The sequence below is a fragment of the Hyperolius riggenbachi genome, chromosome 6 (genome assembly GCF_040937935.1).
Source record: "Hyperolius riggenbachi isolate aHypRig1 chromosome 6, aHypRig1.pri, whole genome shotgun sequence".
NCBI classification, from domain to species: domain Eukaryota; kingdom Metazoa; phylum Chordata; class Amphibia; order Anura; family Hyperoliidae; genus Hyperolius; species Hyperolius riggenbachi.
This window is the reverse complement of record NC_090651.1, coordinates 94,964,482-95,036,570: the sequence shown is the minus strand read 5'-3', so window position 1 is coordinate 95,036,570 and position 72,089 is coordinate 94,964,482. Positions and strand designations below refer to the sequence as shown.

General features: G+C 44.0%; 1 protein-coding gene across 1 annotated transcript; it reads right to left on the bottom strand.

Moving 5' to 3' along the window:
* Positions 1-21,710: 21,710 nt before the first annotated feature.
* GLUL (glutamate-ammonia ligase) lies at positions 21,711-53,067 on the bottom strand. The gene is made up of 7 exons (XM_068239698.1): positions 52,957-53,067; positions 44,825-45,013; positions 41,172-41,333; positions 33,455-33,601; positions 30,514-30,641; positions 28,331-28,530; positions 21,711-25,141 (listed from the first exon to the last, which is right to left on the bottom strand). Exons 2-7 carry the CDS (start codon positions 44,988-44,990, stop codon positions 24,823-24,825), a joined length of 1,122 nt encoding a protein of 373 aa, XP_068095799.1. The 5' UTR covers positions 44,991-45,013; positions 52,957-53,067; the 3' UTR covers positions 21,711-24,822.
* Between the last annotated feature and the right edge of the window lie 19,022 nt (positions 53,068-72,089).

The following is a 72,089-nucleotide window of genomic DNA, read 5'->3' as shown; positions in this document are numbered from 1 at the left end:
CGTGCTGGTCCTCTGCCTCTTATTCTTTCAACCATAGACCCTGAACAAGCATGCAGCAGGTCAGGGGTTTCTGACAATATTGTCAGAACTGACAAGATTAGCTGCATGGCTTGTTTCTGGTGTAATTCAGTTCACTACTACAGCCAAATAGATCAGCAGGGCTGCCAGGCAACTAGTATTGTTTAAAAGGAAATAAATATGGCAGCCACCATATCACTCTCACCCTGGGTTCACTTTAAATTACAGTTAGCCCCGCCCTCATCCGGTCATGACCACGCCCATTTTTTCACCGCGGCGCGCTTCGCGCGCAGGTCGTCAGCTCCCCCGGAAATTGGTCCAGCACCTGCATAGCAACCCCTAAAAAAATTTCCTGGAGCCGCCACTGCTTGCACAGGACAGAAGGAAAACAGAGAGAAATGCACTCTGTATGTATTTAGCCTGTCTAATTCCCTCTTATCTGTGGTTGATCACAACTGTAATTTGAGTTCTCAACTGTGTCAGCTGGCTGCCTTGGCAGAACAGCTAATTTGTAAACACAGGATGTGAACCCTATGTCTGCTTCCATGAAAGCAGGAAAAAGACACACTGCAGATTTATTGCGGGATTTGTATCAGCTGTAACAAATAAATGTTTTTCTGTAAAGTGTATTATGCTGTTCCTTATCTTTTAGAGCAGAGAGGCCGTTCTAAGTTCAGGTCCTCTTTAAAGGAAAAACATACACCTCAATATATCAGATCAGCCCTAAATTGCTCCCAGGGGCAGAGAAAGATGCCTCTGCATTAAGGGGCAGAGGAACATATCAAATCAGCAGGTACCAGGCAAAATATTGCGGTATCTGGTGTACACTTTCGGTAATGGGGGGGGGGGGGGGGGGGATTGTAGGCAAAAGGCAGCTAGAGGAACCTCCAGACTCATCTTGGAGCCATTTTAATTAAAGCAAGCATTTTTCATATTTATGCGCATGTTATTAAGTATCGCCAAGACAGAAATTACCACTGATAGCGTCATGAAAATGCTCTCCGCCAGAGCCGGATTAAGGCTAAATGGGGCCCTAAGCAAAGTAACTGATTTGGGCCCCCCCATCATGTCGTAATAGAATCAGAAGATGCAGCTGCACAGCAATATGTCGCACACACCGGGCAGCCGAGCTACTGGTTGCTATGGGCAACAGCACGCTTTCCTCTGTGGGTGCACAATGCAGGGAATAGCAGCGGCAAAATGCAGAGTGAGAGATGAATGGCTGGGACATTTGCACTCAGGGGCTGGGGCACCCCTGTGAAGAGGGCGCCAGATATCACAGCAGCAGCACTTTCCCCCTGCATCTTCAGCCTGGCAATAGCAGAAAGCTCTGGACACCGCCAAACCGGAAGCCGTTCCCCAGACAGAATTACATAACCACTCCCACCACCGAACAACCAATTTCCTCCCAAACTAGACAGCCACCATGCAGCCTCCATCCCAGTGAATACGATAGTCCAGCAGAGAAGGCAGCCGCAGTGGGGGAGAATGACAGCACCAGATGAATCACATTCACCTATTGCGATCCAAGCAATAGAGGTCCCATCATCCGGAGCCCATCTGTCTCCTCTAGAGTGCTGCCGCTCTGTTACTACTACTATTACTACTTCCTACTTCCTGTCTGATCTGAGAATCAGGAAGTTCAGAGCAAGCGGCTGCACTGTAGAAGAGACAGATGGGTTTCAGATGACGGGATCTCTATTGCTTGGATCATGGATAGGTGAGTGAGCGTTTGCCATCTGCTGCTATCATTCTTGCTGCAGCTGTGGTTCTCTGTGGGAAGGGAGGGTGGAGTGGGCAGCGGCAGAGCGCACAGTAGCAGGAGGGGGACTTAGGAGGAGAGCCTGGCTCTGAAGACAATCAGCAGCGCACGGCATCATTTGACAAGACAAGACAAATAACATTTATATCGCGCTTTTCTCCTGGTGGACTCAAAGCGCCAGAGCTGCAGCCACTAGGACGCGCCCTATAGGCAGTAGCAGTGCTAGAGAGACTTGCCTACGGTCTCCTACTGAATAGGTGCTGGCTTACTGAACAGGCAGAGCTGAGATTTGAACCCTGGTCTCCTGTGTCAGCGGCAGAGCCCTTAAAGGGACTCCAAGCAGTGCCTGTGGATATGCCTTTAAGCATACCCACAACTAATTCATTACATCCTCACACCTACCAGCATGATGTTTGTAATTATATCCCCCTGGGTTCCTTATATTTCATTGCATTGTGCTGAATCGAGCTGCCAACTTTGGAGAAAAGTCGTCCTGTGGCCGTGATTTCGATCGTGAAAATATCAAAAACTAAAAGGCATAGAGCAGCTGTTTATATATCATTGGAAAGAAGAGAAAGAGAGCTTTAAAATGATATGCATCTTTCCATAGTTACTGCACTGCTCAGAGTCCCTTTAACCATTATACCATCCAGCCACCGCTGACTTTGGAGAAAAGTCGTCCTGTGGCCGTGATTTCGATCGCGAAAATATCGAAAACTAAAAGGCATAGAGCAGCTGTTTATATATCATTGGAAAGAGGAGAAAGAGAGCTTTAAAATGATATGAATCTTTCCATAGTTACTGCACTGCTCAGAGTCCCTTTAACCATTATACCATCCAGCCACCGCTGACTTTGGAGAAAAGTCATCCTGTGGCCGCGATTTCAATCGCGAAAATATCGAAAACTAAAAGGCATAGAGCAGCCGTTTAGATATCATTGGAAAGAGGAGAAAGAGAGATTTAAAATGATATGCATATTTCCATAGTTACTGCACTGCTCAGAGTCCCTTTAACCATTATACCATCCAGCCACCTCTGACTTTGGAGAAAAGTCGTCCTGTGGCCGCGATTTCGATCGCGAAAATATCGAAAACTAAAAGGCATAGAGCAGCTGTTTGTATATCATTGGAAAGAGGAGAAAGAGAGCTTTAAAATGATATGAATCTTTCCATAGCTACTGCACTGCTCAGAGTCCCTTTAACCATTATACCATCCAGCCACCGCTGACTTTGGAGAAAAGTCGTCCTGTGGCTGCAAATTCAATCGCGAAAATATCGAAAACTAAAAGGCATAGAGCAGCCATTTAGATATCATTGGAAAGAGGAGAAAGAGAGCTTTAAAATGATATGCATCTTTCCATAGTTACTGCACTGCTCAGAGTCCCTTTAACCATTATACCATCCAGCCACCGCTGACAGGATGGCAAGGGCTGGTTTATGTGCTAATGGGGCCCCTTTGACTCTGAATGGGGCCCCAAGCGACTGCTTTTGTTGCCTGGTCGGTAATCCGGCCCTGCTCTCCGCCCTCGGGCTACAATAACATAAGTCAGAGATCAGCATAGACAAGTTTAATGCACTGCAAACTAATGCTAGGAATACACGGTTTGTTTCTGCCATGCATTTCTCCTCTCGATTGTTTTTGCCGCTCGATTCTGCAGTCCATTCTCTTATCATCCGCTCGGTTTTCTTCTCTTTTTCCATTCACTTATATCAGAAATCGAGCGGCGAAATAATCGAAAGGGAGATCGGACATGTCGGAAATTATCTATCGAACCATCTAATCATCTAAAAAACGAACCATGCATTCCCAGCATTAAGCCCCATACACACACTCAACAGTGGTCTTTTATGCAGCACAATTATCAAACACCTTTTTTTGTGAAACAAGTTGAACAACCAAAAAAAAGTTGCTTGCTATTGTTCACACAACTGATAAGACTGATAAGCCGTCAATCCAACAGTGGGGATCAGCAGCATTAAAACAGGGCATAGATTTCAACTAGTGACATCCTTAAGTAGTTGAAATACTATTGACGTGCTATTTAAGTTTTATAGACACATAGCTAGAAATGGTGCCCTAGGCAAGATGGCAGTTTTTGCCCACCGCTGATGATCACCTGGCTGTTTTACAAAGATTTGGTGGGGGTTTGCATCCACCAGGACCCTAGATTCTCCCCAGGCCCTAGGCAGCTGTCTAGATTTGCTTTGTGGACTGTGGCGTAGCTAAGGTGCTGTGGGCCCCGATGCATGTTTTACAATGGGGCCCCCCAAGCACTCTACACATAACAGTTGATACGGCGCACCAAAACCTGCCAATCGCAACTACAGTGTCAGAGGTGCAAGAAGGGGATGGGGAACAGTTTGCTAATGATTACCACTATTCAAAGCATCTATAGAAGTGATTATTATGAGCATAGGACCAATAGAGAGCTAATGCTGTAGTTGAGGGAGGGCCCTTCGGGGCCCCTCTGGCCCAAGGGCCCCGATGTGGTCGCCAGGGCCGGCGCTACCATTAAGGCAAAGGAGGCAGCTGCCCCAGAGCCCCAGAGCTTGTAGGGGCCCCCAGTGGCTACAAGAGGAAAACATTTTTTTCAAAATCGGCCTTATAGTTTTTGAGAAAATCGATTTTAAAGTTTCAAAGGGAAAAAAAACACATTTAAAAACCTGCCGACTTTAATGGTTAATAGCAAATCCACCTTAAATGCTAGAAACCCTAAATTTGCAGGGTATGTTAAGGAGATCATTAGGAATAAGAGGAAAAAACAATTTTTCAAAAAGACCTTATAGTTTTTGAGAAAATCGATTTTAAAGTTTCGAAGGAAAAAAATTTAAATGCGGTAAATGTCACTTTTAGTAGCAAACCTAACGGTAGTGTAATTTTACATGCATCAAACGAAAGCGCAATAAATTTCCTGACGGGGTTTCCAGGGGGTCTATACGCAGCCGCAGCGCTTTGGCTAGGGATCGCTATACAGCTGCAATATGGCTGTATGAAGATCCCTGGCATTTTTTCCTATTTTCCCAATTTTTTTTTTAATTTTTTTTTTTATGTTTAGAGTGTGGGAATTTAAAAAAAAATTGTGGGGTCCCCCCTCCTGAAACTTTGTAACCCCTTGTCCCCCATGGAGGCTGGGATAGCCAGAATGTGGAGCTCCGACCGATTGGGACTTCACACCCTGACTATACCATCTGCAAAAAAGGTCCCCTAATGCCGATTTTTGTTCCGGGGTATATGTTGGGGGGCCCCCAGGTTTATTTTGCCCTGGGGCCCCATTGTTGCTTAAACCGGCCCTGGTGGTCGCAACCTCTGCAACCCCTATTGCTATGCCCTTTTGGGGATTATCCGGCTCTGTATGTAACAATCAGCGCTGCGTAATATGTTGGCGCTATATAAATACAATAAATAATAATAATAATAATAATAATCAGGGCAGGGCAGCTCCAGGAAATTTTTTTAGGGGTCCGCTATGCAGGTGGATCTTTTCTAGAGGTAGCTGCCGCCGGGAAAACCAGGGGGCATGGCCAAACACAGGGGGCGTGGCCAAAGGCGGCATGTGTATGCACTGGAAACTGGGCGTGTATAGGTAATATAGTTGCCTTAGTATTGGTAGTATAGTTCCCCAGTATAAGTAGTATAGCTGCCCCAGTATAGGTAGTATAGCTGCCCCAGTATAGGTAGTATAGCTGCCCCAGTATGGGTAGTATAGCTGCCCCAGAGTAAGTAGTATAGCTGCCCAAATGTAGGTAGTATAGCTGCCCCAGTATGGGTAGTATAGCTGCCCCAGAGTAAGTAGTATAGCTGCCCCAGTGTAGGTAGTATAGCTGCCCACAGTATGGGTAGTATAGCTGCCCCAGCATATGTAGTATAGCTGCCCCAGCGTTTGTAGTATAGCTGCCCCAGTGTAGGTAGTATAGCTGCCCCAGTATGGGTAGTATAGCTGCCCCAGTATGGGTAGTATAGCTGCCCCAGCGTGGGTAGTATAGCTACCTATACTGGGGCAGCTGACTGGGGCAGCTATACTACCTATATTGGGGCAGCTATACTACCTATACTGGGGCAGCTATACTACCTATATGGGGGCCCCAGTGTAGATAGTATAGCTGCCCCAGCGTAGGTAGTATAGCTGCCTCCAGTATGGGTAGTAGCTCTGCCCCAGTATAGGTAGTAGAGCTGCCCCCATATAGGTAGTATAGCTGCCCCAGTATAGGTAGTATAGCTGCCCCAGTATGGGTAGTATAGCTGCCCCAGAGTAAGTAGTATAGCTGCCCCAGTGTAGGTAGTATAGCTGCCCCCAGTATGGGTAGTATAACTCCTAGGTTCTCAACATGTGGTACGTGTACCCCAGGGGGTACTTCTGATAGATCCAGGGGGTACTCAGGCTTGATATACTTAACCAAGAATAACATATTTAGAGTTCTAGAAAATGGTTAATCTTATTTTAACACAAAATTAGTATTTTAACTAATTAAAAGCAATGGTAAATGCTTGGAAATTGTTTAGAACCAATTATCATGTACTACAATTAAATATACTGTATATTTGGGGTACTTGTGATAATGTTTACTATGGTAGGGGGGTACTTGGTGAGTACAGGGTTTTAAAAGGGGTACATACCAATACAATTTTGAGAAACACTGCTATAGCTGCCCCAGCATAGGTAGTATAGCTGCTCCAGCATATGTAGTATAGCTGCCCCAGCATATGTAGTATAGCTGCCCCAGTGTAGGTAGTATAGCTGCCCCAGTATGGGTAGTATAGCTGCCCCAGTATGGGTAGTATAGCTGCCCCAGTATGGGTAGTATATCTGCCCCAGCATGGGTAGTATAGCTGCCCCAGCATAGATAGTATAGCTGCCCCAGCGTAGATAGTATAGCTGCCCCAGCGTAGGTAGTATAGCTGCCCCCAGTATGGGTAGTAGCTCTGCCCCAGTATAGGTAGTAGAGCTGCCCCCATATAGGTAGTATAGCTGCCCCAGTATAGGTAGTATAGCTGCCCCAATATAGGTAGTATAGCTGCCCCAGTCAGCTGCCCCAGTATAGGTAGTAGAGCTGCCCCAGTATAGGTAGTAGATCTGCTTCAGTGTAGGTAGTATAGATGCCTCAGTATAGGTAGTAGAGCTGCATCAGTATGGGTAGTAGAGCTGCCCCAATCAGCTACCCTAGTATAGGTAGTAGAGCTGCCCCAGCATAGGCAGTATTGATGCCTCAGTATAGGTAGTAGAGCTGCCCCAGTATAGATAGTAGAGCTGCCCCAGTATAGGTAGTAGAGCTGCCCCAGTATAGGTAGTAGAGCTGCCCCAAGCTCCCCCTCAGTTCCCGTGGCCGCTGCTCGTGTATCCTTCTGAGCTGGCGGCTGCTACCTCTATGTCCGTCCCGCGCCGCCACCTCCTCTGCAGCGTCTGCTTCTCCCCGTCTCTTCTCCCTCTGTAGTGAGATAGCTGCAAGAAAATGGCCACCGATGTCCGCATTTGTGGACATCGGCGGCCATTTTCTTGTAGCACGGCTCTAATTACAGAGCAGGATGGCAAGCGGCAACACGGGTGCTAAGGGGGTGCTTGGAATATTTTTGCGGGTAACTTCACACATACTGTTTATACACATGCACTGTATATTCAGTATCTATTTGGTGCACAATTATTTTAAAACGCACAAATATGTTAACTTGCTATGTTCATTTTTCATAGCCAGTAGCGATTTAGGTAGTAGTTCCTGCATTTTTACTGAGTCTAGTGAAAGGTGACCTTTTACAGATAGTATCTAGATAATAATGTTATCTAGATATTGTCTGTAAAATATTTATGTCCGTTGGGCATTGCATAATTGGTAGGATAAGTTACAGTGGAGGTATTAGTACAGTCTTGGTAGTGGGCAAGTTTGAGAATAGTAAAGGTGGCCATACACTCGTTAGATTAGCAGCAGATAGATCATCAGATAGATTTCTGATCTATCTGATGTGTTTAGGAACATTTTTTACTAGGAACAGATTTCCAATAGATTTCAGTATGAAATCTATTGAAAATCGATCTGATGGCATTTTCTCTCCGTGGCACTAACGATTTGCAGCCTCTATCACGGCATCACGGGGCACTGGTCAAATGTCCCAACCTCTTCACAGAGCAGGAGAGTTTGCAGTTAACTGTTTCACTGCCCAGAGTCTTGGCAGAGAACACTAAAATACATGCATCACATTATACTCTGCAGCTTTGCCTCACGCTGAACCTTATCAGCAGCACAACAACATAAAACTCCAGGCTCAGCAGGAATGTCTTTGAAGTTGTTAGAGAGTGAGACAGAGATCTTTACCCTGGCTATCTGGTTACAGAGCATCTGAATAGTGAGGTGGATATCTTATCTTTCAATATGCTTGTAAAGTGCTAGAAATCCTGTATGTATCAATCATATTGGTTGCATTCCTCTGTGCTATTGCTTTTATTAATAACTCATATTGTGGCACAAGATACTTAATTGGGAATAGCTGTGTAATTTTATGCATTTACAGTCCTGGGACTAGAGCTATGCACTTGTAGGCACTGTGTTAACATTTCTGATATGTGAAGTTTTTTGCCAGAAATCAAGAATGTAATATTTTGCTCATTTCAGTCTTTATTTTCTTATATAATATATTCATAACTCTTCATGTAGAGCTGTTAACTTTAATGTATATCCTTTATCACATACAGTGGGTTGCAAAAGTATTCAGCCCCCTTGAGGTTTTCCGCATTTTGTCATATTACTGCCACAAACATGAATCAATTTTACTGGAATTCCACATGAAAGACCAACACAAAGTGGTGTACACATGAAAAGTGGAACGAAAATCATACATGATTCCAAACATTTTTTACAAATAAATAACTGCAAAGTGGTGTGTGCATAATTATTCGTCCCCCTTTGATCTGAGTGCAGTCAGTTGCCTATAGACATTGCCTGATGAGTGCTAATGACTAAATAGAGTGCACCTGTGTGTAATCTAATGTCAGTACAAATACAGCTGCTCTGTGAGGGCCTCAGAGGTTGTCTAAGAGAATATTGGGAGCAACAACACAAGATAGGTCAGGGATCAAGTTATTGAGAAATTTTAAGCAGGCTTAGGCTACAAAAAGATTTCCAAAGCCTTGAACATCCCACGGAGCACTGTTCAAGCGATCATTCAGAAATGGAAGGAGTATGGCACAACTGTAAACCTACCAAGACAAGGCCATCCACCTAAACTCACAGGCCAAACAAGGAGAGCGCTGATCAGAAATGCAGTCAAGAGGCCCATGGTGACTCTGGACGAGCTGCAGAGATCTACAGCTCAGGTGGGAGACTCTGTCCATAGGACAACTATTAGTCATGCACTGTACAAAGTTGGCCTTTATGGAAGAGTGGCAAGAAGAAAGGCATTGTTAACAGAAAGCATAAGAAGTCCCGTTTGCCACAAGCCATGTGGGGGGCACAGCAACCATGTGGAAGAAAGTGCTCTGGTCAGATGAGACCAAAATGGAACTTTTTGGCCAAAATACAAAACGCTATGTGTGGCGGAAAACTAACACTGCACATTACTCTGAACACACCATCCTCACTGTCAAATATGGTGGTGGCCAGAGGCGGGACAAGGTCCTCCAGCACCCAAGGCTGAGACACCAAAGTGCGCCCCTCCATCCCTGCCACCCCATCCATCACACACTGATTGCTATTAGACTAAGAGGCGCCACAGGGCCCACAACCCCCCCCAACACCTTCATATCTAGTTATCTGGCTTGCAGTCACTGCTATGTATCCCCTTTTCTTATTTCTTTCTGCTTCAAACACAATTAGGAATGACAGCTGAATGAATTGTGCGCCCCCTCCTACACTGCGCCCTGAGGCTGGAGCCTCTCCAGCCTATGCCTCGGCCCGGCCCTGGTGGTGGCAGCATCATGCTCGGGGGGTGCATCTCTTCAGCAGGGACAGGGAAGCTGGTCAGAGTTGATGGGAAGATGGATGGAGCCAAATACAGGGCAATCTTGGAAGAAAACCTCTTGGAGACTGCAAAAGACTTGAGACTGGGACGGAGGTTCACCTTCCAGCAGGACAATGACCCTAAACATAAAGCCAGGGCAACAATGGAATGGTTTACAACAAAACATATCTATGTGTTAGAATGGCCCAGTCAAAGTCCAGATCTAAATCCAATCGAGAATCTGTGGCAAGATTTGAAAACTGCTATTCACAAACGCTGTCCATCTAATCTGACTGAGCTGGAGCTGTTTTGCAAAGAAGAATGGGCAAGGATTTCAGTCTCTAGATGTGCAAAGCTAGTAGAGACATACCCTAAATGACTGGCAGCTGTAATTGCAGCAAAAGGTGGTTCTACAAAGTATTGACTCAGGGGGCTGAATAATTACGCACACCCCACTTTGCAGTTATTTATTTGTAAAAAATGTTTGGAATGATGTATGATTTTCGATCCACTTCTCACATGTACACCACTTTGTATTGGTCTTTCACGTGGAATTCCAATAAAATTGATGCATGTTTGTGGCGGTAATGTGACAAAATGTGGAAAACTTCAAGGGGGCTGAATACTTTTGCAACCCACTGTATGTGCGCTGTGATTATTCTTTAAATAGCTTGCCTACCATCGCTCCATGCACCAATCTCTGCATAGGATGGAGTGGGAAACTGTATAAAGGAAGGGAGGGGTTTCGAAAAATTGGGGTGTGGTTAAAGGTGTGGCAGGGGCGTGTTTTAGTGTCCCTTTTCCCTGGCTCCAAAAGTTGGGAGATACGGATTTGTGCTTGGAGCTTCAACCTAAAGTATGCCTTCTCTGGGCTATTGTAAAGGTAGGCATACAGGCTCGACTATATGAGCTGATGTGCCTATCCGATTGATCAATGTCTGACCCATGGGCCATCGCAGGGGGGCCCAGAGACTTTGGGGGCCTCTCCACCTCCCTCTCCCCAACCTCAAGTGCAGCCATTGAGCAAAGAAACCTCCCCATTCACTCACAAAAACCATGTGCAGGAGTGTGTGTATTTTTTTCCTGCTTCCAGAGGCTGTTTCACAGCAGAACCCTCTCTGCTGCCATTTGTCAGCTCCCAATCCTGTGAGGTTCGGGGACAAAGGGGGCCCCATGCTATCATTTTTGCAGGGGGGCCTTTAAATTCTAGTTACGACCTGCTCTGACCAGAATCTGATCAGATTCTGATTCGTAATTTCGTACATGAATCCTATTGAAACTTGATCGAACTGCAGTGTTGCACTGTTTGCGCAGGACACAGGACAGAGCCTTCAAACCACACAGTCCTGGCTATAAGTCCGAAATTTAGTTCTGACTCATGCCGGCCTGTTTCTTGGGACTGGCAGAGTGGGTTACCGCCCAGGGCCCAGTGCGGGAGGGAGGAACACCAGGAGCATAAGGAGGAGAGGAGATTGCCACTGGCATCGGACCCACCGCCACAAGCCCCGTGCAAGCACTCGCTGTAGAATGTGATAGTTGTTTACTCGAAAACATTAAGGAAGTTGATTTAAATACAGCGACTTCCTTCTGTAAAGAAAACTGATTGACATTAATTGTGTCTTGTAATAATAGGTGTAGCAAGGAAAAAAGTCATCTGTCTTACTATTCAAATGTTGTTGCTGTGTAATTGTATTTAATAGCTGGCATTGCTAAGGCAGTGATGCTGGGAAATCCCTCAGATTACGATCTGCCTGGCTAGTAAATGGCTCTCATGTTTTCATGGGTATCATTTATCTTTGCTTCTCTAAGTATAGTTGGCATGGTGCAACACAAGGTTTGAGTGGTATAATATTGTGCAATTGATTGTACTGTGGTAAGTACTTTTCTGCATGAAGAATTTCCCAAGAAAGGCCCTTTAATTCTAGCCTGTGGCTGGAAAATCATCCAGCGCACTTTTGCATACATTTGTATCAGTTCCATCAGTCAATCGAGTGTCTCCAGGTGTCACTGCAAAAGATGATATCATCATATTACTGGGCATGACAGTTGCTAATTGAACTATTTTTTTTCTATTTCTTGTTTTTATTGAGTTTCCATGAGTAGCACTCTTAACAGCACAGTGTCCCGTGTTTGATGCCTAGCCAGGATGCTGCATGCATGAAATCTCTAGATTGTAAGCTCGCAAGGGCAGGGATCTCCTCCTAGTGTTTCTTGTATTGCTGTAATTTACCATATGAACATGTACTAACTTTACAGATATCTCAAACTACAAACTGTGGGCTTGATTCACTAAGACAAATAGCATGCCTTATCCAAGTTAACTGTAACGATTGTATAACATTTTGGTGTAGCAACACAGACGTCTGATTATGTGGTGATCTGCAGATTCACCAATAATACAGACGCTATACCTGATTATGTGGTGATCTGCAGAATCACCAATAATGCAAGTATAGCTAACAATAACACAGAATGAGACTACAGCTGATACAGAATACTGCTGCCAGACTGCTAACCAACCAACCGCGTCAGTGCCACATAACGCCAGTCCTGCACTCCCTTCACTGGCTACCTATAGAATGGAGGGTCCTATTCAAGATCGGCCTACTGACATTTAAATCCCTGAATAATTTAGGCCCTAGATACATGAAAGATATGTTGCAGCTACGTAGCAATCCCTGCGTTCTCAGATCAACAGGTTCTAATAATCTAGTCATACCCAGAGTCCACTTGGAAACTTTTGGTCCCAGAGCCTTCTGTCATGCTGCCCCTACGTTTTGGAACTCCTTACCTCAACAGATCAGGACAGCTTCATCCCTGGACGTGTTTAAATCCAGACTGAAAACCCACCTGTTCAGTTTGGCATTTGCAGAAATATAACTTTTGTTGTGTGAATACTTCATCCTACTAATTACTGAATCTGAGAGAGCCTAAGCGCTTTGAATCCTATGGGAGAAAAGCGCTATAGAAATGTTATTGTATTGTATATTGTATTGTAACAGTAACTGATTAGTTTAATGAGACCTCACCAGAGGAGCTGGTGGGTACTATCAGAAACAATAACTGAGTAGATTTAACTAAACCTCACCAGAGGAGCTGGTGGGTACTATCAGAAAAGCACCTCACCAGTGGCAAGGTCCCACTGGTGAGTAGAGAGGTCAGACAGGCTAGGTTCGGCAACTGAGAGGCAGATACAGTACAGAATCAGTAGGCAAAACAGTAGTAGGTATTCAGGCAGAGGTTCAGCAACTAGATCAGATGGGCAGAGGTACAGAAACGTAAAGCAATAGCAGAGTCAGAGATAAGCCAAAGTCATACACAGAATATAAATAATATACAATAAGCAATAGTCCTAGTCTTGTGTGAAATCCCTGGTTTCCTCCCAGATCAAAGCACACCGGATACTAGTCTAAGGTTTGAGCGCTAACACGTATGTATTCGCAACAGCAGACAGGTTGCGAGTGAATCGTGAAGACTTAAGAAGCAGAGGAGACCTCACAGCCGCGCCCACTACAATTAGCCAATCCTGAGCGGCGTGAGTCCCCTCTGACGTCAGCCGACCAGCGGGTCAGCTGACGCGCCTCCTCCCAGCATAAAGGTCCTGTCTACGCGCGCGGCCGCGCGATACAGCAACCCTATGTGCTAATGACAATTCCGTCCTCGGCGTGCTAGACGCCGGCGGAACGTAAAAACCCTCCGAGCAGGGAACTGAAGCGGCTGCGAAGACACCCTGCATGCCCGCAGCCGCAGATGTTACATTAACACGCCTTATCCAAGTTAACTTATCAGACATAACAGCCTTATCAAAGTTAACACACCTTATCAGAGTAGCATAGCGAGCACTACGAACACGCAGGGGTTCATGGCAGGATGAGTGGAGCTCTCGTCATTGCCAATTAGCAGGCATAAGTTCACTATGCTACTCTGATAAGGCGTGTTATCTCTGATAAGGCGTGTTATCTCTGATAAGGCATGCTATTTGTCTTAGTGAATCAAGCCCTTTGTATGTATTGGTACAGTACAGTTGAGAAATTACAGCGCTGCCAGGTAGGGCCGGTTCTAGACATAATGGGGCCCTGGGGCAAAAGTAACATGGGGGACCCCTGATGCCCCCTTCCAACTAAATCACCCCCAGGGCCCCCAATCTTCCCCCATCACACAATATCATTAGGTGTCAATATGTCCCCTAAAAGCATTTCTGGGGTTCCCATTATCCACCTCCTCCTTTTCCTATACAGAGTAAACACACAGCATCCCCACTGTCATGGGTCACCATAGCTGGAGGGGAGAAGGGGCATCTTGGGTGGCACCCATAGGCTCTGGGGCCCTTGGGCAATTGCCCCCTTTGCCTCTATAGAAGCAACGGCTCTGTTGCTAGGAAGCTGCTGGGGAGAAATGCGGACCGATCCAAATCCGCACAGATACAACAGAAACAGCAGAAAAATGCAATGCCCCCTGCGCTCTCAGAGAAGGGACTTCACTAGTACCAGTACTCAAAAGGTAGCCATGGCGGGCTGAATGCAAAAAGTTTCAAGTGTCAATGAAATCAATCCTCGTGGGCTAAAACAACAGTACTTAGTTTCTAATGAGCTGGTGCTAGCCGTGAACTTCCATCCGTGTAAAGTCCAGTGCTTCTGGGCGTCTGCTGGCACAGTTTCCTGTCTATGGAAAGCAAGAGGTGACAAAAGGTTGGAGACACAATAGTGTAGACTGATCCCAAAGTTGGAAACTATGCAATAAAAAGTCGCACTCACAGAATGTTTACTTGTTTAGTAGCACATAAGAAAGATGTAGCCCGGGTTTCGGCATATGCCTTCGTCAGGGAATCATTCAGCCTACCGAGGCTTGATTTAATTGACACTTAAACTTTTTGCATTCAGCCCGCCGTGGCTATCTTTTGAGTACTGGTACTAGTGAAGTCCCTTCTCTGAGAGTGCGGGGGGCATTGTATTTTTCTGCTATGTATGTATTGGTACTTGTTATATTGAGTGTTATGACTGTACAGTGTCTTGATCTTCACATGTATTTATGTCCCCCAATATATTTTTTGTACTATGTACAGTGTTATGGAAGATGTTGGTGCTATATAAATAAAAAATAATATTAATATTGCATGGAGTTTGTATGTTCTTCTTGAGCTGGGCCCTTATTCAATTCACTTTTTCTCCTAGGAGATAATTTTTCATCTTCTGTTTAAAATAACTTTTCAGCACTCAGCAACTGAATGCCAAAACGTGGATGAAGAAGTAGTGTCAACATTTTTGAGTATTTTCTTGCTCGCTGGTGGCTTAAAGGTTTTTTTTTTTTATTATAAGGTGTAAAAAAATATCAATTAGGCAATAACTGACGAGAAAACGTGAATTCACTAAAGGCCATGAGGAGTTGATTTTTGCATACGTGTTATTCCTCCTCCGGTGAGCTGGGTGCAGGGTGAGCTCACCATGCTGCGGCTCAAATCCCCGGCAACATTAAATAATACCCCCTCCCTCCGAGTTGTAGTAACTCGGAGGGAGGTGTAATTCGGGGTCTGGCAATCGCCGGATCCCTGAATTACTCTTGCGAGGGGTGCGCAGCATAGCACCAGTGCTATAGTGGCGCCCAGCTTCAACGCTGAAATATCCTGCTTTGAGATTTTCACCTTTCCGCAATCAATTTTCTTGAAGATAGAGTATGTATTTAGAGGGAGTCTGAAGCCATTAAAAAACAACAAAAAACGATACTAAGGAGAGAGTGAAGTCTCTGGGTCCTATAGAGCTTTCCCGTTCCTCTCCTGGTCCATGCGTTCCACTGCTGGCTCCCCCATTAGCAGTTTCCGACCGATGGGTAAGTGACTGCTCTCTGCCACGGGAGGCTTCAGCAGTCTTTCAGGAGTCCGAGTGCACATGAAGGCGGGTTGGTGCATACAGCGCATTTTCGCCCACGCATTCTCGCACATGTGCAGTACGGAGCCTCCCATCTTCAGGAGCACTCAGGCTCCTGAAGACTGCTGAAGCCTCCTCTGGCGGGGCATTTGAACAGGGGATACTGCAATGGAATGAACAGACAGTGAGAGGAATGGGAAGGCTCTATAGGACCTAGAGCCTTCCCTCTCCTTAGGTGAGTATCTGTTTTTTTTATCAATGGCTTCAGACTTACTTTAAATAGAAAAATAAAAAAAACTGATACTTACTGTACCTCAGGAAGGGGAAGCCTCTGGATTTAATAAGGCTTCCCTGTCCTCCTGTGCCTTTTCTTTCCAGCACTGTAACCCCTAAAAAGCACAGATCAATAATATTTACATTGCCTGCCTCTTCTGCACAGGTGCGCACAGCTTTCACCTGCCCAGTAGAGCGGACCCGATCGGGCTCAGCTATTTCCACCAGAGCCCAAGCGGAAAGCCGCTAGTGTGCATGCGCACAGCGGTGACAAGCGCCAACAAGTGGACTTTCAACGGTTCCAGCACTGTATCGACTCTGCTGAGTAATCTATAATGTTATTATTAATTCCAAAAAGAGCGGTGACCGTATTACCGTATTTTTCGGACTATAAGATGCTCCTGACCATAAGATGCACCTAGGTTTAAAGGAAACAAACCAGGAGAAAAATATATACTAAACCTGGTGCATCCATGGTAAAGGGGCATCTTGTGGATTAGGCCCCCTTTGTACCTCATGCCCCCTTGTACCTCTTCTGTCTCCCCGTGTCCTCCTCTGTCCCCATTGTGTCCTCCTGTGTACCCCATCTGTCCATCTCTGTCCTCATCTATGCCCCTTTGTGTCCCCCCTGTGTACTCCATTTGTCCCCCTGTGTCGTCCTCTGCATGGGCACAGTACAGGGAGTCCCCGACATTGTGTCGGGTTGGAGGTTCGTATTGGCAGGCGTTCACAAGTCAGGAACCAGCATTTGGATTATAAGACGCAGTGACTTTTCCCCCCACTTTTGGGGGAGAAAAAGTGAGTCTTATACCGTATATTCCGGCGTATAAGACGACTGGGCGTATAAGACGACCCCCCAACTTTTCCAGTTAAAATATAGAGTTTGGGATATACTTGCCGTATAAGACTACCCCTCTTCCAACACACACCAAATTAAAATAAAAAAATCATGTACTGGTGCTGTGTATGAACAGATACTGGTGCTGTACTGTATGTGTTACCCAGTATATAACACTGTATAGTCAATTGACTTGTTGCATTGGTCAACTCTCCTTAAGTAAACTGGTCAGCTCTTCTTATCTTCCTGTTTATCAGAGCGGTATAGAAAAATAGATTGCGCTCCCTCAGCAGGGAGATCTGAGAGGCAGTAACAGGATAGGGCGTATCACCCGTCATCAATGGCACCCGTCATCAATGACACCTGGTATATAAGACGACCCCCAACTTTTCAGAAGATTTTCAAGGGTTAAAAAGTAGTCTTATACGCAGGAATATACAGTAGTCCAAACAAATACAGTAATTATTTTTGAATATATGACTCAACATTAGTCCAGTATGTTCCTATATAGAGATTTTTTTTTTAGTTTTTTTTGTTGTTGCCTAGAGCTAACATGTAAAATATTACCATTACCCAACGCTCCGTAGTTCAATTCTTTGAATTATTCCTAATATCAGGGACTTCCTAAGAACTGTAGTTGCCTGTGGTGATCTGGCATGGGGGATTCCCATAGTACTGAGTAACAGAATTCGGTAACTAAGCGATGTGAATGTAATTCGAGAGCATCAAAACATCTTTTCTACAGCCCATGTTTCATAACATCCTCACTACGTCACTGTGTTATTCTGTCCTGACCGGCTGGCTCGTTAACTGTGATTCAGGACGGTTTCTGGTTACAAATGCCGTCAGAGAATCACCATGCTTAACTGGCTTAAAATGAAGGGACGGGATTGCGCAGTTTTCCCAGAAGAGTACTTTAAAAAACGAAAGTACAGAAGCAATAAACGTCAATTAACATCTGTCAGGTTTAAAGAGGCAACATAAAAGTGAAAATCATTTGCTTGGAATAGATTCTAATGTGTAGAACTGTAGATTAACTTCTCTGTTACTGCCTAACGCTGATGGGCGGTCGCAGATTGGCTCCCCAGGACCGCCTAAACCGATTGGCATCAAGAGCAGTGGGCGGGAATTAGCAGGGGACGTACGCACGCATGCATGCCGGTTCCCGACAAATAAGCAGAACGGGGATCCGTTAGCAGCCTGCCAGCTCCGTTCGCAATGTAAAAAAAAGAAAAAGACATAAACAGTTGTACAGCGCAGTGATCTAGTGCAGCGCTGTACATGGGACAGCCCTGTCATTTAGCTGGGACAGCCCTGTCATTAAATCCCACTTATAGGCTGATGCCTATGAGAGGGGAATTCAGTGTACGGAGAGCAGTCTAGAGCTACACTATACTGCCTTACTACCTCAGCAAGGTTCAGCTGAGCCTTTAGTGAGTTACCAAAGTGGGATTTGAATCCTCTACCACCTCTCTTCCCCTAACACACCTGACAACTGCCAGCCTTGACATTGCTGAAGAGGCCATATAATGACATCACCAGGCAAGCACAGGAAGTACATGATATGGGCTGAGAAGGAACATATTATGGGCGTGTCAGAGGCAGGAATGCAACAAGGAATTTCCACAATGCACTGGGAATCATTAGGACTCATTAGAGCCCCATTTGTGGCAGCAGCATAGTATACAGTCTTGCCACTACTTTGCTGCCATGCAGTGTTTACAGAGTTTCTTTATGATAAATACTAAGTGTAAAGATAAGTTGATGTTTGATTAAATAACTGGTGATGAGTGGTTTCTTTTTAATACATGGTAACTATAAAACCTAGGTAACAAGCACAGATTATGAGATTATCACCCTACCGCAAAATGAGATATTCTCCCAGTGTTGGAAGTTACACCTTATACAGACATGAAAGTTCTGTTACCCAAAATGATTGTGCATTATTGTTTTTAAAGAGGGTTTACAGGTGTTTTGTCTCCTGTCCTCTGCAGTCTGCTGCATTAGAACTTTTCAGCTGACTGTCAGGCAATGTTGCTAGGGATAAAGATTTATGGCTGAAGCCCAGAATCTATGCTTGTGGGCCCCGGATGTTGGGTGATCGCTCCGGACCCCCCATGACAGAATCTCACAGAGGGCGGGCGGCACTACTCCAATCTTCCGGCCATATGGTCTACAGAGTCTGGAAACATCTTCAGTACCAGTTGTATCCCTGTAGTGTCTGAGAATGAATCATATGCTAGAGACACTAGGGGGAGAATCGCCTCAGATGTTTCTATGGAGACCAAGCGGTGGCAGCGGAGGTGAATAGTACTGCCCACTGCAGGACTACCATGGGAGTCTAGAAACAGGGGAGACCACTGGATCAACAGGGAATACTACTACTTACACTGCTGGTAAGTTCATGTACATCTGGCTCCATTTAGTGGGTCACTTCTTGCTATAAGTGAGGAGTCAGCCAGGGCGCACACACTATTGTCTGCTGCTGCATTATCCACAGTGCCCAGGCAGACAAGAAAGTGCATTGGATTTACCATTTGCTGTAGCAGATTTTTTTACAGTGGTTGTTTTCACATTCGTCCTCCTCCCACCATTTCTCAAGCCCTGATCCTTTGCATTGAGGGCGCAGGGAACTGCATCTATTTACATGAGTTAGTATGGCCAATACCTGATACAAGAGGGACAGGATTATTTAATTTGTTATACAGACTTGCAGTGTTTCCAAACCCAGTTCTCAAGGCCCTCCAAAAGTGCATGCTATGTGGAAATCCGCAGAGCTAGCTAAGTAGCTCTGCTGAGAAACTGACTACCTCACCTGTGAATGCTTGTGGTTGTCTTCAAAACATGCACTGTTGGTGGGCCTTGAGGGCAGGGTTGTGGAACATGCAAACAGAGGGCGTAATACTTGTACTTGTTACACACGGGGACATGATTTCTACATGCACTGTTGGTGAGCCTTGAGAACAGGGTTGATAAAGAGGACTTGATGCTTGCAGGGGGCATGATGTCTACGCTCGTTACATGGGGAACATAAGGGCTGCACTTGTTATAGGGAGGACAGTATGGCTGCACTTGCTACATGGTTGACATGGATACAGGTGTTATATAGGATCTGATGAGTACATTTGTTATATGGGGGACATGACGGCTGTTGCTGTGACATTATATGAGGGGAATGATTGGTACACTTGGCATATGGGGGACTTGATGGCTGCATTTGTTATAGGGGAACAAAATGACTATACTTGTTATGCGGGGCCATGATGGAAGCACTTCTTAAAGGAGTAAGATGACTTGTTATATGGGGCACATGTAACGGGGTACACGAAGACTGCATATGTATATAACTAGGTTGTATCAGAGAGGATAATAGTATGCTGTGAGCATTAATAGGAAGCCTCTGTGTTTATGCGTGTGGATGGGGAGCGGGATCATGACTGCACCAGGAGCATTATCAAGAAGACACCAGGGGTGCAGGAGTGCCTTGTTCAGTTATCAGCGCTGCAAAAAAAAATAAAAAAAAATCATAGCATCGCCCCTGCCACCCTTGGATCTCCTCTACACTGGCAAAATGAGGTTGAGGGCCACAAGGATCTCGCATGATACCTCTCATCCAGGCAGTCGCTTCTTCGATCATGACTTGTTACCACTGTGCAGGCTGGTGGTTGGATGTTTTCTTGGCACACTTTAGGCCCCTTAGTGCCAAATGGGCATTGTTTAAATGTCACGGGCTACCTGAGCATTGTTTCTGATCATGTCCATCCCTTTATGACCACCATGTACCCATCCTCTGATGGCTACTTCCAGCAGGATAATGCACCATGCCACAAAGCTCGAATAATTTCAAATTGGTTTCTTGAACATGACAGTAAGTTCACTGTCCTAAAATGGCCCCCACAGTCACCAGATCTCAACCCAATAGAGCATCTTTGGGATGTGATGGAACGGGAGCTTCGTGCTCTGGATGTGCATCCCACAAATCTCCATCAACTGCAAGATGCTATCCTATCAATATGGGCCAACATTTCCAAAGAATGCTTTCAGTACCTTGTTGAATCAATGCCACATAGAATTAAGGCAGTTCTGAAGGCAAAAGGGGGTCAAGTTGGTATGGTGTTCCAAGTTAGCATGGTGTTTCTAATAATTCTTTCGGTGAGTGTAGTCAGGAAATTTTGTTTGGGGCACTAGTATGGTCAGGAATGGATCTGCGCAGCAGCAGTCAGTGGATCTGGTTAGCAATTTAATAAATAACAGGTTCCCATTTATTGAGATTATTTCAATCCTCACAAATACTGCAGACAAGTGAGTGACAGAAAGACTTCCCAATGGTATCCTAAAACAAGAGACAGCCAGTTCTGTGAGGTGCTATAACTAGTGATGGTGTTTGAATTTGGGATATCGAATTCTGAACACCCAAATTCTCCTGAACACCAAACTTAAGCACTTTATGTACCGAACAAGCAAACATGGTCAGGGGGAGTTCACTTATGTACGGTTCACAGCATGATCCACGGGACTCCAATGCTTCCTTCTTCCAAAGCTGAATATAGGAAGTATTGGACCCATGCGGGCCGCACCCTGAAGCGCATGTAAGTGAACTCCCCCTGACTTTGTCCGCTTGTTCGGTAATAAAATTGGTAAAGTGAGGTGTTCGGGAGAATTCGAGTGTTCGGAATTCGATATTCCTATTTTGGACACCAACACCAACTATAGCACTTCCAGTGGCTGGATAGTGTAATGATTGAGGGCTCTGCCTCTAACACATGCGATCTGGGTTTGAAACTCGGCTCTTCCTGTTCAGTAAGCCAGCACCTATTCAGTAAGGAGATCTTGGGCAAGACTCCATAACACTGCTACTGCCTGTAGAGTGAACCCTAGTGGTTGCAGTTCTGGCGCTTTGAGTCCGCCAGGAGAAAAGCTCAATATAAATGTTAATTTGTCTGGTCTTCCTCTGGACAGTACTTGGTGCCTTACATGGCTGAATCCCCTTTACACTTCTCTTATAAAAAAGAAAATAAACACACAACAAATGCAGTCAGATTTAGTTTTTTTTTATTACAAAAAGAAAAAAACAAAATCTATTTGAAAAACAGACTATGTCAGAATGAGATGCAATCCAGAAGCATTAACTCCTACCCTGCCGTTAAAACCCTAGACCCATTAAAAAAAACATGACTAGGAAGTGGTTTATTTTGTATGTGCGTAGAAATTGTAGAAATTTTAAAGACTGTGGGGAAAAATATAAACTTCTTCTTCATTTTTTTTTTATAATGGAATCGTTCACAGAGCACTGAATAGTCACATTTTTTGCTGGTAAAGAGGTTATCAGTGCACTAAATTTAACTTAAGAGCAAAGATTAAATATTAGCCCAGCTCTTACAACTCCAAAACCTTTTGATGTGTTTAATGCACCAAAACATGATCAGTCCTTCATGAAGATGAAACAGACATACAAGTATCACAAATTCCAAAAAAGTTAGATCCCTTTATAAAAGAAACAGGACAAAAAATTTAAATTGACAAAGATGCACAAAAACAGGATCGCAAACATCACAAGTTGACCCGGATGTCCTGTTTCCATCTTGAATGCCTCTGGACAAATAGTTCTAGCTGTCCTTGACAAATAACCCATGTCAACAGGGTCTTCAAGTTACATTTAGCAGAGTTCTTCATAAGTAGCCCAGAGGTGGCCTTACAACAGTGTCTGTCAAGGTTTACAAAGGCCACAACACTGCTTACCGCCATGATAGCCTATATAGTGTTCCCTAAAAGACCACTATCACAAAAAAACTGTAAAGTTGAAAATATCAATGTACACATACATATTAGAGTTCTGTTTGTTCTAGATTAAAATACACTGTATGTGTTTTTTGCCATGTAGCTTTCACTTACAGTCGGTAGTATTAATAAGACAGCTCATACCACTTAGCAATGGGTTTTGGACTAGTCCATATCCTCATGGGGGATTCTCAAATTTTTCTTTAATTTCAAATGCATTCCCTGAATGGTGATGGCACATTCCAGTTGCCAGAATAGTATGCAGTCAGTAGGCAGGCTGGTTGGCATCTTTGTCGAGGTCTCTGCCAAGGTACGCTTTTGAAAAGAATAAAATAAGTCTTGAGCATACCCCATGAGGAGATTAACTAATCCAAAACCTGTAAGTAAGTACTGTAAGTGGCAGCTACATAGGATAAAGGGCATCTACAGTGCATTTTACTCAGGGACAAATGGACCACATATATATATATATATATATATATATATATATGTGTATTTTAGGTTTTACAATTTATTGTGGTCCTTTAATGTTTGTGCCACTGCTCCCTCCACTGTAGTTTGGCACCAACATAAACCTCAATGTTTTTTTTTATTATTACAATTACTGTATTTTATTCCAAAAACTTTGACAGATTTTCTTATTCACCCTCTCTCCTCTATAGATTAAAGTTACAAGTAAATAGAAAATACTACACCAATGGACTCAATGACAACATTACTAAGATCAGGGACATGTAAAAACAGCCTCAAAGATGCCTAGACAGATAGAATGACCCTGCGGTCACTTGAAAGATCAGACTATATCCTTTCCTATGTATCTGTATTAAATAGGGCAATAGGATAAGCCTAGAACAAGTCAAATGACTAAGTACCCGGTAGAAATTCAGCAGTGAATTAATCTTCCTGTTAGAATCAGTGGTGTGCACAGGGCACAGTGGGGCCAAGGCCTTCCAAACTGCCCTGCACCTTTCTTCACTTATAAGTTTGTTGTGACTTATGTGGACACTAGTAGGCTTATTGAGCAATACAAGTCAAGATCAATCACAAGATGCATAACAACCAATCAGAAATACTTTCCTGAAAAGATTAGAATAGTGTAAATGTGAAACTGATTGGCTGTTATAGACTACTGTGGCTTGAACGTCATTGGTGGTTTGTGCATACTCCTGTTTAGTAAACCCATAACAGGTTTGTTCAGTATGGCAATGCCAAAAGTAGTCATAAAATGCAAAATGCAATAACTTCTAGCAACCAGATAGTTTGTTCCGACTATAGAACAATTAAATCCAATTGGCTGATTTGGGTTATTGTGCTTAGAGTTAATGTGAACCTATAAAAAAAATAAAAAATCATCCAGATACTTACCTAAGGAGAGGGAAGTCTCTGGGTCCTATAGAGCCTTCTCGCTCCTCGCACAGTCTCCGCGTTCCAGCGCTGGATCCCCTGGTAGCCGTATTCAACCAATTGGTCAAATACTACCTTCTGCCACCGAAGGAGGCTTCAGCAGTCTTTAGGAGCCCGAGTGCTTTTGAAGATGGTCAGCTCTGTACTGCTCTTCTGTTCACTCGCGCGGGCACAATACAGACCCGGGCCGTCTGTCTTCGAGAGCACTTAGGCATCCAAAGCCTCCCACAGCGGGGGGATTCAAACAGCGACCCAGTGCTGGAACAAGCGGACCATGAGAGGAGCGGAAAGGTTCTATATAACCCAGAGCCCTCCCTCTCCTTAGGTATCTGGCTGATTTTCTTTCTAGGTCCACATTAGCTTTAACACATCATAAAGTACCTGCTATTCGTAGTGCTTTATTGACTAAACACCTTTTTTTTATTTATACAGTTGTATTTTAGTAATATTCTCCAAATATTAAGCATGGTTAGCCTTAATAGTTGACTCTAACAAGGGAACAGCCCACACTGATGTGTATCAATTTGATCTGTAAAAAAAAGCTAGTGGTGTTTGTCCCATGCGTTACATTTTGTATAGAATAAATGCCAGTCAGTAAGATTGGTGGCCAGTCCTGTTTCTATCTTTTGTCTGATTCATATCAACTTTTAAAGGGCGCACAAAGCCTTTCACGTGAGAATTTGGAAAGAAGCACCAATTGTGCTTTTGCCTTTCCGTTAATGAATATCATTTTTAAAGCATTTCCTACTCAAGATTAATATCTTAAGAAAAACAAGAGATTACACCTAGCAGAACCAGACTACAGGGAATTAAGGGTTTCCCTACGCCCTACCCTACCCCATTGCTAAATATGTCTACAAGACATAATGATATGGGTTTAGAGAAGATTTAGGCATAGGTGTACTGAATAGAAACAGAACTGGCTAATAAAGGAGGCTGATAGTAGCTGAAGCCCGTTTCCTCCCTCAGTTCTTATAGTCCACAGGCTCATCTCCAGTTTCCTTAAGAAGGCAGGTTCGCACCAAGGCTTCTGTCACAGCATAGGGGTCACAGTTGGCTGATGGGCGGCGGTCCTCAAAGTATCCCTTCTTCTCCTGCCCACAACTACGTGGAATGCGGATACTTGCAGAGCGGTTTGCTACTCCTGCAGAGAATTCATGGATATTGGAGGTTTCGTGGTGACCAGTTAAACGGCGGGCGTTGTCTCGGCCTCCCTTGGGGTCATAGCTTCGAATGTGGTATTCATGACGCTTGCTAAGACGATCAATGGACTCCTCTATATGCCTGTAAATAATAATTAAGGAATTCATTAGAACCTGGTGTTTATATGTATTTGAGATCCCCAAACATACTGGTAAGTTAATTGGCTCCTTCAAACACTGGCCTTAGACTGATAGGGACAGTGGACTATGACAAAGATAGGGACTAGATGTAAGCGCCTCTGGGGGACAGATAGTGACAGGACTATGGACATTGTAAAGCACTGCAGAAAATCTCAGCACTGTATAAATACACAGTAACTTCATATATACAAGTAGGTAGGAGATAAAAATAAATGGTACTCAAAATCCAGCTTTCATAATCATTTAACATACCGTAGTTAATGGAAACAACATCATTTCAGGTATGCTAAAGGGAACGCAAGCAGGTTTCCTGATAAAAAGAACTTTAGGAACCTGAAGTGAGTAGAATATGAAGGCTGCCATCTCCATTCTTTAACAATGCCAGTTGCCTGACTCCTGTGCTCTAATAATTAGAGTCACTGCCCCAGAATGAGTATGCAGATCAGATGCTTTGACTCACTGTGGCAAGTATCTTTTTTTACTAACTTTTGCACAGGACAAAATATAAAAACATAGAGAAATGCACCCTGTATGTATTTAGAGAGCTTAGGCAGTCTAATTCACCCCATTTGTGTCTACGCACAAGTTATAATTTGATTTCTCCCTTGTGTCACCTGACTGCCTCTGCAGATAAGCTCATTTGAAAGCACAGGATGTTAACAATATGACTGCCTCAATGAAAGCAGGAAGTAGACACAATGTAAATGTATTGCAGGATTTGTATCAGTTGTAATAGAGAAATGTTTTTCTTTAAAGGTTATTATGTTGTTGCGTATCTTTTAGAGCAGAGAGGAAGTTCAGGTCCGTTCTAAAGGCCCTTAAGGCTGTGTTCCCACTTGCGCCAGACCACGTGCGACCAGCGGGAGTGGATCGTGTAGTGTCCGCTCAGATGGTACGCTGTAGTCCAGCTGTAGCCTGGGGCAGATACGTTTCCACCATAGGCTGTATGGGGGAACACATCTGTCTGCCTGGAATTATCTCGGCCTGCACAAAAGTGTGGCCTGCTTAACGCAACAGATCCGTTGCAAACTGACGTGTGAGCAGCTCCTATTTATAAAACAAAAAATGTTGACTGTCAGTTTTGCAATGAGCGAATTGACAATAAGGCCTCGATTCATAAAACTGCCTGCGAGCGGGGAAAGTCGAGCGGGGAAACACCGCTGTCGGTATTTCCGCCTTCAGGGTGGTAATTCATAAAAATTTAGCTACTTGTGATATACGTGCGGAGATACTCCGCTGTAGGCAGGCGTTAGGCTGTCGGGAGACGTGCGGAAACAGGGGAAGCAGGCGGAATCCCTCCGTGCGGTGTTCTCTCTGCAGCTGCTTGGGAGGTCTGTCCCATTCACTGCAACGGATTCCGCACGCTTCTCGCCACATCAGAGGTAGCGGTAATACCCGTCCGCATACCGCTACCTCTAATCTTTATGAATTGACATTTGTTACTGTTGCTGTGATAATCACCGCGCAAGGCGGTGATTGATCACTCTGCTCGCAAATGTCGGCTTTTCATGCGGAAAAAGCCTTTATGAATGCATATTTTGGTGTGTGGTCGGTAAAGTGAGCGTTTTTTTGCATTTCCGAATGCGGGAATGCTTTATGAATCGAGGCCTAAATGTCCATTCTCAGCTCAAGTCGGAACACAGCCATTCTCAGCTCAAGTCGGAACACAGCCTTATCAGGTTGAACTAACATCCCAGCGAGCTGAATTTATGTATGTACCGTGGTATTATTCAATCCGTTAGACTTTAGAAGTACTATGTAACTGGCATATCTGTGTTTCAATTTTTAACTCTGGAGCAAAATGGCATCCTCATCTTTACATACACATTAAGGATAAATATAAACTGCAGTGTTCTCCCCAGAATTTTTTTCCAGCCGGGTGTCATGAAAAAGTAGCCGGGTGGGGCAAAATGAGAGAATGCAGGATTGGCGCTTTTCTGAACCACTCTGCTTATAGCAGAGGAGGAGGAGGGCTGATGACAGCTGAGGATTATCAAACTAGCTGTAGGGAATACTTCCTACATCCAGGGATATCTGTTACCACACTTGATTCTCACCCCAAACAATCACAAGTGATCACTTTAGGTGATGAAAATCTGTTGTGTGTATAAGTAGCTGTGCATGTGATGTGGATTCAGTGCACACAGATCAATTCTCCATAAAAGTTAAGCTGTTATGTTTGAAGGGACAGTTTTGTTAGGAAAAAAAAAAAAAAAAAGAGGCAACTTATTTTTTTTACTTGTTTTTTCCCCAGATTACAATACTTTGTACAGCAACCAGCGTTGGCTACAGAGAAAAGCAGGATGCTTCATCATGGCCTGTAAGTTGGCATTAACCAGCAGCAAGTTGGCATTTAAAGAGACTCCGTAACAAAAATTGCATCCTGCTTTTTATCATCCTACAAGTTCCAAAAGCTATTCTAGTGTGTTCTGGCTTACTGCAGCACTTTGTACTATCACAGTCTCTGTAATAAATCAACTTATCTCTCTCTTGTCAGACTTGTCAGCCTGTGTCTGGAAGGCTGCCAAGTTCTTAAGTGTTGTGGTTCTGCTATGAACTCCCCCTTCCAGGCCCCTCTATGCACACTGCCTGTGTGTTATTTAGATTAGAGCAGCTTCTCTCTTCTCTCTTATCTTTTACAAGCTGGATAAATCGTCCTCTGAGCTGGCTGGGCTTTCACATAGTGAGGAATTACAGACAAGGACAAAGCTGTTTGCAGGAAGAAAAGAGCAGCCTGAAACTTCAGTGCATGAGAGATGCAGGGGGAAAGAAACACACAAATGATCTCTTGAGATTCAAAAGGAAGGGTGTATACAGCCTGCTTGTGTATGGACATATTTTCTACCTACTTCCTGTTTTGGTGGCCATTTTGTTTGTTTATAAACAAACTTTTTAAAACTGTTTTTAACCACTTTTAATGCGGCAGGGAGCGGCGAAATTGTGACAGAGGGTAATAGGAGATGTCCCCTAACACACTGGTATGTTTACTTTTGTGTGATTTTAACAATACAGATTCTCTTTAACAGCAGCAAGTTGACATTAACCAGCACCAAGACACACATGCTCCTTCTACCGAGGGAATGAGAAGAAGCTGTGTATACATGTTCAATGACATAATGGCTTTACTTACTTGAGGCCTCCTTCCTCTCTCATCTCTTTTGTGCTGAAGTTGGTATGGCAACCAGCTCCGTTCCAGTTTCCAGTGATGGGTTTTGGGTCAAATGAAACCACAATTCCAAAATCTTCACAAACACGATGCAGAATAAAGCGGGATACCCAGAGATGATCGCCCATGTCAATCCCTTCACAAGGCCCCACTTGGAACTCCCACTGTAAGCAAATCACAATTCTCATTGTAGCATTTGTAAAAATGTCATCTTCTTTTCAAGCCGTCCATTTGCCTCTTGTTTTAGCACAAGACAAGGCAGCTACAATGCTGCATAAACACATGATCTGTGCTACATCATAATTACAGTCTGGCATAACAAATAATTAAAACTTGTTTCCCTACCCTTCATTGCCCATACAGTTTTACTACTTGCTTTTGTCCCAAAATATTGCCATCTCTGTAAAAATTGCAAGTCCTCCCAGTTTAAATCACAGCAGGACAGGAAACTGCTCAAATTAATTCACAGAACTCTTACAGAGAGGAAAACTTTATCTCCTCTGCTTACAGTCGCGTTGAATTTTGCAAAAAAAGGAAAAAACATCTTTCTGCAGTTTCTGTTCACCCTTATCAGCTGCAATTAGTGATCAAAAGATCATTGGGGAAGACGTGGGCAGTGCAACATGTAATGGATAGGATTTTGAGCAAAGTGAAACACAGTCTATTACCCTTTTCAGTAACTATCACTATCTAGCAAATCGTTGTTTGTTTCTTGAACGTTGCATTGTTGTGGCTAATCTATTGAAGCAGAGGGGATATTATAAGAAAGGCAATCTAATAAATGGACTATACTAGTGACAGGAATGAGTACGGCTACTACACAATGAAAGTGGAAAACGCTATTAAGCGATGTGTTAAGCGAGCTCGGTCTGATTATCACTCCATAAGTAATTGCAAATTTTGATAGAGGATTTCTGTTCAAGTTTACAATAAGATAAAAGTGGTCATCTTTTTGACTGATCCCCACGTTTGTAAAAATGGCATTCATAATTCCTGCAGAAATATCTAGACTGGCAATATGGCCGATCACCACCTTTATTAGTAGAACCCTTGATCTTCAGTTGATAATCGTGTGAATAATTGAAGAGAAACAGAAACAGACTCTAAAGGTTCGTACACACGTCTGACTTTTACAAACTACCGGTCGTCAGACCCGCCGACAGGGCGGATCAGTCAAAACCAGCCTTATCAGCCTGACAACAGACTACTCACCGGCAAACTGTTGTCAGAACGGTCACCCTGCGGGCGGGTCTGATGACCGGTAGTTTGTAAAAGTCAGACGTGTGTACGAACATTAAGGGGGGGGGGACATCTGTGTATATGTAATAGAATAAGGAAGTATAGAAGAAAAAGGATGAACTGACAGTCATTGATAGTCTAAATACTAACATGGACTCAATTATTAAAGAGGCTGACCAGGGGGAATATAGTCATCTGGCCCAGGGAGATGTACTTCAAGAAGGCTTATAGGCAACTTAACAATCAAGATAATTATGTTTTATTACCAGGTGCCCATGTATATTATTATCAAGCTCAGCTCGAGATGTTCTTGATTGAAGTTATATATGGTGGGACTATTTCTCCTAAGGAATTTGATTTTCTTTATTTCCCAAAACACCTACTGCTGCAACGTTCTACATGCTGCCCAAAATTCATAAAATCATCAACAATCCCCCAGGTAAACCTATCGTGCCTGGTATCAACAAACGTACTGCTCCAGCATGTACACCCCTCCCCAGCAATATCACTGATATCAGTGCCGCAGTACCAGATATTGGATCTGGATCATCGATCAGGCTACTTAGGCAGGTAGGTGCCTGGGGCCCACCAGCTACCTGCTCTGACCTGTATCCACTTCAACTTTCCAAAAAGACCACAAGGGGCCCCAAATCTACTATCTTGCCTAGGGCCCCATTACATCTTAATCCTTCTCTGCCTATAACTGTCCTATAAATATCATCACCCCCGTTCTTTTACCATCCACAGAGTAACAGGAACAAAGGCAACTCTTTACTGCAGCGTGACCTGTGGATCAGTAATTGTAAAAGCAGTGACAGCATCTCCCCTCTTTCCATGTAACACCTAAATATCGGACACATGGCTGCAACATATTGTTCTGTAGAGTGCTAGTCCTGCAACCATCTCACCTGTGCTGGCATAACTTCAGCATTTGTTCCTGCAATCTTCACCCCAGCATACAGACATGCCCGATAATGAGCCTCCACAATATCCCGACCATAGGCTTTGTCTGCCCCCACGCCACAGTAATAAGGTCCTGAAAGAGAGAGATCACTATGGATTAGCGTACAGACGGAACAAGACTGGCTTATTTCATGATCCAACAACAATGTGCAGAGTGCACTAAAGCTAGCCATACACTCACAGATCACCACCCAATGTGGCAAAATGAATGATCTCAATCTGACTGGAATCTGATCAAAGAGGGATCGATTCCTACCACACAGAGAACATCGATTTTCAATAGATTTCAGCAACAATTCTCCTGAAATTCAATGGAACTGCAGTGGCCCAATCACTGCTCCCGCCCCCACGATCAACATAGATTTTCCATTCTGTCTGATCAAAGGTTGGCATCGATTTTTAGTCAAAATCGTTCAGACAGATTTCTGGCAGAATAGATCAGAGTGATTGATTGAATTGGCCTGAAATCAAGCAGGAAAATAAATACATTGATGAGTGTATGGCCTACCTTTTAACTCATAGCATCCAGCCAGGGGTGTAACTACAGAGGAGCAGCTCCTGCAACCTCATGGGGGTCCAGACCTGTAAGTGAGCCCCATATACTACTTCACTGCCTCTGATAAAGCGGTCCATGCTTCAGATCAGGTGTCTTTTGTGGCTACACTTGTTACGGGTGTGAAGATTGCGATATCCACACTTATTTTATGACCTTCGCAAGATGGGCCACCAGGCTGTGAGGGTCAACAAGGAGATGGAAAGGGTGTGAACACTGGGGGCCATCAATGTTTTGCTGGGGGGCCCAATGATTTGTCCCCTGCAACAAGCTTAAATCCATTTGATATGACTCTTGTACAGGGAATTCTGATTGTATGCCATGGTTTATAGCTGTTGTGTAACCATTATTGGTTTATGAAATGTTGCTCTGAATAGAGAAAAAAATGTTCTACGCAGAAAATTTGTGTACACTGGCTTGAAGTGGTGTCCACTGAAATGTATGCGTAAAATGAAGTATTACATAACAGCAGGAACCATTGCATGTTTATTTTTAGCTTCGGTGCCTTCCAAATATGCAAATCAGGCTTTTTGTCAGTCTCTATTTACTCATGGCAGGTTGCAATGCCTGAACATGTTGGCTGGTCACATGGCTGTATGGCAGGTTAAACGTCCTATTCAGTCTAGTCACTGTTGTCTGATTTCACTGTTCACAGCAATTATCCTACATGCAATAAGCAATTATGGTACCTGAAAACTACAGAGTACTTCCAGCCCTCAGGAAGCTAGATTCCTAGAAATATGCTGCTGTGAGAATGATTAACAATGATGAAATATGCAATTAATGTACAGTATGTGCCAAAGTGTAATGGAAGAGATGGTGAGTCTGAGCTTACCGGTACTTTAAAGGGAGTCAGAAGGCAAAATAAAACAAAAAACAGATACTTATGAAGTGGGAAGGCTCTGGGTTCTATAGAGCCTTCCCGTTCCTTTCCTCGTCCCATTGTTCCTGTGCTGGCTCACCCGTTAGCAGTCTATGACACATGGGTCGGAGACTGCTCCCCTCCACTGCGAGCGGGCTTTGGAAGTCTTCGAGAGCACTCGGGCTCCCAAAGACGGACTGCTCCATACTGTGCATGTGCAAGCGCCCTCTCTCGTGCACTTGCACGTGCGCAGTACAAAGCCACCCATGTTCGGGAGCACTGAGGCTTCTAAAGACTGCTGAAGCCTCCCGCGGCGGGAGATTTGAATGGACGAGCCTGCGAGGGAATGAGGGGACATGGAGAGGAACGGGAAAGCTCTATAGGACCCAGAGTCTTCCCTCTCCTTAGGTAAGTATTAATTTTTTTGTTTTATTTTTGCTTCAGAATCACTTTAAATCTCTAGTGATGTGTGTTTTTTCCCCCATAGAGCTTTAGAAATGGATACATTCCATATCTCTGCATGCTTTAGGTAATAGTGTACTGGTCTGTACTTCCAGTGTACAGTATGGGAACTATTTCTAAACAGTACTGGCAGAGCGTGCTAGAAATCATGGGGCCCCTTTGCAATATTTTGGTTGCCTCCTCCCCCAAAAAATAAAAATTATAAGGCATGTAATGGAGATATGGAAACTTGGAGACTATAGATTGCCAGTGTAGCCTGAAGATGTAAATCACTTCTCTCCTACACTCTGCTGGCGCCACTCTGCATTTGGCTACCTATACTTTACCTCTTATGGGGCCTGGTGTGGGTCTACATGAGACACCGCAGACTCCCTTATCATAGCTGGCCACTCATTAGAGGCCTCTCTTGGCTATGGGCACCATAGCAGTCACAATGGCTGCTATGGTGAGTACTAGTCTGTGCTAGAGCTATTTCTTTTTATCCTGTTTTTAAAGTAATGCCCCATTTATAAAAGTGAGACAAGAGATTAAATTTGCTGGAATATTAGGTCTGAAATGTAGTATATAAACTACAGTATATACAGTACACTACAGTGGAGAAAAGAATCTCTGTTGAAATGCATTGTTGCCTGATAGATAACAGAATACCCAAGCAGCTCGGGGTGACCCAAACCACTAGGAAAATAAAGGGGACCAAAAGGGACCGAAAAGCCCTCCTACTAAAAAGCTATGCTTCTTAAGATTTGCCTTCTTAAAAAAAGAAGATAAAAATTCAGCATTTAAGCCCCATCTACACGATTCGATTCTTTGTGCGATTCGATTACCATTCTATTTACGATCCGATTAAATCCGACATGTCCGATCGGGATTCGATTTGCCATTGTTTTGCAATGGCAAATCAAAGCCCAATCGTGTAGATTGGGCTTAAGTGAACAACTGTGGTAACCCCCTGTAAGGAAGTCCAATACACACTTTAAATAAACAGAATTATACTGAAATAGGTATATACCTTGAGGTCCTGGGAAACCATTGGAAGGCCAACCAAACGGATGTCCATCGACTCCAAGCAATGTGTACTCCTGTTCCATTCCAAACCATGGGTATTGATCAGCCACCATACTCATTATTTTTTTACACGAGTTTCTCAGGTTTGTTTCTGCAGAGAGAATTGGCAGCTTTTAGTAAAATATTCATCTCTAAATGGTCATCTTAGGTTGTTCTATCAAGGAGGCCATACTACATGCTCACATATTCAGCCACATCCAAAGGATCCATGCTACATAGATGTTCCAAAATATAATATTGCAGACTGCAGTACCACTTGCTGCAGAACACAGGGTTTGCTGCACTAAAATAATATTGCCGAGAGTACTTACACCAGCAGATTATTGCACATTACACCATAAGCACAACCCATAGTACATAGGTTACATAAGCGTTGCTACAGTAACACACATTATGCAAGTAATGGAACGCCGGTTATTGTCCCCACACTTGCGTTACTCATGTACTGCGGTCTGTGCACGGCAAGGGTAGAGAGATTTTTAGTACTTCAAGCCCATACTGTCCTTTATTACTCTTCACCTGGCAATTTACGGCTCAGAATTTTTTTTAATTAGTGAAGCGGCATTTTTAACACAAATGAAAGTTTTTCTGGGGAAGCCCTCAGGTTAAATCTTCAGTACTCTAGTATCGGCAGAAACCTGAGCTGAAGACAAAATTGAAACTTGCTGGAAGATTAAAACAGAAAGAAAGAAAGAATCATGGACTGGTTGGATCTGACATCTCTACTCAGAATATACAGGTGAAACTTGAAAAATTAGAATATCATGTAAAAGTCGATTCATTTCTCGTAATTCAACTTAAAAGGTGAAACTTATCTATGGAATAGACTCAGTCCATGCAAAGTGAGATAATTCAAGCCTTTATTTGTTATAATTTTGATGATTATGACTTATGAGAACCCCAAAATTAAAATCTCAGACCAGTAGAATATCGTGAAAAAGTTCAATATTCTAGGCTCAAAGTGTCAGACTTAAATTAATCTAAAACACCTGCAGAGGGTTCATATTTCATATATTAGTTTCACTGTTTGTCGAGTTAATGAAATAAATTGACTTTTGCACAATATTCTAATTTTTCGAGTTTCACCTGTAGTATTACACACTGAACAAAAATTATCTTGCCTTAAATTGATCCAAAACAGGAGTTTCATGTACATATTAACATTTTATGTTATCACTGCTACTCTTTTTTTTAATGTTTTGAATTGTTTAGCAGGACATAGATTAGGATGATCTGGAAAGTATCCATACAGAGATATGTGAGGAGCAACACTGAATTCCAGCATCAAGAAATGTGTAAGCTCTTACGCCCAGTTCACACGGGTGACTCTGCTTCTGCTACAAAAACAGTGCCAACACTCCCAATATAAGCAAATCCAGATTTAGTTGTTGTAATTATATACACCATTCTGGAGTCCTACAAGACACCTCCTTCAAGGCAATAAAATATTTGACCAAGCAGAAGTGCCAAAGTACAGTCACTCGCACACTAGTAGGCTGTATACATGGTGGTTCATCAATGTCTTTTGGCGCCTGATCTGTTTGACCAACTCAGTATCCCATTGCACTGCATAAGGGGTCCAGGAAGATCTCAAAACCTTGCATGTTATCCCTTGAACTAAACCAACATTTTCTTGTACTGAAGGTGATGACCGTTACACAGTTTAAGATTATTTTTGCTAGCACCACCCACCCCCTGGTCTTGCATATAGAGGACGGGCAGGAGTAAACTAGAATGTCCAAAGTCCCTAGCAGCTGTGATTTGTCACAATGATGTGCAGTTGTATGTTCTCCCGTGTCTGCGTGGGTTTCCTCTGGTCACACCGGTTTCCTCTCACATCCAAAACACATACAGATAAGTTAATTGGCTTCCCCCTAAATTGGCCCTAGACTAACATGCATACAATATACACCATACATACATAGACATATGACTACGGTAGGGTTTAGATTGTGAGCTCCTTTGGGGGACAGTTAGTGACAAGACAATATACTTGTACAGATCTTCGGAAGATGTTGGCGCTATATAACTACTAAATAATAAAAAATAATAATGTCACCTATAGTGAGGTGTTGGCAGTGGTAGATGTTACCCCGTATGAATGAAAAATCGGCTAGCTAGAACTTGTTCGGTCAGCAAACAATGAACCTACCATTGCTGACTGGGTTGTGGTCAGAAACTAAAGCACTCACATGACATCCACAGAACTTGCAGACTATAGACAAATACAATGAAGGCAGTGTTCCTGATAGGAATCAAGCCCAGGACTCTTAAGCTGCAAAGCTAGAACGCCAACTACTGTATCTTTTATGTCAGCAAGTTGCCTATTTTACCTAAGGCTATGAAAATTAGGTCAGCGATGAAAGGACTCGCTGTGCACCTCTGACTGCTGTTATACAGTGGCGTAGCAATCGGGGATGCAGAGGTTGCGACCGCATCAGGGCTTTTTATTGGTGCTATGCCGGTGCAGAGGCCAACTTCGAGGTCGTCTCTACTGCGCCTGTGCCAGCGCCGCTGTCAATCAAGCCCATGTTGTCCACGGTGTACTGCGCAGGCACAGAACTACTGCACCTGCATAGTACACTCTGGCCACGTGGACTTGATTGACAGTGGCGCTCGCGCAGGCACAATAGAGGAGGTCGGCTCCTGCAGCGGCGAAGACCCGGGGGCAGCGGCTACGAGCAGAGCTGTCAGCGTCAGCATGGGACATGTCAGCTACAAGGGGCTGGAGGAAGCCACAGATAAGTAGAGTGGGGAGGGGGGGGGGGGGTTGCCCGATAACTCCTTTAACAAGCTATTTTCTTACTCGGATTACACCTTTTTGATACTGCAGCTCCATATTAATAGTGTGTTAGGGCCTCACGTAAAACTTGCACGCACCAGGGCCTCAATTATGCAACTGCATTAAAGGGAACCTTAACTGAACGGGGGGAGTTTCACTTACCTGGGGCTATTACCAGCCCCCTGCAGTAGTCCTGTGCCCTCTGCGCCGCTCTGGAATCCTCTGGTCCCCCGCTGTCACTTAGTTTGGTTTTTGACGACTCACCAGTCGCCGGCCGCCATGCGTATTATTGGACGCATTTACCAATGCAATTAGCGCTATTGCGGACCGCAACGCGTACAAAAATACGCGTTGCCGCATATCTACGCGTGCGGAATGCGCGCTGGTGAGTCGTCAAAAACGAAACTAAGTGACAGCGGGGGACCAGAGGATTCCAGAGCGGCGCCGAGGGCACAGGACTGCTGCAGGGGGCTGGTAATAGCCCCAGGTAAGTGAAACTCTTTACCCCCCGTTCAGTTAAGGTTCCCTTTAAGCTTTGCGGAAAATGTACATGCCCTAAGTCCTGTGCAGAGAATGACGCACATTCATATGCTTTCTTAAAGACTGACATATGCTCATGAACAACTTTATGTTACTTCCTAGTGCATGAACAGGACCTGAAAGTCACTCTTGGCCCGGAGGCATGTGTCTGGACACGCAGCTCCGTCTGTATCGCCACAAGCAAATACACAATGCTGAGCTCTTTCTTGTCCAGGAATAAAGATGAGCAAAATACTGTATGCATATTGTTAAGTGTCCAGTAAAGTCAAACAAATCTTTCCATATTCAGTTATCCTTCTGTGCTTTTGAATAATAATCCTTTATCAAGATTCACAGGAGTTAATCCTGACCTTCAGGCGGTTTCTGCCAGAATACAATGTTCTGCGTATGTGTTTACCCGCACTAGCCTGTGACTATCGCTTCCTGGTAATCTAATCCTCAGGCTACCATTCCACACCCAAGGCTTCAAATAAAGACAGTCACTTGCTCCAGCCATTTTTAGCTATTCGGTGAAGTATTATATCTGTGGGTGCAGCACATGACTGCTAACTTCTCCAAACATACCAATAAGCTGCACCAGTGTCTGGCTTCTCAGATCTTTCTCCCAGCCCTAACTGCCTGTTTGAGTTTAAAGAGGAACTGTAACCAAGGATTGAACTTCATCCCAATCAGTAGCGGATATCACCTTTCCCAAGAGAAATCTTTTCTCAAACGGATCATCAGGGGGCTCTGTGTGGCGCATATTGTAGTAAAACCCCTCCCACAGTGTGATGTCAGTACCTAGGTAGCCTTGTGTCATTGTGGGAAATAACAGCTGTTTCCAACTGCCAAAAAAAGGAGCATCTCCTTTCACAGACATCACTTTCCAGCAGTAAAGATGTTGCCATGTGATACATTTCAGATTGTAAATCAGGCAGAGGAAAGATTTAACAATAAGTGAACACTGACCAAATCATTTATTAGTAATTAATGTAAAAATGAAGCACTTTTTTTCATTACGTTATTTTCACTGTAGTTCCTCTTTAAAGAGAAACTCCGACCAAGAATTGATCTTTACCCCAATCGGTAGCTGATACCCCTTTTTACATGAGAAATCTATTCCTTTTCACAAACAGACCATCAGGGGGCGCTGTGTGATATTGTGGTGAAACCCCTCCCACAAGAAACTCTGAAGACCGTGGTACTTCTGGCAGTTTCCTGTCTGTGAACCTGGTTGCCTTGTGGGAAATAGCTGTTTACAGCTGTTTCCAACTGCCAAAAAAGCATGCAGCAGCTACATCACCTGCCAACAGTAAAAATGTCACCATGTAATAAATGTCAGAATGTAAATCAGGGATTTAAACATTTTTACAATGGTCAAACACTGACTAAATCATTTATACATAATTGTAAAAATGAAGCACTTTTTTTATTACATTATTTTTACTGGAGTTCCTCTTTAAGTATGAGTGTAGCCTGGGAGTGACTGATTTACACCTGAACAGCTGACCCTATTCTGATATATATACACACAGGTACATATGCATTGGCCATACGTATGCACAGTGGGTTGCATGACCCCACCTACACTTAAGCTACACCTTGGTGATTGCGACCACTAATTTGAAAGAAATAGGGAAACCAGTAGGAAGAATTAACTTTAGAATTGCATACCAGGACTAGTAATGATGTTTGAATTTGGGTAGTTGAAATACAGAAGCCCAAATTTGCCCATCACTACACTTCAACACCCAGGCAGGTGGAGAGCGTCAAGGGGTGTTCACTTATTTGCGCTTCACATTGTGATTCAGCTGAGTCAAGTAATACGCAATATGAAGTGAATTTGAAAACCAACACTAACTAGGAATCTCACCCGAGGCCTTCGGACTTCACTATTCGGGTTGGTGGCATGGATAGTGTTTCCCCACTGGTTCCCCTATGTCTTACAAATTAAAGGTCTTAACCCAATTTGGCCGACCAGGTCACTGGCAATTACAAAGTGCGGCTGAAACAGCTCCTGTGTGCGCCAGCCCTTAAGATGGCCACTAACGGTCCAATTTCTAGCGAAAAATCGTTCGAGCGATCAGAAATTCTGATCGGATTGGTTGTAAATAATCTCCATTGGTGGACACAATCGATTATGAACGAGTGAAAAAAATGTCGCCCGAATGAATTTTCGTCGAACGAAAATTTGGATTTTCTTTGTGGTCGTGATAGATAGGAAGCAATGATTGGTTAGTTGATGGTGTAGTGAACGATTTTTCTTCCGATCAGAATTTCTGATCGCTCGAACGATTTTTCGCTAGAAATTGAACCGTTAGTGGCCAGCTTTAGGCAGATCATAGTTACAGGCAAGTGCTAATGACAGGCAGATAGGGAATAAAGCATTCTAGTAACGGCTGGCTACAGGTAGGTGGTGGCCCATGTTCCTTCATCTTCCTTGGTGGGCGGGGGAGTAAGGAGGGAAGCAGATGCCAAGTGCCTAGGAGATGAGATCTACTGGAACAAGGAGAAAAAAATCATGCTGGCTGCTCTCACATTGACTGCCTATTCTTCCTTAGACCTACGCCATCAGTAACAGCTCACAATGAGCCAGGTGGTTGTAAAAGTAGGGAAACCGGTCAGCCAAATACTCCTGGGGAGAACACTGAAAGGCATAGTTTCTGTCAGGTTTTTTTTTTTTAATATCGTCTGCTTAGGACAAACATTATGTGTGCCTCCACTGGGACAACATGACCTGAGGGAATCTCAAACAGTGACTAAAATCATAATCCGATCTGATTGGCTGTTTAACATATAAATATACTCAGCAAAGCACCTTACACTACACAGCTAGCAAATATCCCATACATATAAGTGTTATTTACGCAATAATACAGCATGAGTTGCTTGGCCCATCTGTTGAGTATTGAGAAGACGACAGAATGCTTGGGTTAGTGGAACAGAATGCAATCTGGACGCCCAGCTGTCCAAATTTAACTGATAAAGCCGGGATTTTAAGATTCTGCAGTAATGAAGCAAAATATTTCCAGTACAGCTTGGTACAAAATGGCATGAGGCCATCTGAGGTTCAATAACAGCTACAAAACCAAAGATTGCATATGTGCCCCAGCCAGTATAAGTTTCTAGGCTTTAGAGCTCCAAGGGTGAGGGTGTATAAATTATGCCCCCCCCCCCCCTCAATAGACACAGGCACACTATTGTGATGCAGTACCCAGAGGTGCCTTTCAGTATTAGGTAGCCCCCAATATAGCTAGCCATAGGCCCCCAGTAATAGTTAGCCAGATGTAGCCCCCTCTTCCTTTGTAGGTAGCCAGAGGAGCCAGATGCAGCCCCCCAGTATAGGTAGCCACAAGAACCCCCACTATTATTAGGAAGCCAAATGCAGCCCCCTGTTTAGGTAGCTAGAGAGCCCCTCTATAGGCAGCCAGAGGGCCCCCATTTAGTTTGCCAGAGAGCCCCCCATTTAGGTAGCCAGAGAGCACCCCCCATTTTTGTAGCCAGTGCGATCCCGTTTTGGTATCCAGAGAGCACTGCCCCCCCCCCCCCCCATTTTCATAGCCAGAGAGCCCACGTTTTGGGAGTCAGACATGGCATCTGAGAGCTCCTGTTTTGGTAGCCAGGGAGCTCCCATCTATCCTTTTGTATCCAGAGACCCCTCCCCCCATTTTTGTAGCTAGAGACCTCCCCTGTGTTTTTGTAGCCAGAGAGGGGCACATGCAGAGTGGGCCTCGGGAGTATCTACATTAACTCACCTGTCGGGATCCATGCACCACATTCACATCCAGGTTCCATGCATCTCGTATCTGTCACTGGAGGGCGCTGTTACCAGTGAGACAGACAGGATCCAGGAGATCAGAAAGTAAATGTGACGCATGGTGAGTTGCCCAGCAATATGATGCATGGCTTTGTTGGCCAACATGGACGCTAAGCTCCCTATACGTTAATTTCCTGGTGACTTAATGCTTAATTTGTGCTAAACAATTTCATAATAGGTTTGTACACAGGTCTATATAAAGGACAATGGGCTCTATTCACAAAACTTCTTATAAATGACTTCTTATAAATGACTTATGTATCACCTAAGTGATAAAAATAACCTTTCAGCACCTTTCAGCACATTTACAAGTAAAATAATCACTCAAAGTAAGTTGTTCCCGATTAACTTCATTCAATATTACTTTTTTTAAAATGTTATTATATTTTTGCTCTTTGGGAGATTAAAAATGTAAAATAGATAAAGGTGAAAACATAGGAAAACAGGTGAAAAAGCTTTGTGAATCACGCCCAATGTGTTACAAATCATTGTACAGTCGGGTTTTCCTCTCGGTTTTGCTCTTTGGAAGAAACACATGCTTACCTGCCATCTTCCTGTTGTATTTGAGCACCTCACAAAGCACCAGTTTGTTGGGATCTTTCCGGAAAGGATCTCTGAACATGGCTACTGGAATCAGGAACATGTCGCTGTTTGATCCCTCTGACTGATAAGTGCTAGAGCCATCAAAATTCCATTCTGGAAGATCTGCACAAGAACACAGTCATGTTGTTGCTTTGCAGTGACTGATTTCAAAGTACACAAATCAAATCTCTATCATTTCTACATCAAACTGTAAAAGAGTAAATATCTATATAGTGTTATGGTCAACCTAGGCCAGGGGTCTGCAACCTTTAAGACATAAAGAGCCACTTGGACCCGTTTCCGAAAAGAGAAAAAAACTGGGAGCCGCAAAACCATTATAAAACAAATCTAACACTGCATATATTGTTTCTTACCTTAATGCCATATACAAGATCAGATATGACCCCAATATGCACAAATCGTCAGCAGATATGACCCCAATATGCACAAATTGTTAGCAGATATGACCCCAATATGCACAAATTGTTAGCAGATATGACCCCAATATGCACAATCCTTCAGCAGATATGACCCCAATATGCACAATCCTTCAGCAGATATGAAAAGAAAAACCCATTTACTCACCTAGTCAGAAGCCCTCCTGTCACGATCTCCTCCTGTCCCGACCTCCGGTCCCGACCTCCTTGTGGCGCGCAACTCCCACGATCCTCTTCCTTCCCAACGTCACGTCCTGCCTGCATTACACTGCAGGGCTACGGGAAAATGGCCGCCCTAAGCCCCGCACTGCACTGGTCCGGCGGCCTCTCTGATAGGCTGCCGGCCAGCGGCAGCACACGTCGCACGCCCGCCGCAGCCACTGATTCACACTGCCTGAGCCGCGGCCTAGGAGCCGCGGCAAAGGTGAAAAAGAGCCGCATGCGGCTCTGGAGCCTCGGGTTGCCTACCCCTGACCTAGGCCATAAGTAGGCAAAGGTTGGCTCTCCTCATCTGGGTTATGTCAGGAGAGAGCGGGAGTTGTAGATAGTTCAGTGAGTTATTGGCCATGTTACTGAAATACACAACCACAGTGGCATCTATATTTATTAAATCCGAGGTCTTTTGGGTTTATTATTTTTTTTTCTCAGACAAACACTAGAGGTCCTTTTACACTTAAAGCGTTGGTATGCATTAGTACGCGTTGGTATGCATTTTTTCCATAGCAGAGCATTGTGATAAGTTAAAACACGTAAAGTGGGGACTGAGCTATAGGAAAACATGGACATTACTTTGAATATCAGTTTTTTCAGTTATAACTGAGAGCAATGTAAAAGGGGCCCAAGGTCAAGTGTAAAAGGGGCCTAAGGCGTATGCGTTTTTTTTCATCTTCTCCATAGCAGTGCATTATGAAAAATCTTTCAGTTGAAACACGTATAGTGTGAACCAGGGGCGTTGTTAGCCCCAAAGATCAACGGCACGTGCCCCGGATCTATTCTGGGGTGTCCCGGATGTCCCCCAGGCAGAGTCAGCTGTAGTGACTCAGTGGCGGGCATGCTGGGAGCTGTGGTGCATCAATAGGAGGGTATACTGGGTGCTGTGGTGCCTCTGTGGGGGTATGTTGGGTGCTAGGGTGCCATGCTGGGTGCTGTGATTATTCCATGGGGGCATGCAGGGATCTGTGATTATCTATGGGGGCATGCTGGGAGTTGTGGTGCCTCAATGGGAGGCCCGTGGAAGCATGGGAGGGGGTCCACTTGAAGTTTAGGGAAAGTTATAAGGGGGGGGGGGGGACTGCCAGATAACCTGGCAGCAGGCCAGACCGCCCAGCAGAAAGCCAGACCAGCCAGCACAGAAGCCAGGTAACTCTGCCTAGTTATAAGTGGCAATGTCTATTTATAGGATATGCTGCATTTTAGTTCTTTTTATTAATGGAGAGGGGGCTTCACTCAAGGGCAGGCCTTCTTAGACCACTCTTAAGTTCATGTAAATTTGGCTCCACCCATGACCACACCCACATTTTGGTGCAAGGCCACACCCATTTTCTGGCTGGAAAGCCCAAAAGTTCCCCGGATCTCTTAGGATCCTAGCAACGCCCCTGGTGTGAACTGAGCCATGGTGTGAAACATAGTCATTACTTTGAAAATCAGTTGTCCTTTCAGTTATCACGGGTGGCCTGATCCCAAAGCACAGCAATGGAACAGTTTCCATTGCGCGCATTGGGTGCAGAGCGGAGCGATACGAGAATCTGCAGCATGCTGCTGATTCTTGCATTCCTGCATCCGACCGGCGTCCCCTCCATACAGTTCGCATCGAGAGATGCGGAAGTGACGCGGACGCCAGTGGAAGTGATGCGATGCGGCTAAGTAGCCGCACTCGCATCATTTGTCAGTGGAAACGGGCCCTAAGGCCCCATTTACACTTAATCAGTTGCTCTCAGTTATAACTGAAAGACAACTAATTTTCAAAGTAAAACCCATGTTTCCCAATGGCTCAGTTCCCACTATACGCATTTTAACTGAAAGCCTTTTCACAATGCACTATTATGGAGAAAAAGAAGCTTATCAACACATTAAGTGTAAAAGAACCCCAATTCATTAAGCCATGGGTGTCAAACTCAATCACGCAAAGGGACAAAATTTAAACCATAGTCTGAGTCGCAGATCAAATTGTTTATTAAGATTTAACATCTATTGAATGTTCTCAAATAAAGTGGTACAACTGTAGTGACTGTGCTTGGGGGGGGGGGGGGGGGTAGAGATTCCTGCTCCACCCCTTTTACAGAGTAGCACAGTGGAGCAGTTTAATATGTCCATGCTGCAGTGCAGCCTGGGTCTCATCTAATCTTCCAGACAGACACATGCTCTATGCTGCATACCTCTGGCTCCGAATGCCTGTCACCTGATCGGGAGCTGAAGGTGTGCAGCTGCCGGTAAGAACAAGACAGACATGGCGCAGTGCTGGAGCAGCTAAACATTAAGGTGCGTACACACGTCTGATTTTTCCGCTTGGCGGACCGGTCAAATCCAGCTTTATCAGCTGAATGACCATTTGTACACACGCCCGATTTGACGTCCAAACAACCGGTCGTTTGGAAAAATCAGCTTATACTGCTCAGTTACTCTGTTATATGGGGAGAGGATGTCGCGGGCAGATTTGTAGGGGGTGATTTTGTATGGGTGTGTGTGTGTGTGTTTTACTAGCCAGACAGGGGGATTCGGATCCAAAGAGGGGACCACATTGTAATTTCGCATGAAGTTCCTGGTGGCTGTTAATGCTCCCAGGTTCAAACTGACAACGTTTCAACCAGAAACACTGTTACTGGTGTGCTCCTCTAGATGGGAAGGCAGTGTGCTGTTCTCTTACTGTTGCACTGAATCGCATTTGAAGCTCTCGGGGGGCAGGGGCAGATACAATGGCAGGAAGGGCTCCATTCAGCCCGCAGGCCTTGAGTTTGACACATGTGCACTAAGCTCTCAGCAACCCTCACTGGGTTCGAATATGAACCGAATGAGGGTTGCAAACCATTGCCACCAAGTAGCAGACAGTTTTTAACAATCTAGTGCAGGTTTCCTGAACTACTCAGTGATCTCCAGCTCTTGAGAACGTTAGTTAGTTCATCCCTACGGGAAGAAGGATTTGCTTGTTTCCCCAATAAACTCCAAAAGTAGGTTGCACACCTTCTACAGACTTGGGTTCACTGTCTAGCGTGCGAGTCTTGCATCGTAAACCTTCTCCTGTTCCATCAATCCATATATACATGGCCTGAACTTTCTCCCCTTGTGGCAGCTCCATGTACGTCTTCTTCACCTCCTTGCATAGCTGCGCACTCACTGACAGTGCCATGGCTGTGGTGTATTATCGAGGAACTGCACAGAAAGAAAGCAAGCAGTTAATATGGATGGCATCAATGCATTAGTATTCCAACTATCTGGCAGGCTGAGTAACAGTGATTCTGTAGGAACAATGCAAGGCTTTCTAGAGAGGTCCACAGTGGGAAGAAGCAGAGAAAGCCAATGTGGAATTCATTACAGCTCCCTAATCTGATCCCTCCTCCACTATCTGATAGAGAACACAGATAGCGAGGCAGCCCTTTTATTAGACAGATACATCTGTCATCTGACATGTTTGGGATGGTGTAAACAGATTCAATCACACAGAGGCTAATTTATCAAACACGTAGCAGCAAAAACTGGTGCAAACAAGAAACTACTGCCTGGGGCAATGAAATTCTACATGTCTTTTTCCTGGTAAAAGAGATCCATTTCATGACTGCCCCTAATTAGTGGCATATTTAGGAAAACTAGCATAAACATGGACACTGGACTTGTTTCCCCCAACAGGTGAACCACCTCTGGTTGCAACAGGCAACAGCCTAATTCTTTGATCACAGTTTCAGAATTAGTGTCCGAACCAACCTCAGAACCATCTATAGCAGAGGTGTCCACACTTTTTTGGCTTGCGAGCTACTTCAAAAATTACTGATTGAAAATGATGTACCAGGTAGAATCTACCTACAGACACAAACCACATCTGCAGCACATTCATCTCACTTAGGTGGGTGGTATGGGATCTACCCAGAAGTCCTTTGAGATCTACCCATAGATCACTATCACCAATGGGCACCCCTGATCTATAGTAACCACACTTGGCTGTAATTTTAGACAAGGTTACTAAAAGATACCCCAATGCCCCCCAAATACAGACCCCTATAAACAATAGGGTGCCCTCCAACAAAACTCTGATGGACCTGAGGGGCTAGATAACAAGTGTAGCCCCCAAACCCCATTCATAACAGCGCAGCCACCATGACAAGTATGGGCAGAGCAATATCTGATATGGAGACAGGTACACTGTATAAGAAGGAGGGAGGATTAGTTGTTGGGACCCCCAAACAGCAGGGCGATTCACCCAGTAGTTACATCTCCTTCTGCCAACTCTTCTCTGATGTCATAGCTAAGTACCGGTAATATAAATCTTTTTTTCATTTCTGTTTAAATTAAAAATACAATGCTTGTTTCTAAACGTCTGGTCACATGACTGTTCATTCTCCTCTCTCGTGGGTCCGGGCATCTATATCATAAGAGGATTTGGTGCAGCCGCCACATGGCACACTGTCCCACTTCCATGTCTGTCCCACAGACCAAGTAACTATCAGAGATGCTAAAAACAAACTAAAATAGAGCATCTGGCAACAGAAATATGGAATGTCCCCTTCCCATACACCCGGCACACAACAAATGAAGGTGAATCTGCACCTAGGAGTGGCGTTTATCGGTGCCTTTTAAAGAGACACTGAAGCGAAAAAAAATATATGATATAGTGAATTGGTTGTGTACTATGAATAATTACTAGAAGATTAGCAGCAAAGAAAATATTCTCATACTTTTATTTTCAGGTATACAGTGTTTTTTCTAACATTGCATTATTCTATAATATGTGCAGATTACACAACACTCAGCATTCAAAATGAGTCTTTCAGAGCAGTCTGTGAACTAATGACCTCTCCTCTGGCAGAGGAAAAGTAAACAGTTCACTTACAGTTGAGATAATAAAAGTCAGATAACAGCCCTCTCCACGACTAACTTAGTCGGAGAGCTTAAAGGGAAGGTTCAGGGACGCTGTGAAAAAAACAAAAATCCAAATCCACTTACCTGGAGCTTGCTCCAGCCCGTGGCAGGCAGGAGGTGCCCTCGTCGCGGCTCCACAGGCTCCGGGTCTCCTCCGGTTGCGCGCCCGACCTGGCCAGGCCGGCTGCCAGGTCGGGCTCTTCTGCGCTCCAATGTGCGGCTCACTGGTGCGCGCTGACGTCATCGGACGTCCTCCGGGCTGTTCTGCGCAGGCTGACCTGGGAGCCGGCCTGGCCAGGTCGGGCGCGCCACCGGAGGAGACCGGGAGCCTGCGGAGCCGCGACGAGGGCACCTCCTGCCTGCCACGGGCTGGAGGAAGCCCCAGGTAAGTGGATTTGGATTTTTATTTTTTTCACAGCATCCCTGAACCTTCCCTTTAATGGCTTGTTTGCATAGAGATAACAACTGGAGTTTCTCAACTCCTCCTGTACTGGAAACAATTAGACGGATGTATCTGATCTTAATGTTTTATTTCTTAGCTGTACTACACATACAAATCATAATATCATCATTTTTTTTCACTTCAGTGTCTCTTTAAATGATTATCTCCATCAGAATGTAGAGACATTTAGATAACTTTTGTGGCAGAAGGAGAAGCAGAAAAGGATAAAATGGAGCTGACGCCATAACTGTGAATTTCTTTATGAAAACACAAATTATATTATAGCACTTCGCCCATCTGGTAAAGAAATGCAGGTAATCATGCACATGACAAAAAAGTGACTCATAGAAAGTGTGGGTTAAGAAGAAAGTTAGCCCATAAGTCCTCTAGTGGTCGGAGATATGTTTTCGTGACCAGAGGTCACTTTGTCAGAGCCCATCAGGCAGGGTAAGTCAAGGGCAAAAACATTTCTGGATAGTATATGACTATTATTATTATTATTATTATTATTTCGTATTTATATAGCCACAGACATCTTCCACAGCGCTGTACAGAGTATAGATCACTAACTGTCCCTCAGAGGGGCTCACAATCTAATCCCTACCATGGTCATATGTCTAAGTATGTAGTGTATGTATTGTAGTCTAAGGCCAGTTTAGGGGGAAGCCAACTAACTTATCTGTATGTTTTTGGGATGTGGGAGGAAACCAGAGTGCCCGGAGGAAACCCACCAGACACAGGAAAACATACAATCTCTGTGCAGATAGTGCCCTGGCTGGGATTTGAACTGGGGAGGGGACCCACTGCTGCAAGATGAGAGTGCTAATCACTACGCCACTGTGCTGCCCTATACACAGTACAAAAAAAGCAGGGCTGTGGAGTCGAAGTCGAGGAGAAATTTAGGGTACCCGGAGGAGGAGTTGGGAGTCGGTGGTTTGATAAACTGAGGAGTCGGGAGTCAGAGTCGGATGATTTTTGTAAATCCACAACCCTGGTAAGTATTAGACTAAGGAGTCAGAGTCGCGAAGTCGGAGCCATTTTGGGTACCCGAAGTCGGAGTCGGTAGTTTCATAAAGGGAGGAGTCGGATTATTTTTGTGCCGACTCCACAGCCCAGGAAAAAAGTATATGCAGCCTTATTGGGGATAAAAGAATTTCATCTGTTTTACTCACTGGAAGACCCTTGATCATTGAATATAAAAGTTAGGCCTTTGTTGTCAGTATGGACCAAGTTCCATCCTGACCTGCGCATTCCTAAAGCCATCTCCACTGTGATGTGCATATATAGAGCTAAAATATTTATAATCACTTTGTCAGCAGCAAACTCTTTTTGGCTTGTTGTAAAGCTTCTCTCCATGGGTTGCCCCACAAGTACCGGTAACCGGTCCAGCCTACGTTTGCCCTATCATTTTTTGACTCTGCTGTTGTGTGCAAACCTGTGCACTAAAACTGACAGAAACAATTGTAAACTTTACTTATCACCATGGTTTACAATGTACTTCATCACTGCAAGGATAGTGATCAACTGAGCAGCCAATAGAGACTATGAGAGGCTAAAGGAGTCTTCACGATCTACCAATGGGATGTAAAACCTTGTTTTTGGTGAAGACAGAGACAGGTTTACTTTAAAGCCAAAGAACACTGCCAAACTCACAAAAGTAATGGCCTTTAAAATACGGTTTTACTTTTTAAAATGACATCAATATGCAGTTACTGCTCATAAAAGAAAGAATTTGCTTATCATTTCCTGCTGACCACTTTCTTGGTGCGCTGACTCAATAACCTATTCCCAGTGATTTGGAATGATTATCCTTAATATCTCTGTGACTACAGAAAAGGGCTCTCAATTATGCAGGTTTTACTTCCCAGTTAAGAGCTAGGATTGCGGACCATAGGAGATCTGAAAAATGTTAGTAGTCATACTCAGTATAGGCATCACTGCAGACCCTTTTCTCTTATGTGGTTGCATGAGGTTGTGACTTGAATCAAGACACTGTTACTGCCTGTTTACTTCACACTGGCATGGGTGGAGCAGTGAGTCTGTCTGTTAAAGTGGACCTGAACTCAGAACTTCCTCTCTGCTCTAAAAGATAAGCAACATCATAATAATATTTAAAGAAAAACATTTCTTTGTTACAGCTGACACAAACCCTGTGACAAAGCAACAGTGTGTCTACTTCCTGCCTTCATAAAAGCAGACACAGGGTTAACATTCTGTGTTTACAAATTAGCTGCTCTGCTGAGGCAGCCAGTTGACACAGCTGAGAGATACAATTACAACTTGTGATTAGGCACAGATGAGGGGGAATTAGACAGGCTAAACTCTCTAAATACATACAGGGTGCATTTCTCTGTTTGCCTTCTGTCCTGTGCAAGCGTTCAAGTCCATTTTTGTGCATCCATATTTATTCAACCACATCCTCCAGACAGATTTTGTATATACTATCCAGTGAGTCAGATGCCACGCCCCCAATCCTTTCCATTATATTAAATAAAAAATGCACTACTTTTTTCAAATTAATATAGAGAGATTGGGTCTAGTGTAAAACCTGAATGTGAGTGACTCCTCTACGACATACCTTTACTTTGGGGGTGGATGTTTCAACCCTTCAGCAGAAGCAGTAACTCTCGGACTCCACAATACAGGATTTAAACCAATCACATCACAGTTTGAATTTCATTGCCCAGAACTAGTAGCCCAAAGGGAGTCAGAGATGGGCTTCTGCTGATGTAGTGGTAAGCTTACTATTCCAATTGGTAAAACCAGTCATAAAAGTCTCTTGAAAGAGAACCTGTCATTTAAACACATAAGGAGGTGCAATTCTGTGATATGAATGAAAAACTCAGCACACGTATTTATTTATTTAGAGAATTGTTGCAATTTGCAGCAGATAAGTGTTTTGCCCACCAAAGGTGAGCCAGAGATGTCATGCCAACAATGAAATGGTGATCTTCAGAAATATGCACATACAAAAGACTCCTGTGCTAATAACAGACTATTTAGATATGATCTGGCAATTCAGTCTGTGTAGATACTGTTTTGCCACATTAAGCTACAAAATAAACACCATCTAAGATGGCTACCCCTAGCACAGGCAAGAAGAGATGAATGAGTTATGGGCAGCTGCACCATTCCATGGGGAAATACACTCCATGGGAACCAATACATACAACAAGCATGGAAATATAATAAAAAAAACAAGAACAAAAAGTCTTTCAGTAGAAAGGGAAAGAGAGATTACAAAACGCCATTGAAACCATACAGACTATAAGCAGGGCGCAGGGAGTGGGGGGGGGGGGGGGGGTCGCACTTAATATAAAACTAGATTGCCTTACAAATGCATAAAATATTACACTACATACAGTTCACATAGGTGCTATAACTTATACATTATACAGAGAAAAGAGTAACCAGTAGTGATGAATAGAATCCATCTCTTAGCAGCTTAGCAGGAGTGATAAATCAGATTTCTGGTGGCCCTGGGTTACTACATACCATCGTCCAAGCCAAATCTGCAAGAATATATTACAGCAAAATAAGCATCAACAGAGTAATAGATATGACACCAGGTGCTGTACAATAGGAGTAAAAACAAGGACCACCAAGAGCCCCAATAGTGTAATATGTACTGGTAAATGGTTACTAGATAGAGTAAATATTAATACTCACAAACCAGGGTTACCATTAGGCAACCACTGTAAAGGCAGGTGGGGAGATTTTCCTGACCCCACACAGGAATAAGAAGTCGCTCTCTGTAGATGAGAAAAAAGGGATTCAACCCTCCACCCAGGGTGGACTCAATATTATGCAGAACAGAGGCGCCAAAAGGATAAAAAAGAAGCTAAATGAGCTTAAAAACCAAATTCTTGGTAAATAGAGGAGGTAGTGCTGGACTTACCTCCTCCAAGTAGACACACAGGGACTGTAGTAAAGACAGTCAATATATTTTATTAATATGCAACGCATTTCGCAGGTTTGATCCCGCTTAATCAGGCAATAACAATGGAGCAATACATATGTGGTCAGTAGAAGAGCCAGGCACCCCGGCTCTTCTACTGACCACATATGCTATTGCTCCGTTGTTATTGCCTGATGAAGCGGTATCAAACCTGCGAAATGCGTTGCATATTTGGAGTTTATAAATAAAATATATTGACTGTCTTTACTACAGTCGTGTATCTACTTGGAGGAGGTAAGTCCACCACTACCTCCTCTATTTACCAAGAATTTGGTTTTTAAGCTCATTTAGCTTCCTTTTATCATTTTGGCGCCTCTGTTCTCCTGTACAATACGAAGAAAGACAGGCAGATAGTGTAAATCACTGCAAAAGAGGAATGACACACACCAATGGAATTGCGGGATGCAGCACAGCAATATCTGACTAATGCAGCTACAGAAGTGTACATAGTACAATATGATTTTATCTAGAGTGTTACATTTTACCTGCACTGCTAAAGTGGTCATAACATTTCAGAGGATGACAAGCATGAGACGTTTGGCTCAGGTACAGCGTATCAATAAGGGTGCTGTAACTCTAGGCACAGGAAGACATACACAGTGACAGATGATAACTTAAAGATAATTGATTCAAACTCCTACAATGCATTTTGTAAATTGTAGCATAGGTGGTTACAATAGCACAGCAAGAAAACAATGATGTTGGCATTACCAATCCTACCTGGGCATACTAAGACTTGTAGTTTTACAAATACTCCACATTATCAGGGCTGCATGTATGACACAAGTCAGCTAAGGGCACAAATAACTCCAATGTGATCTCTATTGATTTCAACATTCAGTTTTGAGATGTCACAGATTAAGAGTTCTATCTCAGCTTCCAAAAAAATAATTGGAATTATTTTTGGTTAATCAGTGGGTTGGAAAACAGGAAGTAACTGCTATGTAATGAAGAATGGACAGGCTTAAGCCCACTAATTGTACCAAAACCAGCAGGGTTCCTCCAAAGAGAGAAGACATTACCTGGGTCTTGTAAAACTGGTGTTTTTCTTTTTGCAGCACACCACCATTTTATTGCTTTTTTTAAAGGGCAGGCTCAGCTTTGGTTAGTTTGAAACATTTAAAATAATTATTAATCAGGCCAAAATATTTTACAGCAGCACTGATTTTAAGAATAGCAACGACTGATTCTAAAAGGTATCTGCGTATTGTAATTCCAGCCTCATTCCTGCTATATTATGGGTGACACCCCCTTCTACATGTATTATTGTTCTCCATATTGTAAGAACTGTCCAGGGTGCCTAATAGAGTAAAACACCGTATACACGCTTGGTGACCGTCGCTATAAAACGAGTTTTCCCCAATGGGTGGCGACAAACAAATGACGGCGGAGCGCGGTTGAATTCAGCAACGGTCTGCCAATTGGGTTGTTAACGGAAGCGCAAATACGAGGATCCGGAAGTACGTAATTAATTAGCTACATGAAAGTAGTTTGAAGGGAGATATCGTTTATCATTCGATACGAACAACTAACATCGATTATTGTCTGAACCAATCCACCAGGACACATCGGTAAAACGTAATTCGCTCTTTTATCATCGTTATTCCTCATCCGTTCCGGACGATGGCGGTCGAGCGTGTGTATGGATCTTTAAACAATGGTCACATATCAGAAAGATGATAAATGATAGCACAGCTTTCTCCCCCAGTACATAGATGATATGATCTCTGCAGCACAAAGAGCATTAGAGGGGTGCCAGATCTCCCCCCTTCCATAGAGGAGTGAAGCTGCCCAGCACCAGGGGAGAGTATATGCAGCATGAAGCATCAGTAAGCTAGTTACCTGTGCTGGATGGAGATGGAGGTGGCCCCGGGGACTGCAGGTGCTGTGCTAGATGAAGACTTCAGTGACAAGCTCCCATTCTCAGGTTTGATGGGCACCAGGATTCCCCGTAGATATATTGGTGAGAGCTGTACCGCCCCATACGCTGCGGATTGGCTGCAAGCAAACGTGATCTCGGCATGCCACGCTAGGCACGCCCCCCGGGCACGGTGCCATTGGCCGCACACCGTTAGAGGCTCCGCCCACTTTAAGAGAAAGCCCAGCTGAGCTCAGCTTCCCCAGCGAGAGTGACTGAGAAAAACAAGTGCAGGGGGGCGGCGGGGAGCGGTGTGCTGGAGGGGCAGCGGGGTGGCACGGAAGAGAGGAGGGTGACGCGGGGCACAGAGCTGCTGGCACATGATGTGGGGCGCCCTGCATGCAGAACAATAGCCGGGTTATCATAACATATGACGTAAGCAGGAGGGGGGTGACAGGTGTTCCCCTCTGAGGAGCTGAGAGTTTTAATAAATAACACTCTTTTTGTTGTCATGCTTTGTGGCAGGCACATTGCGAGAGGTTATGAGTGTTATCAACTCATCCCTTTAATTACTAGTAACAAGTGATTTATACACGTCTTGTAGCTAGTTAGATGTAGGCAGTGGCGTAGCTACTGAGCTGTGGGCCCCGATGCAAGTTTTACATTGGGGCCCCTCAAGCACTCTACATAACAATTGGTACGGCGCACCAAAACCTGCCAATGGCAACGACAGTGTCAGAGGTGCAAGAAGGGGATGGGGATCAGTTTGTTAATGATTTCAACTATTCAAAGTATAGTAGTGATTATTATTAGCACAGGACCAATAGAGAGCATATACTGTAGTAAGAGGGAGGGCCCTTCGGGCCCCGATGCGGTGGCTACCTCTGCACCCCCTATTGCTACGCCCCTGGATGTAGGTGTGAGGCACTGGTTATCAGGGCTGAGGGCACAGTATAGGAGGGGGCGCACAATTCATTCAGCTGTCATTCCTAATTGTGTTTGAAGCAGAAAGAAATAAGAAAAGGAGATACATGGTAGTGACTACAAGCCAGATAACTAGAGATTAAGGTGTTGGGGGCCCTGGGGTGCCTCTTAGTCTAATAGCAATCAGTGTGCGACGCTGGGGTGGAGGGATGGAGGGCCGCACTTTGGTGTCTCAGCCTTGGGTGCTGGAGGACCTTGTCCCGGCTCTGCTGGTTATGTGCAAGTGGCCCCAGAACCTGCATAACTTGTCGGTATGTGAAGAGATGGTTCAGCAACCCTGGACATCATAAGGTTGTTGTAAACCATATTTAGCCCGTTACTGTTTATTAAATATAAATGTTCATATCAGCTAATCTGAGCTGCTTAACCCTTCCTTAGGGCCCGTTTCCATTAGACACAGTGCCGCATCGCGGGTGTCCTGAAACACATACACAGCAATGGATTAGTTTCCATTGCGTGCATGTTGAGCGGAGCGACCTGAGAATCTGCAGCATGCTGCAGATTCTCGCACGGCCGCATTTGCCCGCAGCCGCGTCCCCAACTCATCAGTTCACTTCCGCATCGGGAGATGCGGAAGGGACGCTGGCACCAGCGGAAGTGATGCGATGCGGCTAGGTAGCCGTATTCGCATCACAGAATTGATGGAAAAGGGCCCTTACTGATCCTGTGCCTGACGGCATTTTCCTGCTCAGCACCGATGTTGGGCGTTGTTGCAGGATCTAGTCCGAAACGGCATCAGCACCTTTTGATCACCGCCGGCCCCACGCTCTCTCACTGTGCCACATAATATAACTATTATGTGGGCACATATAGGCTTTTTTTCTGGGGGCACTCTAGCTGTATATATTCCAGCACATTGTCAGGCTATTTGGGCTTTGATCCCCTTCAAGCATCATGCTGGGCCACTAAATTACATTGGCACGTGTGCAGTGGGTGTGGAGCTACAGCACGGGGTAGAGTAAGAGACCCTACCAGATCCCTGCCATTCAGCACCCAGTGACCACCACACACGCACACACTCAGCACCCAGCTATCACCCACATCCACTACACAGCAAGGGGAAAAAAGTGCTGGGGGGATGTGGGTGATCGGAAAGCAATGCATTAGAAAGGTTTAAAGGACACCTAAAGTGAGAGGGATAGGGAGGCTGCCATATTTATTTTCTTGTAAACAATACCAGATACCTGTTGATCTTTCTGGCTTCAGTAATATCTGAATCCCACACCTGAAACAAGCATGTGATTGATCCAGTCAGACTTCAGTCAGCAACATCTGACCTGCATGCTTTTCATTGTCCATGGTTAAAAGTATAACAGGCAGAGGATCAGCTGTACAGCCAGGCAAAACAAAACAAAATCAATATGTCAGCCTGTGTATCCCTCTCACTTCAGGTGTGCTTTGAAAAGAGGAGAGAATGTACATACACGGTGGGCAATACTATAAGGTGTGTGACTATACTTGGGTACTTGGGTACTTAGGATACATTGGCCCATATGCTACTCACTTTTTCTCCTGAGTTTTCTCTTAGGTGATAATTTTACTTCTTTTTAAAATAACTTATCAAGCAAATGAAAAAGTAACAAAAAGTGAGTGAAAAAGTACTATCAAAATTATTTTGAGTATTTTATCGCTTTCTGGTGGCTTAAAATGTATTTTATTGACACTTCTGTGAACCAGGACACAGCATGCAAGATCTCAAAGTACTTATTCTTAAGGGTAACTTCAAAAATGAACAAGCAAGAAAGATTTCTGAGTACAAATTTATGAAAATGTTCAAGACATTAACAGAAGGTTTAAATTGTGGAATGGGATTCATGACTCCTTATGTAACATGATTGACTTGGCTGCACTATCTTCAGAAACCTGCTAGATTTCATGTTTGCTTGCATAAGCTCACTGGCTTCAGCCTGCTGATCACCTGACATCTAACTGCTAAACAGCAACCAGTACAACTGCCATCATCATGTTTGCTATTTCCCTGCATCAGTGTTTTACTACAGCTAACATCTAGAAATATGCCTGAAGAAGGGGACTAGATCCCAGAAAGCTTGCATTATTTAACTTTATCAGTTAGCCATTAAAAGGTATTACTTTTACAAGACTTTGTTTTTTTCTACCTACACATATTGACACGCTTAAAAATATCGGCGCTAGTGTACTTTAGGGGACCCACCGCAAATCCCCATAGAGGATTTGAGCTGTGCTGAAAACGGAAAGAATTGCCGCTTTCAGCTCGTTGAAAACACCACAAGTCATATATCTTTGTTAAGCTTAGACTCTGCTCTAACGAATGATGTCACTTTCGGTGAGCAAAAGTTGAAACTGACCGCGTACGAGATGCCGATCCGCCGCGATCGAAGCTCCGTCGGCCATCTTAGTTTTGTGCTTCTGATATTTTTCTCCCTCCTCATTGGAAGGATTGTTAGCTGGGGGCGTGGCAGAATTTTTTTTTTTTTTGAAGCCGGAGAATTGGTGAGTCACGTATGATAGTTCCCCGGGCATACCCAGCCAACAACAGAATCATCATCAGCCGTGACCCTTCCCTGGGCCAGGACACCACGGGATCCGGCAGGCCAGGAGGGCACCCCTGCCATCCAGCAACATGGTGTCATGGATCATCTCAAAGTCCGTGGTGTAAGTTGTCCTCACTGATAGCTGCCAGCTGCTGGGGTGGTGAAGGATTAACCCCACCGGTGTTTACACACAACCCGTACGGCGCCTCCTACGCGGTGAGCTTCAGCGTTTGCTCACCGACTGTGGCATCATTCGTTAGAGCAGAGTCTAAGCTTTACAAAGATATATGACTTGTGGTGTTTTCAACAAGCTGAAAGCAGAAATTCTTTCCGTTTTCAGCACAGCTTAAATCCTCTATGGGGATTTGCGGTGGGTCCCCTAAAGTAGACTAGCGCCAAAATATCACCTAGGAGAAAATTCAAGAGAAAAAGTTAATTGTATAGGGGCCCTTGTTTGTTACTTTTCCCCTTTTATTCACCAAATCGTATCATATCCCCTTAAAGAGACACTGAAGCAAAAGAAAAAATGATGATATAATGATTTGTATGTGTAGTACAGCTAAGAATTAAAGCATTAGGAGCAGAGACATACGTCTAACATTTGTTTCCAGTACAGGAAGAGTTAAGAAACTCCAGTTGTTATCTATGCAAATAGCTATTGAGTTCTATGACTTTTAAAGTTGCAGAGAGCTCTGACTTCTGATTAGGTTATCTCAGCTGTATTGTGTTTTTCTTTTGCAGAGAATAGGTCAGGACAGGTCAAAAGTTCACTGTCTATGAAAAAGGTGAAGTTCCAAATGCTCCAAGAAAGTATCAAAATCTTTATTAAATACAGGTCACACAGCTTAAAAAGTTCACTAACATGTTTCGGACACAAGTGGGCCATATTTATCAAAGCATTACCGACAGTTTTTTCTTCTATAACTGTTCTAACCAGCAGAAGAACAGTTCTGCATGATAGTAAGAAACTTCCCAAAGCCTAAGTAATAGCAGCAGTTTAGCGTGGATATCTAGAGCTACACTACAGTTAAGAAAAGTGCAAATCCATTCCTTAACTGCTGCAGATTAAGAAGTGCTCATTAGCAGTTCTACAGTGTAGGCTAGATGTGATTTGTGAAGGGCTCCTCCCCCTCACTCAGAACTTGCTGACAGCAGGTGTGTTGGTTACCTCAGCAACAGCAATTCCCCTCGCACACTGCACTGTCTGAGAGACCTTCCTAGCTCCTTCTATTCCTTACAGTTTAAGAAGGAATCTGCACTATCTAGTGATTTCTTAGGATGTCTGAAACAGTTCTGCACTAGATAACTTTACTTGATAGATCTGGCCCAGTGGTCCTTAGTCATAGCTATGACAGTTGAGGTATGAGTCACCTGGTTCCAGATCTGCTCCTAAATGTCAAGGTTGAGCGGACATCACATTGACGTTCTTGCTCAAAAGTTAACTGCGTGTTCTATAAAAACATTTAGAATGCTGAGTAATGTGAAAATTGCACATATTAGAGAATGATGCAATATTATAAAAAAAAAAAGCTGTATAGCTGAAAATAAAAATATGAGGATATTTTTTTTGCTACCAATGTTCCAGTAATCACCCCTACTGCACAACTAATTTATGATATCATATTTTTTTTCCGATTCAGTGTCTCTTTAACAAAAGCCCCTTCTTTAACTTGACACCCCCCCCCCCCCCCCCACACACACACACACACACAAACCTCCCATCTGCCCCTTTAACTCTGCTACTCACCTTTCATCTACTTCTCCCCCAGAGTCAGATGGGGCCAATATGGTAATATATAAAGCTTTGGACGCTGCCCAGGTTGTCTCCATGAGGAGTTACACTTGTGACAGATAAACTCCACTAGGTACCACCATTGGTTGTGTTATAGCCAAGCGCTGGTCCCCAAACCAATAAAGATGTAACAAAGTGCTTTGGCTTACAGAAATCACAGGTGCTGGTTTCTAAGAACAAAAGTCCAAATTATGACTGTATAAGGTACTCCAATCCAACTGAGATTTCCACCCTTTGTTTATCTGAAAGGCTTGGTGTAGTCACTGCCTTGTATAGCTGTCTACTGCCATAGAGGTTACAGGCTCAACCAAAGGTTAAGAAGAGCCGGCACACCACTGGCTGCAAAGATTCTTATATTTCAGAACAGAAGCACTACAGATGTTACGGACACGCAGGTCCTTCATCAGGTTATGTACTCTTCTTAACCTCTTTGGTTGTATCCAGGACTGTGTGAGCAATCCGGTCGAGGCCTGGCACCAGCGAATCCCAGGACACAGTACACCTGGGCAACTGCTTCCTTGGAGTTTTGCATTGGTGTAGGTTGCAGGCTCAGCCTGTGCATAGTGGTTGCAGCTTCCACCTCTATCAATATTTTTCTTTAAGCAGGCTGGGTAGGAGAGAACAATTACATTCTAGGTAAAGTTTTGATTGATAACTTCCGAAGTCCCATATCCCTTGCAAGAGAAAAAAAAAAAAACAACAACAGTCACTTGGAAAATGTTTTGGGAAAGCACAGTGTACTTTCCTCCGAGGGTGTATAGACAGGCACAGGCTTAAAAGGGCGTAAACCAAAGCGATTGTATAAGTTGTTTTAACGTGTTTGACCTCCCCTCCAACGTCACAATTGGACCGCATTCTATGAAAGACACCCATAGATTTAAGATTGTTGTTTGCTCTTGTCAAAACCGCCCACGCAAGCTCACCTCATTCCGCAAATAGACATGTTCACTACTGCTGTCTTCTCTGCAATAAAAATTCTGCATTCATAAAATACAGTGCACAGTATGTGATGGCTGAAAAATAAGATTTTCAGTAGAGCCCATATTGTTATGTATTGTTTATGTCATTTACATAAATTTAAAAAAATGGTAATTCATTCCATGAAGAATACAACTCAAACCTGAAAATAGGAAACATTTGTTCATTGGAGAGATAAATATGATACTTGTTTACATAATATTGTTGAACTAGTAGACCCAGCCCGTTTAAAAACGGGCTCTAGGTCTACGGCCGCTGCCAGTGCGCATGCGCACGCACGCTGCGCACGCAACCGCCGTGTGCCGAGCGCGCGACTGCACCCACTAACCTTGCTCGCTCTCCCGCACCCGCTCACCTCGCTCCACCCGCATTTTCGCTTCCAGGAAGTATAAGGAGGACGGGAAACTTTTTTTTTTCTTCAGAAAGATTGCGGCTTCCTCAAACAAGCCGTTGGTCTTTCTACCAGGGACTTAGTTCCCATTCATTGATCTACAGGCTAACAGGGGGTGGCACGGGAGCGGACGGGCATGCGCACAATCGCGCATGGGAGCGTGCAGCAGCACAGCAGCAGCCTTTTTGGACGTGACAGTGTTAGGCATCACAAAGGGGTGTAAGCATGAGTATGGGAGCCAGGTAAGTCTATGATAAAATATCTGTAATATGATATTACCAATACTTTAACTGTCCGCAAAACGCAGAACCTAATTCAAGCAGCGGGACACAATATGTAGTCCCCATACTGTAATATGGGCCTGAGGTGGGGAGCTTTTCTAAAAGACAGCATTACAGCATGAATTGTTCAGGCAGGGGACACACTTGCCTGTCTTTGTGCGCATTTTCTGCACAGAAAAACTGATTGAAACTGGGAACTCAATGGGCTAGTTCACACTTGAATGTGTTTTTCGCACCCAGAAAAAAAACATCCTGCAGCATAATTTTGCACATTTTCTCAGGTTTTTTTTCTATCAATTACATTATCTGCTGTGAAAAAAGTGTATTTTTCTGAAAGACAAGTGTGACACCTGCCTCAGTGTTTTCTGTGAAGTGCAATGGAAAATGTGTCACCAATTCACTGTCCTAAGAAAGAAAAACACGGGAGCCCAGATAGCGTAGTATATTCCATAAATGTGGGATTGAAATGCAAATATATGAGAGCTACTCACAAAGGCAGTAGGGGGGCAACCAACCACTTGAAGCAGGTGGAAACAATGAACCCGACGACTGGGGGTGTCCAACCTGGACTAGAGTAGTCGCTCCCTTTGGAGGAAAAAAGCTGGCTTTCACAATGGCGTCCACCATATGAGACCAGACCAAACCCCTCACACCACTGCATGTAAGGGGGTGTAGCGCAGCACAATAGTGGCCAGGGGTATATAAAACTTGGTTAAAACCAACAGTATAGTGCAAAAGAATGAGTGAGGTGCTTACCTCAAAAACAACAGTCTCTTGGGACAAAGAAATTTATTAAAGCACAGGCATTGTGTTTTTAAAGCACACGCTTGTACCCGTGAAACACATTATTTGTGCTTTAATAAATGCTGTTGTCCTAAGAGACTGTCATTTTTGAGGTAAGCCACCTCACTCCTTCTTTTACATTTTACTGTTGTTTTTAAACCAAGTTTTATATACCCCTGGGCACCTCTTTACCCCTATTGTACTGTCCTATAGTGGAGAAGGAGAAGCTGAAGTCTTCACACTGTGGCAAAAGAAAGCAGTCAACCAAAAACAAAACAAATAACCTTACACCCAGGGGAGCGGCACATGTACTGTCCTATCTCACACTCCATGGAGGTCCATGCTGCTGCTTGGCTGCACAAGCGGCACTTCTGAAATGTGCATGTCCGAAACTCTCCCAGCCGAGAGGTTGCGTGAACATACATGGAGCGTGAAATGGGACAGAGCATGTGCCACTACTTTGGCTTCTGTTCAACTGGCTCCAATTGGAGACACGAACAGGGCAGAGAGGCACAACAGAGGGGAGCCTGACCAAACAGGTGTATCATAGGTAATATGCACATAGTCAGGTGTCCTTTAAAGGAATACTGTAGGGGGGTTGGGGGAAAATGAGTTAAACTTACCCGGGGCTTCTAATGATCCCCTGCAGACATCCTGTGCCCACGCAGCCACTCCCCAATGCTCCGGCCCCGCCTCCGGTTCACTTCTGGAATTTCAGACTTTAAAGTCTGAAAACCACTGCGCCTGCGTTGCCGTGTCCTCTAGCCTGCTGATGTCACCAGGAACGTACTGAGCAGGCACAGACCATACTGGGCCCGTGCGGTACGCTCCTGATGATATCAGCGGGAGCGAGGACACGGCCACGCAGGCGCAGTGGTTTTCAGACTTTAAAGTCAGAAATTCCAGAAGTGAACCGGAGGCGAGGCCATAGCATCAGGGAGTGGCTGCGCGGGCACAGGATGTCTGCGGGGGACCATTAGAAGCCCCGGGTAAGTTCAACTCATTTCCCCCCGACCCCCCTACAGTATTTCTTTAAGACAAATGTGTTGTCCAATGCTGCAAAAACAAAATGATCCTGTAGTTTAAGGTTAACCTCCTTTACGGTAAAATTCCATCGTTGTCTAACTACATTTCTTAACAGCTGGCAAAAGTCAGCTCCGCCCAGACTGGTATTGGCAATAAATATATGAAAATTTCCACCTCACCCCTATAAAACCTGAAACATATAAAGTGCTTACGCATCTAGTGTTAATTGGATTCAGTAGGTGGCTTATTTATCAGCCATAGAACATGTGTACATTTTGTACAAAGCTTTTAAGGATGTGGTGGATGACCTTGAGTGTTACTGGTTGGTTCAGTCGCCCAACCCTTCTGAGGTCTCTTTCATACGGGAGGTTGAACTGTGTGCTTGTCAGGTGGGTCAGCCTCCCGTCTCTTTGAAATGAGTGCAATTTGCATGCACATAAGTGTAGTGTTCGTAATACCACATATGTCATCGCTTGACTCCTGGTGGTGTTACTTGGCAACAGAGAACTACAACATGTCACTTCTGAGTACAGATGCGGCTGCGCTCAGATACGGATCAGAGACGGATAACAGTAGTCATCCAGATGGCAGCCCCACTAGTCTATCTTGACGTGCATACATGTCCAGTGATGCTGTACCCGGTGCGCGCGCATGCACACTCTCCCAATGCTTATTCAGGGCGGGATTAATATGGCAGTGATTGGTTAAGGGGAACATGTGTTCCCAGAGCCAATCGAAGTGCCTGGAATGAATGGACATGACCCATATCAAGTAAAAATGTAAAATGAAAGATTAAACACCTCCTGGTAACCTGGTGAAAAAGTAAAATTACAGTCAAAATGCATTGAAATAAAAAAATGCTAAAATGAATCCCTTCTAAAGCACCCCCATATATAAATAGAAACACGTATAAAAAAAACAAAACACATAAATTGCCTTAAGGACTGAGCTTTTTTAATATGTATGTCATGAGTGTATATTACTGTTATTTTAGCAAACACTGACTTGTAATTATTGATAGGATACAAAAAAACCCGACAAAACAGAAAAAAATATACCTTTATTTCCAAATACTATAATGCCGCCACACATTGTACTAGGAACAAAATATAAATAGCCGGGACAAATGGACAAATAAAATGTGTGTGTTTTATTTATAGTGGTATTGCTTATTTAAATACTGTAGGGGATGGAATTGGAAAAATAGTGTAATTTTTCATTTTTATCCTTCCTTATAAAATGCATAGAAAAAAGCATTACTGAAAACAAGTATCGCCTTAAAAAAAAATTGTGGCAAAAAAAACAAGCTATAGATCATTTATGGGTGAGAAGCAGTGATAAAGTTATGGCCAAATGAAAGGGAGGAGCACTGATAGGTGAAAATGGCTCTTGGCAGCAAGGGTAAAATGGCCTGTGGGGTGAAATGGTTAATGGTGAGGCTGCCTCTTCACCTAGCAAGCACCCAGCCAGTACAGTAGAGCAGCTGACAGGCAGTGAGTTCACCACCTTCAGCCTCCTGTGTGAAAGAGGCCTAATATATCTTACTTCTCAGGGGTGACATTTTTACATGCGGTGCTTTCCCATACAACCACAAAGCTATAATAAAAATATCTATTTGAAGTATGTAAGGCTCCATCACTTCTTTAGGGCTCAGCCACACTATAAGCGCTTTTCTGAGCGCTTTTTTGCCTCCAGAGCTTTCTGAGAGCTTACAAAATGCTCTCTGTGACTTACATTAAAATCGTGGTAAAATCGTGATCTCGTTAAAAATGCACAATTTTAGCATGATTTTAATGTAAGTCAATGGGAGAGTTTTTTTAAAAGCTCTCAGAAAGCTCTGGAAGCCAAAAAGAGCTCAGAAAAACGCTAAGGCCTCTTGCACACTGCAAGTGATTCAGATTCCGATTCTGTTTTTTAATCAGTTTTTACATCCGATTCAGATTCTGATTTGCAGTGTGCAGGGAGCAAACTGCGAATCGGAATCTGAATCAGATGTAAAAACCAATTAAAAAGCGGAATCTGAATCGGAATCGCTTGCAGTGTGCAAGAGGCCTTATAGTGTGTCTGAGCCCTTAGTCTGTATTACAGAGAATCCTTTATAGGGCACTGCTCACTCCATTATTTACTTTTATTTTAAGGGGCCATTTGCACTTGTCATGGGCAATTTCTGTATGCCAAGATAAGAGGGAGGGGAACACAGAGAGCCCAATATAGTGTAGTATACACTAGATGATGGGTATAAAGGAAAAGTATAATATTATACTCACAATATTGGGTTACCGTATCAGGCAACCACTTTGTAGGCAGGTGGGGAGTATTAGACCTCTCCCCACTAAGGATTAAGAAGTTGCTCTCTGTAGATCGGAAAAAAGGAACCAAGTCCCCTCTTAAAGTAAACCTGAGAGGAAAGATAAGAAAAGTTTTATACATACCTGAGGCTTCCTCTAGCCCTTTTCACGCTGATCTGTCCCTCGTCGCCGGCCATCAATGCCTCTTTCCTCCACAATCTGGCCTGGTAACGGGAGTCAGGGCTTACTGCGCATAAGCGGCCCGGCAGTGCGCGAGGAAGCTCCAGGTATGTATAAAACTTTTATTATACATTGTCTCAGACACACTTTAAGTTTTCTCCTAGGTGGTATTTTTAATGCATTCAATAAAATACATTTTAAGCCATCAGCAAGCAAGAAAATACTCAGAATCATTTTAAAAGAACTTTTTCATCTTTTGGAACTTTTTCAGTTGCAGAGTGCTGAGATGAACTATCAAAACTATTTTAAAGTGAACCTCCAGACTAAAAATCTACTCAGCAGCACTGAAAAGGCTTGGTGTTTCTTTAACAGTTTCACAGCATCAGAACTGTAACGGTCTTGTGTCGTAGCTCAGATGTCTGATTATATGGTGATCTGCAGAATCACCAATAATACAGACGCTATACCTGATTATGGGTGATCTGCAGAATCACCAATAATACTAGTATAGCAGACAAGGAGCAGAGTGTGTAGTGATTAGGTGCAACCGTAACTTTAATGGTTTAATGAGACCTCACCAGAGGGGCTGGTGAGGTATAAACAGTACACTGACCGTGCACTAAAGAACGACCTCCAGCATGCTGGGGAAACAATACTGAAGAGGCTGAATCTACCGAGGAGCGGGTGATTCAGAATCTACTGCAGGCAAATGAACACCCAAGGGGCGGGTGAGTCAGACTGTACTGCAGCCTAGTGATCACCCTAGGAGGGGGTGAGTCAAACTGTATTGCAGCCTAGTAGACACAGAATACTACAAGAACAGATTACCTAATGAGCAGGTAATTAAAGCTGTACTACAGCCTAGCAGAGCTGCTTCACCAGCGGAGTTGGCGTGGTTAACACCTCACCAGTGGTGAGGGCCCACTGGTGAGTAGAATGGTCAGGGAGGCAAGGTTCGGCAACAGAGAGGTAAGTATCGGTACAGAATAGTGAGACAAGAGAGTAATCGGTAATCAGGCAGAGGTTCAGCAACAGGTAGGCAGATAGACAAAAGTACAGGATCAGAAAGCAGGATCAGAGTCAGAGTAATCGCTAAGAGTCATACACAGGAAATCAATACAGTAAGCAATATCCTAGTCTAGGTGTGAAGTCCTTGGCATCAACACCCGGGAACTAGTCTAACAAATAACAATATCAAAGTAGCAATATCCTAGACTAGGTGTGAAATCCTTAGCATCAACACGAGGGAACTAGCCTAAGGTCTGAGCGCTAACACGCAAGTATTTACGACAACAGACAATGCTTGAATGAAGCCTGGAGGCTTAAGAAGCAGAGGAGACCCCACTGGCACGCCCCCCTACCATCAGCCAATCCTGGGCGCCGTGGGACTCCTCTGACGTCAGCCAACCAGCAGGTCAGCTGACGCGCTTCCTCCCCGCATAAAGGTTCCGTCTATGTGCGCGCTAAGGCGACCCCCTGCCCGAGCGAACGTTCCGTCCTCGGCGTCCTAGATGCCGGACGGGCTGATGGCCGCATGGAGGCAGCTGCGGCGGCGGTGCTGTTCGCCGCAGCTGCCTCGAGTCTTACAAGAACTTTGTTTTTCTTACCCAAGCCTCATTTTAGCTGCACAGAAGAAAACTGCCCGGGCATTTCTCCCCTGATGCTGTGCAAAGCATGATGGGATTTCTGATGTTATTGTTCCTCGTTCTGCTGTTTTGGTGCAATTTTTTTTTAAAATTTTGAATTTGAGATTTAAAGTCTAGTGCGCGCAGCTGGGAGAGGTGATCAGGACACGGGACAGTTGGAACTGTGTCTCATGCTCCCTGTCACCTCCTTTCAACCAAAAAGATGGCTGCCCCCATGAAATTTACAAACATTTACCTGTTCTTTTAAAACAGGGGTGGGTAAGAGATTATATTACCTATCTATTTTAATTAACATAACTATTGTAACTTAATAACAGTACGTTTGTTTAGGCTGAAGTTCCCCTTTAAGTATTTTCTTGCTTGCTGGTGATTTAAAAGGCATTTTATTGACAAGTTTGAAAATATCACCTAGGAGGAAACTCAGGAGAAAAAATGAATTGCATATGGGCCATATTGTTTAGTAGTGTTGGTGTTAAAAATTGATTGTCGTCCAATTAAATTACATTCAATAGGAATAAGGTCAATGCCGAATTTTGCAGTCGACAGTTATGCCGACTCTGTGGAACTGTTTTATCATAGCATGTTTGGCCCATAAAGAAAGCTATTCACTCCAGGAGAGGACCAAGACATATTCAATTAACTTTTTCTCCTGAGTTTTCTCCTAGGAGAAAATTTTTCATCTTGTATTTAAAATAATTTTTCTGCACTATGCAAAAAGTACCAAAAAGTAGATGAAAAAGTCCTATTAAAATTATTTCTTGCTTCTTGTGATTTAAAAGGCATTTTATTGACAAGTGAAAATACCACCTAAGAGAAAACCCAGGAGAAAAAGTTAATTGCATACATATGGGCCACTGCTTGCTGATGCCAAATACTTGATTTCCTCAGACTAGGAAGAAATGCATGTAGGCTCTTTGGCCCATATGCATTTGACTTTTTCTCCTGAGTTTTCTCCTAGGTGATATCTTTAAACTTGTCAATAAAATGCCCTTCAAGCCACCAGAAGGCAAGAAAATACTCAAAATAATTTTGATAGTACTTTTTTCAACTACTTTTCGGTACTTTTTCAGTTGAAAAGTGCTGGAAAGTTATTTTAAATCGAAGATGAAAAAGATCTCCTAGGAGAAAACTCCGGAGAAAAAGTTTATTGCATACGGGCCATTGTGTTGGTACCACACCACAGGCCACGTCTACGCCCAGCTTAATTGGGTGACAACTGTCTAATGTGCCAGCTGTATATATCATCAGACAATACAGGATTAGTAATTAACATATTGAGCAATGTATCTATCTCAAAGTGGCCACACACCATACAATTTTTAAAATTATTTTCAATTACAATACATTTTTCTGTTTGATTGAAACATTTAAAAAATCCGACCAATTTACAACACACTTGGTTAAATTTTTTCCCCAGTTATGAAAAAAATGGATTGGAAACTGAAAAAATTGCTTTGGTCTATACATCAATAAATTAACAATCTACCCCACACCATTTAATTTTCATAAACATTTATTTAAAAAATGCCACCACTCCTGATTGACTTATATATAAAAAAAGGGGATAGGATTACTCAATCGAATACAAAAATTTTTTTAAAATAAAACTGTCAATTTTTCAGGACAACTTATCCTAATCTCTGGACAACTGACAAAAACTAATTGTTTTTATCGAATTGCCGTAAAATCAGATCATTTTATTGTACCTTGTGTGGCCTCTTTTAGGCCCATTCACACTTACAATCCCATAACACTAGCGATTAGACATATCTATTTGTGTGGCGATTTTTACGGGATAAATGCATATTTTTCACCGTTCGTTCTCACGATTTTTGAGCGATTGCCATTAACTTTTTTTAACATTGTAATTGCGATTGCTCAGAAATCGCAAGAAAACGCTGCATGCACCGCATTTGTGTTTGCAACTAATCAGGAATTGACACAATCTCGGCAGTGAGATCTTGCCATGTACTTTTTATTGCACCAGCGCTTTAAAAAGCGCTAGCGATTGCCATCGATTCAGCGATTAGCAGTAAACACCCGCTAATCGCCCGAGTGTGAATGGGCCCTTAGACCTTGGTTGATTGGGAAAGGAGTTGTAATGATCCGCTCAGCTGGATGCACTGGCAGACAGCTGTTTGACCATTCCTCTAGTCTGTGGGCTGCAGGTCTCTGCAAGAGAGACCTGTTTTTTCCATTACAAGTTTCTGGTCTGTTCTGCTGCTGAGGAATTTGCATACACTCGTTATGCAAATCCCCTACCTGCCTCCTTTGATGACTGGCAGTATAAAGAGCTATGTTTCCCAGAGTCCTTCGCTGTTCATAAGGGTTAGTTCCTGTGTAACACTCGCCTAGAGTGTCAGCCTTGCTCTTTGTTGAAGATTAGCTTAGAGTAATTCCTGGGACTGCACTAGGAAGGTTTCCCTAGTGCAGTTAGGATTGCATATCTGTTTATTTGTCTGTTGCGATTGTCCTGTCCCAGCGGTGGTCGACAGGAAATCGTTCTGTGTGTCTGGGTGCTAACCGGAACAGCGGTTGTTACTGGTAGCCCCTTCTGATCTGTGTTCCTGGATCGCACTAGCCGCTTGCGCTAGTGCTGTGGATCCTTCTGGTCTGCTACTCTCTTGCTGTACTTGGATCGCACTAGCCTCTTGCGCTAGTGCTGTGGATCCTTCTGTTCTGTCTTCCTGGATCACACTAGCCTCTTTCGCTAGTGCTGTGGATCCTATCTCTCGCTTGTTCATGTTTTCGTGTGTCTGTCTTGTCTGCTACGAACGCTTGCTGGAGGCTCGGTGAGGTAACCGTTAAGCAAGTGCTCGCGTCCTCTGTTTCATGTTTGTCTGTCGGTGGTTAGTTAGGCGTGCTTGTCTCTGTTGTGCTTATCACGCGGGGACCGAGCATAAACGCGTGCACTGTTGCGAATGAGTGCGGTGTTCGCATTTAGCTAGCGTTTGTTATTTTCCGTATCTCCTCATTGTATGATTTGCTGTGCCTTTGCTACTCTCGTGCTCTGCCTTGCTGTAGCCTTGTGTCACCTCTGGCAATCTCCTCTCTCGCGATTGCGTTCCTACTTCATATCTGCTGTTGTGTATGCACCGTCGTGGGTTGGCGACTAGTTTGGTGCACACACATACAATCTGTCCCTGTGCTCATTCTCTTCCGCAATTGCTTCTCTTGCGATTGCGTTCTCACTTGGTTTCTTCTGTTGTGTGTCCACCGTCGCAGGTTGGCGGCTAGATTGGTGGACATACATACATTCCTCATCTGTGCTTATTCGGTCTTGTGTCTCTGTTAGCAATCGCCATCTCTGGCGATTGCCTTCTCACTTTGTCTTCATGGTTGTGTGTTCATCGTCGCAGGGTGGTGACTAGTTTGGTGAACACACATACCCTCTGTCGCTTTGATCTCTCTCTTTCAGGGCTATCTTGCCCTGCGTTTCTTCCTTTCGTGCAATTCCTGTCTGGCGTGTGTGGCAGGGCAGAGGAGCTGTTCCTCTGCACTCCACAGCTCCCCCTGTCGACAGAAATTTCCCTCTACAGGTGCATTGCACCTTTTGCTGGGTTCCCGCAAATGATACGCTTGTGGAGGATTTCCGCAGTGTCAGCGCACGTCTTGTGCGCTGATCACGGAGAGAATTCCACAATCGTTACAGGAGTAAATGTAAATACTTGATCCTAAAGGTGGCCACATACCATGCAATAAAATGATCCAATTCGATAAAAATTTGATAAAAAAAACGATCGGTTGTCCTGAAAAATCAAAAGCTTTCTTTTAAATTTGTTCGAGAAATCTGATTGAATTTATCATTTTTATTCGACAAAACAAGAGGAGTGTTGGAATTTTGCTCATCAATTTTAGGAAAATTGAATGATGTAGGATAGATTGTCAATTACTTGATGTACAGATCCAAGCAATTTTTTTAAATCACTTATTTCAGAATTGCGGAATGATTGAACATGTGTGGTGTACATTGCTCAGATTTTTGAAATGTTACAATCAGTCAGAAAAATGTATTGCAATCCTTGAATTGATACTTAAAAAATTGTATGGTGTGGTGACACCTTAAAGAGCACCCGAGGTGGGTTTGAAGAATATTATCTGCATACAGAGGCTGGATCTGCCTATCCCCCTGCACTCTGCAATCCCTCATAAATCACAGCCACGCTGCTGACAAACAGCTTGTCAGAGCTGGCTGTGTTTATCTCTATAGTGTCAGTCTGCTGCTCTCCCCGCCTCCTGCAGGACTCCAGTCCCCGCCTGCATCCCTTCCCTCCCTGCTGATTGGAGGGAAGGGACGGGGCAGGGACCGGAGCTATGCAGGAGGCGGGGGAGCAGCTGAGACTGACACTACAGATGTAAACACAGTCTCACAGCATGGCTGTGATTTATGAGGGATTGCAGAGTGCAGGGGGACCTTAGGAGGGTTTGGGATAGCAACAGAGGCTGGGCTGTATAGGCAGGTCCAGCCTCTGTATGCACATAACATTCTTTAAACACACCTCGGGTTCTCTTTAACAATGATTGAAGTGAATCAGTACAGTACTACCAAAAAAGTTACTTTGCGCTGCGGTCATATATTTATATGTTGCTATTAGGATAGGTGTTGGCTCCAGGGGCAGTTCTTTTTGCTGGTCAGTTCTCAGATAGTCTAGGAAATTGAAAAGAAAAGAGCCACTCCAATGGTGCATTAAACTTTTAACTAACTTTAAAAAAAAATTGCACTTACATAAGTAGAAGTGTTATACGCGTGTCTGATGGTGGCCAATGGGTCCTCTCAGCTCTCAAAGCCTGGCCAGGGCTGCGGCCGATGTGGTGGTTTGGAAAGGTACCTCAGTGGGGGGAAACAACGTCATGTGTCGTCCTTTCTTTACCTTGCATTTCGAGGTACATGAACTTTAGTGAAAGTTTAGCTAGGCCGGTTTCACACTGAATGCCAAAAATAGGCCTTTGGGGATTCCTGCGTTATTACACGGTAATCCCCTTCTGGCAGCAGGCCAAGCAGGAAGTGACGCTTACTCCCTGTGGCCGAATCGAATCGCAGCCGCAGTTGGATCAGATGCCGAATTAGACCGGGAGTGGCGGTGGGGAACGGCGGATTGGAGGAGGACGGAGTGGGACATTACAGCTGCAGGGAGCCGGTAGAAGCCCCAGGTAAGTGTTTGTTTTTATTTTCAACCCCCCCCCCCACACACACACACAGAACACCTTAAGGCTCCCTGCACACTGCATGCGATTCCGATTTTTAATCGATTTTTACATCCGATTCCGATTTTCAATCGTTACTGCATGCTGCTTTTTTTTCTCCGTTTTTCTGTTGATTGTATTCAGGCAAAATCGGAATTGCAAATCGGAAATGGAATCGGAATCACAAAACAGATTTGCTGTGTGCAGGGAGCCCGGTTTAATGCTCTATTGGAGCGCTCTTTCCTTTTCCATTTACTACAATGTACTGTGCCTGAGCCCCACACCCCACCACTGAAGAAAAAGGGGGTTTGCACTGTCATCTTGTGTCGAATTGTTGCTTAATCCTTTTTCTCTACCATGCCCAAAGTTAATCAGAATAAAGTATTCTGAGTATGTGATGTGATCATGCCAAGACTTGTACCTTCATAGTAGAGCTGTCTAATGCATCTCAAGGTAACACTTTGTAACATGCTTTCTATAATATGCTATCAAGTTATGTAATAAAAAGCCTGCTAATTAGTCTTTGCTGTGCTGCAGTGCATTGTATAAAGGCGGCTTTGATGTTGGATGGGAAAAATCTCTGGCTGGCATGATTTTAATATCATATACAGGGAGGCTCATGTTAGTACAGAGGGAAAAATAATTACACAACGACAAGGAAAATGTATGAGTAATCCACGTCAGGGGCCTTACACACTGGTGCGGTGGTTTATTTTACAGCACCTCACCGCTATGCCAATGAAAACCTATGGGTGCTTTCATACAGTATGCGGCACAAAACTATTGATTTTTCAAGCAAGCTGCACCCAAAATTTACAACATTTTGCCTTCCTGTGAAAATCTGGTAAAGCCATTTAATATTTAGGATGGAAAATATTAAGTTACAAGATTCCCAGCCATTGAGGTGGATTTGAAAGGCCAAATCAGCAGTGCACAATTTCTAATATATTTATATATCATATACATATTACGCATGCAGATAGTGCCCTGGCTGGCATACAAACCGGGACCCAGCACTGCAAGGCGAGAGCGTTCACCACTACACCACTTGCTGCCGAGTATATTATGCTC

Coding starts and splice junctions, on each gene's coding strand:
- GLUL (XM_068239698.1), bottom strand. CDS start 44,990: ATGGCACTGTCAGTGAGTGCGCAGCTATGCAAGGAGGTGAAGAAGACG. Junction 28,531..30,513: donor CTGAAGTTATGCCAGCACAG/GTGAGATGGTTG, acceptor ATTTGCTTACAG/TGGGAGTTCCAAGTGGGGCC. Junction 25,142..28,330: donor AGAGAGGAAGGAGGCCTCAA/GTAAGTAAAGCC, acceptor TATTATTTACAG/GCATATAGAGGAGTCCATTG.